The following is a 67,485-nucleotide window of genomic DNA, read 5'->3' on the forward strand; positions in this document are numbered from 1 at the left end:
TCGCGAGTAAAGGTTCCCACAAAAAGGCCACTGAGAAGCATATGCTAGAAGCTGAAGAGTCAAGTGCCAGATTGTATTTCGCAAGTACTTTGCGAGACAAAACATCTCGTGAGGTACTCGCAAAACTTTCTGCTTGAAGGATTTTAAGTGTGATTTTTTTACCCTTTACCCATACTATATATACCCTCATTTCCCACAAAAGTAAAGGAGGCTAATATTCAGAGAGAAAACCCTAGATAGATTTTTACAACACAACACACCCTCTTTTAGAGAGAAAGCTACTCATTCTTAGTGATAAATCATTATAACCTTTTCTCCTTCCCTCTTCCATTGTCATATCTTGAGAGGAGATTTTTACACAAATACAACCCAAACCTATTCAGAGTGTAAAGAGTGTTTTAGAGTTTGGAAAGCTTTGAGGATTTGCCAAAAGAAACTGGTGAGGCTTGGCAGATGCAATTGGGCGGTATTGCAGGATTTGAAAATTAAGCTAGTGAGGACAAGACTCCGAGAAGTCCGTTGGTAGTAGGAGCTCGGAGGGCTCAAGTACATTGGGTAGACTAGGCTTGAAGGATCTTTTGTTATTTGTGTACTCTAACTTATTCACTAGTGGATTGATTTCCACTTGGAGGGTCGTGAAGAGGTTTTTCGCCGAGTTCTTCGATTTCCTCTTTAATAACACATCTTGGTGTTATCTTATGTTTGCATTTCTCTTCCCTTACTCTTTAAACTTTATATTTATCGTTGCTTGCTTGCGTATGGCTTAGAGAGTAGATCCGATGATTGCGCTTTTTTTACTCTTGTTCCGCACTTAAATAAGTTAAAGTAAAAACAATTAAGCTATAATTTTAAAATTGGGGGTCTAAACAAGCTTGTGTGTTTTCACACAAATTCGAGCTTTTAATAACCACCGAATGTGATAAAATTACGGTTATATGTGATGTTGATATTACTCAATAATGTGACGATAGAACCATCAAATTTGAGTAAAAAAATAATGGAACCATTGAATGTGACAAAAGTATAGTCATATGTGATGATATTGCCCAATATGATAATGAAACTATTAAATGTATGTAAAAAAATAATTAAACCACCAAATGTGACAAAAGTATAGTCATATGTTTGCATTGATTATATATGATAGGTCTGTATAATAAATAATAATGATGATAATGGCTCAATGTATGATGAGAAGTGAGAACGCATCAAACGATTTAGAGTCTGTTTAGATACTGTTTATTTTGCAAAAATTGAAAACTTATTGCTGAAAGTATTGTAGATAAAAGTAAAAATTAATTGAAATAGTACAGTGGAATTTATAAATAGTACCAAAAAGTATAGTAGAGCCCATAAATAATAGCAAAAATAAGCTGAATAGTAAAATAATTTATAATTTTCATTACTTCTCAAACGCGCACTTAATTTATTTTCGTAAAAAAAAAACTAACTTTTTTTAAAAGAAAAATAAAATAGTAAATAAATGAGTGGACGAAGATCAAGAACAACATGAAACTTTTATTCATCACTCCTGCATCTCAAGAGTAACAATATCAAGAACAAACACAAAACTAGACCATTTACGTACGTGGACAAGAAGAAAGAGTTTATGCATCATTATTATAGGGTTGAATAATACATTTCACAGGACCAACAATATATATATTTGAGCACTAGGAAAATAAAATATGACACCGAAATTGAATAATACATCCATGGAAGAAGCTTGAATCTTGTTGGAGTATCAGTATTTGCTGCAGAGATTTTCATGCACTTGGCACCATCACAGAGCCTAATGCATTCAGCCCTCATTTTGATCGCCCAGGAATTTCCATCAACCAAAAAAGAACAACACCTGCAAAGCCTATGAATGGAATCATGCAAACAGCTAAGTAAATATAACGTCGAAGTTCACGTTCTTTATGACCTTCAGGTTTTCGAGAATCTTTCTCGTCCTCGTACCTATGATCAATCGCGAATATTTTATCATACACTATGTTTTGCCTGAAAAACAAAAATTCTCGAAAACCTATAGCGTCAATGTACTTGATTCCATATATAATCAACGCAAACAAGCTAAGTAAAACTGCTAATATATAGATAGTAAAGAGGAACCAACGGTCTGACGGCTTGAGATTCTTTGCACCATTGGAAATAAGTGTTAATATGACTCCTTGAAACACAATGTAGTAATTTGCAAGACCGAAAGCAGACGAGTGAAGATTGTTGAGATGCGTTTCTTGCTTTTCTATTGCTGCGCTCAGTTCCTTTCTTTGTTTCACAAGTCTTTTCAACTCTTGGCTATTAGTATCCATGAGGGCTGAAAAATTCAAAAGAGATGGATTTGTGAATGAGAAATGCAAATAAGATACATGGTTGTTTTATTTTAATTTTTCTTTTGCTTAGTTAACAAGCATTTTCTTGTTTATATAAGAATTAATCAACTATAGGCTAGTCTCAGCTTTCTTACCTCAGATTCACGGACCCTAACACAGCAAGAGGGATCGAAACTCAGCAACACAAAAAGGTCCACCACAATATTTAAATTTATTTATATAGAAACTTTTGGGAAAAATTCTAAACCAACTAACCAAACAATATTTATAAAAGTCTTCTAAAAAAAAAGTAATATTGATAAAACTTTGACAATAGGAATTACTCATAACAAACAACGTTAGTAAATTTAAGTATATGAAAAATCTTTTGTTTGCTAGGATAAAAAGACTCAACTATATTAAGTAAAATGAGAAAATAATTTGGACAAATTGAATCTCAATTAACATTGGTTCTCATCTGATTCTACAAAAAAAAAAATTTGGATTTAAGAAATAAAAAATTCAATTTTAATTGAATTATTTTTGGTTCAGCTACAATTATAATTCAAACCTAAATTCATTTATGATTTGCCACACACTGGGGGAAAATGAAAAACAGCTGAAGGCCAAGTGGAAGAGGATGAGTCCATAAAAAAAAATTAAAAAAATTAAAAATAAAAAGAAAGTAGAGGACGAGTGGTAAATAATTTTGACTGGATGACCACTTGTGTTCACGTTATGATGGCGTTGATCTTTTCCTGTGAATGCAGAATACTAAAATCTCTCCAATTTTCCACCAACCCAAACCACTCAAAAAAACCTTTATCTCTCCCATTTACTTTCCATCTTGTTTTCACCCCAGCAAAACCGGCACTAGTACATCTTACATACGAGGCTTTGCAATTAATATATGGTTATTTAACAATTACATAATTTTCTTTTTACAGTGACTTACTTTGAATAGCTAGCACGTTTGAGACGTGACAATGTGTGCTACTTAACAATTGTGCCACCTAGTGTTTTTTTTTTTTTTTTTTTTTTTTTTTTTTTTTGTGATACAGCCACCTAGTGTTAATACGACCTGTAAGACGAAACTTTACTATTGAAAAGAAAACTTATAGATAAATTATTTAAAATTAATATTGAAACTTATTTTAGATTTATAGAAGTTGTTGGTAATAGATTTTAATTGGATTATTATTTTACATATATTTTTTTACTTACTAGTTGAATGGGTTGTGTTTTTTCTTAGAAAGTCAAAAAGTGACAATTCATTAAAAGGACCAGTAGAGAATGGGTGATGGTCTTAAATGTAACTACCCTCTCACATGAAGTGTTGTATTGATGTTATTTGTGATTTATGCGTGTCATTTGCCGATAAGTATTTAAATCACATACTTTTAACACTTGCTTTTACGTGTGAGCTGAAACTATCTTTTCATAGGTGAGACCTAACATGTGAAAATTTAAATGGGAGGTAAAGTGGAGGAGATAAGGATCAAACTCAAAATCTCATACTTTAATAACATTTTAAATTACCGATTGTCTCAAAAGTTTAAGTTATTGGGAAATGGTGAATTTAATCACTAAACCATAAATCTAACATTCTCCCTCACTTGTAGACCTAAACTTCCCTTTAATAAGTGGGGGCCCAACAAATATGAATTTAATATTTTAAATGGGGGGTAGAATAAAGCCAGAAATCATACTCAAGACATCTTCCTTTGATACCATGTTAAATTACTGATTATCCCAAAAACTTAAGTTCTTGGGAAATGGGGAATTTAATCATTTAATCATAAATCTAACACAAAAATTACATAAAAATACAAAAATTAATAAATTACAACAATTAAACAGTAAATTGTGTCCTGCGTCAAAATTCAAAAATCCCTAACCTTCTTACCCAAAACAAAGAAAAAACTATCATTTGACCTTATCTTAAAATAAACAAATAAATCTCTCATTCCATTTTATTTAAACTTTTAGATGGTATGTTATTAGTACTTTTATTGATCTTATTATAGAATATAATTTGTGTAAAAGATATTTGTTTAACTATGGTGTTTTGAAACCAAAATTATCACAAAAAAATTACTGTTTTTACATACTTTGGGCCAATACAACACACACATATATATCAGACTTATCAGTAATAATACTACTATCACACACTTTGAGACAACTGTCTTACATAGTTGACTATGATAGGAAAATGCTAATAGATGCCCTTAAAGTAATGGTTAACAATCAATTTAAAAAAAGTTTTTATGGAAAAAAAAACAATTAACATCTTGACAGTTTTTTCATTTCTCATAAAAGTAGTGTCAAAATTTTCCTAAAATAGATTATTAACTATTGTCCTAAAGACACCCATTAACATGACATAATAATCTATATATATATATATATATATATATAAAACCGAAACTTTTGAAACTCTCACAATTTTTCACGTCAACACAATAAATAAAATTAAAAATTTTAAAACTCTTTTGACTAAAATAAAACTCATGTTATAACTCCTCTCTTCCCACTTCAAAACTCTAGTAACCTTACCCCTCTCTTAAAAGCTACTCCTCTCACGCTACTATTGCCAATTACAGTCCAAAACAAAAACCAAGCCATTCCCTAAACCCTGACGCTCCCAATAGACTCCCTCCATGCGTCACAAAGTCATTGTGTTGTTGTCGAACTGCCATGCCTTGGATTTCCTTGACTAGATTCCCTCGAACCACTCTAGCCTTCATTGACTAGCCAGTGGAAACTGGCAAACAGATCAGATCAGTTCTCTCACTATTTGTGAATTGCATGTTTGAAGCGTGTTTGAAAGCTAGCAGGTACACTTCAACTATGTAGTATCTACGTTATTGCTATGTTCAATGATAGTGTCTTGCAGCTTTTTAAAAATATTTATATTTTAGAATCATTATGTTAGTAGGTACACTTCAACTATGCAGTAACTACGTTATTGCTATGTTCATTGATAGTGACTTGCAACTTTTTAAAAATATTTATATTTTAGAACCATTATGTTTATTGATAATAATTTGAGTTTTGAGTATTACACTTCAATTATTTGGTTTTGTGGACATAAGCAGTAACACAATGCTCTATTGTAGAAATAAACTGTCACAATTGATGCATGTTTTAAGATAAAAGGTCTTCAAAATTTGAAAGTTATTGTCCAATCCTCCCAAATTTTGAAATCTTGACATTGATCAAATTTTTGAATCTAAACAAATAAATCTGACTAGAAAAAAAGGTCACAGATTCTGCAAAATAGGGGGAGGGACGGTTGGTTGGAGGATCAAGGTTATAGTTTTTCTATTTGGTTGAAAAATTTATTTGCTTATTTGTTTATTTTAAGCAAAAAAGAAAGTATGATATTGGTTTCTAGGGTTTTCGTTTGTGATCTAATTCAATTAATTTAGGAAAAAATTTGCATAATATGTGTAAATTCTAATGACAACATAAGCCCATGTTTTTGGGATTAATAGTTTATAAATCCTTTGATGACAACAATGAGATTTGTATGGCCAATCATGTTTTTTAGAAAGCTACTTTAAATAATAAGTTAATGCGTTTCTTACATCTGGGTATTAGTTAGAATTGTTTTCAAATGATTGTACCAATAAAAGTAAATGTGTATATATTTTGTTTAACTATCCCGTGCATCGCACGGATTAGCGACTAGTTAATTATAATTTGTCTCGTAAGACAATTGTGACAAAGTATGTATACCTTAAAGTTGTATTACTAAACATTACTAGATATGCAATTAGCCCAAATAAAAGTATCTTTCTCGAACTAAACTGTACAGTTACAGCCTCTTATGTTTCACGTGAGCTTGATCCGAAAAAAAAATTGGTGCCCAAGAACTTTTCCAAAATTTAATAGCCTAAATAAAAGTATCTTTATCGAAATAACTGTACAGTTACAACCTCTTCTCTTTCATGTGAGCTTTAGTGCATATGTCCGCATCATGTTAGCTCGTGCACTCTAAAGCTAACCTGCGTCCAACTTTAACTAGTTGGACCTTTCCAACATGATATATGGTCCCATTTTGTTGACCCATCGAGTCCTCGACATACATCACATGTTGATTAATCCTTTTACCACCACATTTACACTTTACAGGACAATTTGCTTTGCTGCTACACTAAATACATCTTTACATACAAGGCTTTGCATTTATTATTTAGTTATTTGACTGTTACGTAATTTCCTTTTTTTTTTCTTTTTTTTTTTAAGGCACTTTGAAAAAACTCCATGGGCCAGTGATTTACTACGTTATGGGTTCACTCATTGCGAATAGTGATTAATTTCTGGTTGAAGGCTTCGAAGAAACACTGTGAAAATATATATATATATATATATATATATATATTAAGTATGTTCAAGACGTTCTGCTACTTTCTATATCGTGCCACATAGTGTTAATACGAGATTTAAGACAAACCATTATTATTGAAATGAAAACATATTCATAAATTATTTAAAATTAATATTGAAACTCGTTTTTGATTTATAAAAATTGTTTGTAATAGAATTTTAATTAGAGCAGCACTACGCCCATAATATTTTTACAACAAATTATAAATGATAAATTGTTATTAATTCTAATTTAAATCTACTGCTTATATTCCTTTCTTGGTCTCCCATAGCAGTCAATTACAACATGTCACTTAAAATTTGTTGTGAAAGTATTGTGAAAAATATTATGGATATATCATTTCTCTTTTAATTAGACTATTGTTTTAATTTCGTAAAAAATTTGTTTATTTAAATTCATTGTGTGTTGTATATATATTACTGTTACAATTCATTGTGTTGATGGGTTGACAATAATTGACATGATTGGTGCAAACCATATAAATAAGGTACGTTTTGCAAGTTTAGTATTTAGTATAAATAGGTTCACTTTCATGCTAAAATGTTTCACCCGTAAGCAACGCAAAGTTACCCAGTTCATAATATGTTTCATTTTTTATACAAACTTATTTAAATCATATAAAATAAATCTCATTTTTCACTAATATAAATTTGAAATTTAAATATTGAATTAAGTAATTAAAATAATTTTAATGGTTTTGTTGAAAAGGTCTTCATTGAAATTCTAAAATTCCTAAACTTTTACCCAAACCTAAGAAAAAACTCTCATTTTATCTTACTTTTCAAAAAAAAAAAAAAACTCTCATTCCATTTTATTTTTCTTCTATTGTGTATTTCTAAAATTGGGTGGAATTTCGTTGAGTTGAAATAAAAACTTCAAGATGGTATGTTATTAGTACTTTAATTGTTCATATTATGAAATATAATTTGTGTAAAATTTATTTGCATAACTATGGTCATTTGAAACCAAAATTTTCACAAAACATTTACTGTTTTACATACTTTGGGCCAACTGTCTTACATGATAAACTGTGATAGACAGTTAGTCACAATCTGTCACGTAAAACAGTTGTAACCAAGTGTGTGTGAAAGTTTATATTACTAACATTATTGCCAAAAGATCCGCAAAAAATTTGGTTAGAGACTTTTCCAAAGTTTAATAGCTTAAATAAAGGTATCTGCATCGAACTACACTATACAATTACAACCTCCTCTTTCATGACGGTCCAAACTCTAATGCTTGTATCCGCATCAACTCTAGAGTTAACCTATGTCTAACTATGTAGCCCTATGTAAGAGAGTCTTGTAGCTTAATTAACACCTCCCTATGCACAAAGTGCTTGAGGTTCTAGAGAGGAAAGAGTTTGAGCAAAAACATTATTTGCTATAACTCTTAATATACTAACTCTAAGTGGAAATGCGTCATATTAATATATTTTTATATTTTGTAAGCACATAATAAACGTAAATATATAAATTTTACACAAATTATATTTCATAATAAGATCAATTAAAGTACCGATAGCAAACCATCTAAAAGTTTTTATTTCATCAAAATGAAATTCCACCCAATTTTAGAAATATTATACAAAATAGAAGAAAAATAAAATGGAATGAGAGTTTTATTTATTTATTTTTAAGATAAGATGAAATGAGAGTTTTTTTTCTTTGTTTTAAAAGGTTAGGGAATTTAGAATTTAAATGAAGAATTTTTCAATAAAATCATTAAAATTATTTTTATTACTTAATTCAATATTTAAAATTCAAATTAATGTTATTTAAACATGAGATTTAATTTATATGATTTAAATGAATTTGTATCAAAATATGGATCAACCTGCCATGACATCAGGGCCGGCTCAACAGTAGATGCAAGAGATGCAATCGCCTAAGGCCCCCAAAAAAAAGAAGGCCCCACTTGTAAAAAAAATTATATATATAATATATTTATTTATATATTTTAGTTAAAAAAATTTTAAGCATTTTTATTAGTCAATAAAATGCATTAAAAAGACCCCATTGTATCCTAAAATGCAAAAGATTAAAAAGGAAAAAAAAAAAAAAAAAAGTCAAAGTTTAGCTAGCACAATTAAATTTTAGGAGACAAATGTATTAACCCATTCTTGAAATATGCTAAAATTAAAATTAATAGCAGACAAATTCATTAATAATATAACATAATTATCTTGAAATATGCTAAAATAGAGATTATAAATGTCAAAAACAAAAGAAAAACCTCTCATCTCTCTATCTCTCTACCTCTCCATCTATATTCTTACGGTCTTACCTTTCTTTTCTTCATCTTCATCTTGATTTTTGATCTTTTTCCATCAACTCAGTCAGCCCCTCTAGCTTGAAATTTTTTTTTGTTGATTCCAGCATACCAGTCTACCAACTGGCAGTCACAGAAGGTATTCTTCTGCTTCAGTTCTTTCTTCCCCTCTTTCTCTTTGTCTTTCCGAAAATAAAGACTCAAGAGTCTTCTATTTCTTTAACTTATATTATATATATATTTAGTTTGTTTCACTTTCACACTTTCACTGCACTGTACAACTGTTTGATGGGATGGGACACGTTTTTTGCTATGATGCTTTTCTAATTATGCCCCTCTGTCACTGTGGACACTTTTTTTTTTTTTTAATCAGACACTTTGTCTATCATTATAAATTATTATGCCAATTAATAATTTGATGTGTATCATATCAACTTATTTGTATTATAGTGACACTAATTTATTAAATTATGTATTAAATTAATTTTTATTTGTACAGGTTTAAACTTTCAAGCGGTCACAGCTTTAGAAAAATTGCAATAACCAGGTTCTATTGTTCTATACTTTAAATTTTATTTTTAGTTAAATTATAAAAAGACCCCATTTAAAATTTTCGCCTAAGGCCCCAAAACTTGTTGAGCCGGCCCTGCATGACATGTATTATGAACTAGTTTATTTCAAGTTGATTGCGGGTGAAATATGTCAACATGAAAGTGACAAAGCTATTAATCGTGTCAAAGAAAATCAAACCATTTTGGCACAAACCTATATTTATTTATTATTTAATAAATGTCATGTCAGATCCACATCAACTTAGAATTTTAATAATTAATTTATCAATTTTAACCCAAAAAAACAAAATTAAAAATGAAAAACACATGAATTCAGATCTAAATCATACAAACCTAGAAATCAAACAAACCCAGTAAATCATACAAACCCATCAAGAACATACAAGAGCACAAACCCAAAAAAATCATACAAATCCAGAAATCAAACACAGAAAAATCATAAAAGAATATTGTACAAAACAAAATCAATCCGTATATATGCACAAACCAAATTATCCAAAGAAAAAATATATTTAAATATGAAAATTAAATCAATACAATCATTAACAAAATACTCACAAAATTAAACAAACCCAACTAAATCCCTCAACCATACCAACATAAACCCAACTCAACCATACCAACAAAAAGCAAAACATCTCAGCCTCTCTCTAAACCCAACAATCAACAATCAACAATCAACAAACCCATAACCGAACAAGAACAATGTTGATGCCCACTTTTTGACAAAGGGCCCAATAGCAGAAAAAGCCCAACAATATGAAGAAAATGGGAAGAGAAAATAGTAAAGCAAGCCTAGCAAGCCGAAATGACAGGATTAATGGCCAGTAGGCCCATAAGAATAATAAGAGGTAAATAAGAAATAAATGGACCGAGGAAGCCCAAGGAATGAAGTAGTAAATCCATGGGAACAATAAGAGGTAAAAAAGAAGTAAATGGGTCGAGGAAGCCCAAGAAATGAATCAGTAAATTCATTGGGTTGGCTAAGACCAATAAGCCCGAAAAGTGCTCCCTAAAGAATAGACATTTTACGATAACAGATCCCATGTATTGTGAAATAATCGGTACATTAAATACTTACGAACAAATGACACGAATAAATCACAAATAATATCAACACAATACCCCCATGTGAGAGCGTGGTAACATAATACAATCACCCATCTTCCACAGGTCTTTCCAGTATATTACACTTTTTGAATTTCTAAGAAAAAAATACAATCCATTCACCTAGCAAGCAATACATATATACATACATACATACATATATATATATATATACACATATAAATAAATTTTAAAATAATAATCCAATTAAAAGAGAAATACTATGTCTACAGCATTTTCACAACACTTTCATAACAAAACTTAAGTGGCATGTTGTTATCAGCTGCTGTGGGTGAGCAAGAAAAGAATATAAGAAGTAGAATCAAATTAGAACTAATAACAACTTATCACTTATAATTTGTTGTGAAAATATTATGGGCGTAACACTTCTCCAATTAAAATTCTATTACCAACAATGTCTATAAATCTTCAACAATTTTCAATATTAATTTGCACTTCCCATAACTTTGTTCAATCTTCAAAGGTCGTGTCCACTCCCTTAGGTATTTCATCCATGGAAGCTAAAGTAACTAGGGCATCCGTAAACTGATTCAGAGCTCTATTGAGTCATTGATATGGTTGTGTTGTTATAGTTTGTCATTTTTTTTATATATATATAAATAGTTTAACATCTTTATAATTATAATTATATCAAAGAGACAACAAAGTATTATTAGGTAAATAATAAATCTTAACAACAATCTTACTAACAAAATAGTATTTTGATTATTTAAAAAAAAAAAAAACAAATAAGTATTTTAGTTATGATTTTTTTTAGCCCCCCTCCCTTGATAGTCTGGCTCCGTCCCTGCTTTGAAGGCACCATGTCTAAACTTTCCACTGTTCCACAGCTTTAGAAACAGCAATTATAGAGTCGATATTGGTATTCAAAGCCATATGTGAATCTTCAAGCTTCCATTTGTGCAGAGCATACACCTGAATCACACTGAATTCATCTCAAAAATTTGGGTCATTAGCATAACACATCTCGAATAACTATCAAATCTATCTGAACAATCACAACTTCAAATGTTCTCCTCTGTATCAAAGCAGCTTGGATTTTAACTACTCAGTGTAATGCTGTAACAAATCTGATGAGAAATAATGTATCTTTTCCATTCAAGCATAGTAAAAACTATCACAAACAACCAAAATTTCAAGAATCCAGGTGAATCTTACCACAGGGATGATGAGTGTTCGTGTGGGCAGTCATATGCTGTCACTCATGCCCCTTGAATAATTTTTTTTTGTTTAGTGTCCTACATAACTTTATAATTGTTGTCACGTGCCTTCTATATCACCGAGCTGAGTAGCGCTGGCTTGTAAACTCGAGCGAGGGTATATAAGGAGATGGGCCAATGATTTGGCTCATTGCGCAGGATCAGCAAGTGCAAAATCCTGGCTCGCCAGTTGAGAGCTAAACCATGTGACTTGGGCGAAGGCCTGGGTCTTGTGGTTCCTAGAGTGGAGGGTATAGCGTGAGGCTGGTTTCATAGAGCAGCGAAGACCTCCCGCCCTCGACTATGGAAGGATAACGAGCTGGTGTGCTTCTGATCCACTTGCCTGGTGAGTTGAGCTCACTTGAACCATCTCTTTTTTTATTTTTTTGCTTCAAAAATTTACCATTTCAACAGAAAATAGATTTGGATTTTGGCAATTCATATTTGCATGAACCGAATGCAACATTTAATCATCTAACTTTTCTTTCAGTTAAAACAAATTTTCTTCTTTTAATCTCTATTAACTTATGAATTGCCATCGCTGCTGCAAAGCAATTTCTTCAAGTTTAATTGGTCATTTCCAATAAAAGCTACCTTCAACTTCAAGTCCTAGTGGTTATTATTATTATTATAAATAAAAATATTTTCTTATATAAAATTTATACAGATAACCATACATAAATTTTGAACCACTTAGAAGAGTGGGGAACACCCTCCACCCCCTCCTTTCCCAAAAACATCTCAAATATTAGAAAATTACCCCTAAATTTTCCTTAAATTTTCAAAAAATATATGGTTGGCCCCCTAAATTTTTTAAATATTAGATTTTTACTCCTAAAGTTACCCAAATTTTGAAAGATATATGATTCCCCCCTAAATTTCTTAAATATTAGATTGTTACACCTAAATTTACCTAAAATTTTATAAGATATATGATTGGCCCCTCAAACTTTTTATATTTTTTGTATGACACTTTTAAATTTGTTTAATTCTATTGTTTGCTGGTAGGTTTCTACCATTAATTTAACCAATGACTATAAACAATTTTGTTATTGTTAATGGATGGGATTTTATAACCTTGCTTAGTTTCTTTGTCCTAGAGATAAATCGGATTGTACTGTTTCAAATATTATTTCTTTAGGCGTTATTGGAGCATCTTGATCTTCTGTCACTTTGATGAGAGTTTCCAATCTGAACAATAGAAAATAGAAAATAAATGTGTTGAAACATCCTCCATCCATACTACATAGTTATCGACATTAATAGAATGCCGGGCTATACTATGGGCAAGTTTATTACCATCTCTCTTAGTGTGAGAGTATAGTAATTTAGTAAAAGAACTGGACTGACTAAGAGCATCAAGAATAAGGGGCTTCACTAATGCTAAGTTACTCCCTCCTTCCTTCAAGGCTTGCATGACAGTTTGACAATCAACCTCCAACATAGCTTCGCTTATTCCAACCTCTAGTCCAAACACCAAGGCACGGTGTGCTGCTAATGCTTCTATCTCCATAGCACCATACGCTTGTGGCAATACCTGGGCTAATGAAGCTATTATCTGTCCTCTGCAATCCTGAATAGCAACACCCACACCACTTTTGTTTTCAAACTTGAAGACAGCTCCATCAAAATTCAATTTGAAGATGCCGCTTGGTGGTGGTTTCCACACTGCCTTGGGTTGTGGACGAGCAGGCATTGGCTGTGGAAGAATATAGCGAAACTCGTTTAGTTTTTCCAAAGCCACTTGAGCAATCTGATCCGTTTTGCAACTTGGAACATAATGTCGAATCTGGTTACGTTGGTTCCATACTGTCCAAACAGTCATAGCAAAGAGTTTGGGCTGGGCATGGTTGTCAAGGATCCACGAGAGCAGCTCACAAAAGTCCACAAAGCATGACATGTTTCATTGACCCCTCCCACTCAACCCCGACCAAACCTGATCCAATTCTTTGCACGACCATAGTGCATGTAAACAGGTTTCTTACTCCACAGAACATCTCACACAGCATGTGGACAGGGATGGATCATCGTCTCAAGTTAACCTTGGTTGGAATGGAGTCTTTGCAAGCTCTCCAAACGAAGTTCTTGATTTTATTTGGGACCTTCCGCATCCAAACCTTTCTCCAAAAGCTTGTATCGGTTTGTTCTTCACCACGAGGTGGACCATCATGTAGTTCCTTGAGAAACCTATACCCGGGTTTGCAGGTATAGTTCCCATGCTGTGTAAATGGCCAGAACATCTCATCTGCACAAGCCAACCGAGTCAAAGGAATTCTTTTAATCAAATCAACATCATTGGGGGCAAATAAACCATCAATGATACCTGAGTTCCAAGACTGTGTAGCAGCATCTATCAGCAAATCCACTGTTGCATTTTCCATGGACTCTAGGGGTGAAGAAATTCAGGTTGGATGTTTGATTGGTAGCCAATGGTGCTGTCAAATCTTTACAGAACAACTATCACCTATTCTCCACCTCACACCTTTTTCAATCACGTCCCTACCATAGAGAATACTCTTCCACGCATATGATCCCCCACTTGATTCCATAGCTTCCTTGAAAGAACAATTTGGAAAGAACCTGGCCTTGAAAACCTTGTAAAAAAGAGTATGTTTTTCATGTAATAGCCTCTATGCTTGCTTTGCTAAGAGTGAATCATTGTAGAGTGCTAAATCACGAAAGCCTAAACCCCTAACCATCTTGGATTTTGTCATGTCATCCCACTTGAGCCAATGAATTTTCCGTGTGTCTCCATGTTAACCCCACCAAAACTTTCTAATCAAAACTTCAATCTCATTGCACAACCCAATAAGTAGTTTGAAGTACCCCATTGCATAAGTAGGAATTGCTTGAATTACTGTCTTGATTAAAACCTCCCTTCTCGCTTGTGATAGGAGTTTTCCTTCCCACCCTTGCAATTTCTCCACACCCTCTCTTTTATATAATTGAAGCTAGCCTTTTTACGTCTTCCAATCAATGAAGGAAGACCCAAATATTTCTCATAGTTGTGCTCCTCTCCAACCCCCAAAATATCTTTAATAATCTGCCTTGATTCCTCATCAACTGACTCCACTAAAAAAGAGTGCAGTTTTATCCCTATTCACCTTCTGACCAAACACAGTTTCATATTCAGAAAGTAGGTCCATTACCTTGTCACATTCACTAGGGATTGCTCTGCAAAACAAAAGGCTATTGTCTGCAAAAAATAGGTAAGTGAGTTTAGGCCCTCATTTACAAAGTGTGAAGCCAGTAATGTCCCCATTATTTGCAGCTTGTTAGATAAGACTATGCTGCCTTTCCGTGCATAGACGAAATAGAAAGGGGGAGAGGAGGTCCCCTTGTCTGATGCCTCTTGATGGAGTAATAAGCCCTTTAGGTTCACCATTGACCATCACAGAGTAAGTCACAGTTTTTACACAAGTCATAATAAGACCCACCCATCTTTCATTAAAACCCATCCTCAATATCAATTTTTCCAAAAAATTCCATTCAACCCGATCATAAGCTTTGCTCATGTCCAATTTTAAGGCCATGTAACCTGTAGAACCAGATTTATAATTTTTCATACAATGTACTGTTTCAAAGGCAATCAAAATATTATCCATAATAAGACGGTCTTTGACAAAGGCAGATTAGTGTTCAGTGATTATTGAAGGAGCAATTTTTTCAATCTATTTGCCAAGACTTTGGAAAATAATTTGTAAAGGACATTACAAAAGGCTAATGGGATGATAATCTGTCACATATTTTGGGTTTTTTTTTCTTGGGAATAAGTGTGATGCGGGTATGATTTAAAGGATGAGGTAAAGTACCTAAGTTCGGCCAAGCTAGTACGGATTGGGTAATATCGCCTTCCACCATTGGCCAATAGTGCTGAAAGAACAATGGAGGCATCCCATCGAGGACCAAGAAGCTTTCAAAGGTCCCATTTGTTTCAAGGCATCAAAACTTCAGAAGCACAAAATTGTCTTCATTTAATTGGCTGTTCATATTTTCGGTAATCACATGAGGAATCTAGTCAAGTACCGAAGAGGATAGGTCTGGATTGGTGGTGGTGAAAAGCTCTTGGTAGTAGTCTGTGATAATGGTTGCAATGTCCTCCACATTTTTAGGTCCATACATTGGCTGATCATATATACCTAGCAAGACATTCCTTCTGAACCGATGAAATGCCCGTGTATGGAAATATTTGGTGTTGTCGTCCCCCTTACTTAACCATTGGATCCGAGCCCTTTGCTTCCACATTCTAGTTTCTTGATCCAACAATGTGTTTATCTCCATCTTCAAGTTCCTCACACGTGTATTGTCCCCACTTCTAATAGCCATCTCTTCTTCCTCCATAAATTGTTTTTTCTTTCTACTAAGCTCCCTTCTGACATTGCCAAACACATTGTGATTCCACCACATCAAGTCCTTCTCACATTGCTTCACCTTGTTGAGCACAACTTTATCCGAATCAGTATTTGCACATGAATTCCATGCTGCCTCCGCAACTTTCCCACACCTGCTATCAGAAAGCCACATCTCTTTAAAGCGAAAAAAAAAATTTTTCTAAGATGGTAGATCAATACCTAATGGGTTTATTAGTAATGGACAGTGATCAGATGACAGGCATGGAAAATGATGGATCTGAGTTCCTAGATATCTCAAGAACCATGAATTTGTAGCGAGTCCTCGATCAAGCCGCTCCCAAATAAATTGGCCATTATTAAAATGCTTTCTCCATGTAAATCTTGGACTGACAAACCCCAAGTCCATGAAGCCACACTCATCAATGATATTTCTGAGCAACTGCATCTAATTATGATTCTGTGGTGCTCCACCAACTTTCTCATCTTGCCTTATAATCTCATTAAAGTCACTAGCACAAAGCAATGGAATAGTTGGGTAAGTAGTCAATGCATTGAGCTTCAACCATGCCTCATGTCTCCTCCATGATACTGGTTCCCCATAAAAATCGGTGAACGCCAAGCTTGTTCTGTAAACCTATCAACAAAAGTATCAATGTAGTATTTAGAGGAGTCAACTACAGTAAGGTTGATTGAATCCTTCCACAAAAGCACCAAACCGCCCCCTCGAGTCTCACTTGGTACTGAACACCTATTATTGAAATCAAAATTCCATAGCACATTATCAAGCCTAGCATCATCTGTCCATGTTTTGGCCAAGAACATAACAGAGAGATCTTTTGCCCGAATATAATATCCAAGATCTCGAATTGTATATGGGTTTCCAAGCCCATGACAATTCCACACTAAAAGACTCATTGTGACTGGCAGGGCTGATGCCCAGCCTCTGCCACTTCAAATTTTGCAACTTCATCACTAACAGCAACCCCACATTTTTTATTGGGTAAACCACTAGGGACATCTGAACTATTAATTGATCTCTTTTTTTATTTTCCTCCCATGAATAGGGAAGTTTCTGCCTCAGTGCATAATCTGTTGCCAACCCTTCTCCAAGTTTCTAACTTCTGTGTTTATTTCTCTTCCAAACCTTTGTTGGTAGTGTGTTCGGTCTGCCCTGTCTTCCCTTACTCCTGATGCGGCGTTGGTTTCTACAAAATTGCCACCTTAGCATCATTAACTATTTTTGGTTCCATAACCATAATAGTTGGTGAAGAGATTTTTTCCTTATCTGGTCCATTGATTGCATTAATCATCCGTTTCTAAGATAGCTAATTAATAGGTGCCATATCGGGTATATTAGCATATGCCAACAATGCCTCATCATTATCCTTTATTTTTGCCAAAAATGCCTCCTCCTTTAATCCATCCACCAAAATAGAAGGTGTAGTAATTGGGTTGGACTCTTTAATGATTGGCGTGGACTTCAGCAACTCCAAATTCCCCATTATTGCGGGCTATGGAACCGTACCCAACTGTGTGACCGAAATCAGCATTGATGAGGGATTAACTCCAGGTTTTGTAACTAATGTAACGTCCACATGCACCGCGTCGGCGCTGCTTCCCTCCATCAAACTTGCTATGTTACTCCCTCTGTTCTTTGTCTCCGTCATATCGCTCCCTGTTGGGCGAGCAGGACTTCGCTCATAATACCCAGGCATATAGATTACTCCTTTCCCTGCTGCCTGATATGGTGAAGCCTGGAAAGAAGGTCCAAATTGTTGCTCCGACGCTTGTAAGGTACCTTTGCTTTAGAGCCATCGTTCACAACTCTTATCATCATGATTCAGTCTGCCACACCAATAGCAGAGGTTCGGCAAACGCTCATATTTGAATGAAACCCATCTTTTGTCCCCACTTTCAAGTGTGACTACCCTCCCACGGCATAATGGAAGGTTGATATCCAAAGTCACGCGAACTCGAATGAAGTTACCACCATCCTCATTCACTTCACCCGTGGACTTGTGTACTTCTCCCATTATCTCACAAATACATTCTGCCACGTTCTTAGTAATGTATCGGATGGGTATATTATGGACCTGCACCCAAAACGTGGCTCTGCTAAAATCAAGGTCTTGGATAGGTGTGTCGTTAACATACCTCTGCAAAACAACCAAGTGTTTATCAAAACTCTAGGGCTGATTTTGAATTATTTTGTCGACATCCGCAGAGGAGTTAAAGACAAAAAGAACAACATGGTTACTTAGGTTCCGAATGCTGAAACCATTAGTCGACCTCCAAATCTGTTTGAAAGTTCTTGCCACAAAATCCATGTTCAAGAAGCAAGGAGTCATGAATTTTGCCGCTAGAATGAATTCTTGAGATTGCTGATCTCCTTGGAGGGTGAAGTCTGAATATTCCCTCTCAGAGAGAGACATATTTCACCAAGTATCTATGATTTCCTCCATGTTAGGCGACGTAGAACGAGCAATAGATTCCTCACAAAAAGAAAGAAAGTGTTTCCCTAACCCCACAAGCTCCATGAAGACACTTGTTATCCCTAGAGAGACAAAAGAGAAAAAACCACAGACAAAAACACTCCTTCGTATAGAAGGGACAAGCAACTTCTACTACTTAAGACAAGAAGGAATATCCAACTTTCTTAACAACAAAGAGACCTCTGGAGTACACTTAGTTGTAATACATAAAGTTCACTGAATAATTTCAGCAAAGTCTAGGAATATCAGGTGAAGCTCCCTGGATTCACTTGAAAAGAAGATATAAGAAACTATGAGTTTAGACAAAACCTGGCTCCACATGTTGGTATAGTTGGTTGGAAAATTATTTGCACTTGCAATTTAAACTTATATAATAGATACACAAAAAATGTGTATAATGTTGTACACATTTGCAAAAAATGTATGATATTGTATACTTTTTTATACAAATTTACATGAGCGACAATTTTTAGAGTTTTTTTTTTTTGAAGGCCAAACAAGCTTTCATTAGAAAGAAACCGTTATAAAATACAATTCAAAGCATCCTCCATTGTCACATTCACAAACGGATAGGTAAAGACGATTCATTAACAAACCCCTACCACCTATTATTAAGACCACATTTGGCTAAGCAATGAGTTGTCAGGAATTTGCCTCGTGAGGATTCCATTGAATCTTGTTCTTTGGCCATATAACAAAAGTCTTCTAAAAAACATAATACTTCCCAAGGAATTGAAATAGGTCTTAGAGTTAGATTGACAATAGGAGAGCTCTTAGAGCACTCACATCACTTCATGTAAAAATTTCTGTCTCTTAGAGCATTCGCATAAGTTCATATAGAAATTTCTTTCTATTTCAGCATAAGAATATTTTTGTTTTTATATTCTTACTTCACATTCAACAACTACCACACAGTCTCTGCTTTCATCTTCCACATACGTAAATAAAAGAACAAATAAATAAATGTAAAATGAATAGTGTCATAATAAATAGTATTATAATTCTTCACATTTCTGCTATCATATGTACTACTTTCTTAATTTTGCATCATGCGGCTTTTCTTTTCTTTTTTTTAAATAAAAATAAAAATAATAATAAAAAGTGTACAAAAAATTCGAGTGGAGAGAATAGAAGGTAATGTCAGGGAATCAGAATCTCACTTTTAACCGATAACATTACAAAAATACCCAAATACATTCTAAGTGTAACAGAATCACTCTATCTCTCGGTAATGGCGGGCTAGTGATACCTGAAACCCAAACGTCGTCGTTTCTTTCGTAAGAGCAGCCAGCCATGACTTTGAGCACAGAACACTCTCCCTCTTCTACTCCACTCGACTGGAAATTCTCTCAGGTCTTCGGTGAACGAGCTCCCGGAGAAGACCTCCAAGACGGTTACTTTCTCTCTCCCTCCCTCTGTTTGGTTACTGAGAAAACTGTAGGCAATGAATTTTTTTAGTTTTAACCTTTTTGAAGTATCTGTTTGTTTAATTAGAAAATTTAGGAAGAGGTAATTGTGTTATTTTTGTCCATTTTCTCGGAAACTAAAACTAACTGTAATCTTAACTAACTTTTAGAAATCTTTGGTGGTAAAGTTAGGGGCTTTGTTTTGTTTTAATATAAATTGGTTATTATGGGTATTTCTATGGTTGTTGATTAAAAAAAAAGTTGTGGCTTTTTTTTTCTGTTTTTTTTGTTTTAGTTGATATCATATCATCAATGGGATTCGAGAAGAGTGGTGATTACCTTGCCGTTGGAGATCGAGGCGGCCGCGTTGTGATTTTTGGAAGAAAGGATGGGAAATATGTAAGAATTAACTATACAATTGGGGTTTGGGGAATTTTTTTCCCGTTGCTGAGATGGCATGTTGTTATTGGTGCTAATAAAAATAAGTGGGCACATGTGAAAGTGATATTACTCCGATCACACCATGTCAACAATTATATAAAAAAAAAAAAAATGGTTGTTTTGCTTTGAGAATTAGCAAGATTTTGGTTTTTTCTCCCTATGAATTCATTTTGGGCTATCTTCTTGTTTAGGCTGGCAGATGTATTGGTTGTTTGGCATCTGTTGTTGGATAAAATTGGGTTTGTGATCTTTTTATCATTGATTGTTGGCTTATTAGACTTCAAATGGGCACCTTTCTCGGAATGAGTTGGAGCAGTTGGATTTTAGTTTCACGAGCCATCCTGAATTCCAATATAAGACTGAGTTTCAGAGCCATGAGCCCGAGGTATGCTCTATGGTAGATTGCATGGCTATTTTCTGTGTAAAAGTGGGTTCTTGCTGTCCATGTGAGTTGCAGACCCTGATAGTATTTATCTTTTGTTTAGTTTGATTATTTGAAGAGTTTGGAAATCGAAGAGAAGGTCAACAAATTAAGATGGTGTGATACACAGAATGGATCGCAATTTATCCTCTCAACAAATGATAAGACGATTAAGCTGTGGAAGGTATGGGTTTTTCTAGAATAAGTATCTCTATCTCTAAAGTTTCTACTTGAACCTTCTTTTACTGCTGAAAACATTAATTAGTTTTATAAAATATTCTAACATTTTTTGCTTTTTGTTCTTTTCTTTTACTCTTCTATGTTAATCTATTAGATTGCATCCTAAAACATTCAACCTCTCAAGATGCATTTTCATTACCATGCCAAAGTGACTTTGGTAATGCTAACTTGTTCTTTCTGTGGTTTTGAGTCCAGGTGAAGGAACATAGAGTGAAGAAAGTAAAAGAAATGAACCCAAATCCTCCCGTGTGTTCAGAGAATGCACTATTGGCTGAAAGGAGTTTTATAAGTGGACAAGACAATCCATCTGTTGGTAATGGCTATCTTCTGGAATGGACAGAGAAGATGGGTTCTAACACGTTTCCATCTCAAGAAGTGCACTCGAAGGTAGATATTTGTGGATTTTAGTAAATCTATTACAGATTGACTGCATCAGTTTTCTTTGGTATATAAGTTTATTATAGTAATCTGCTATGTAATTAGATTGCTGATATTGAAGACACTGCTCGTACAAGATGTCGAAGGGTGTATGCTCATGCTCATGATTTTAACATCAACTCCATCTCAACTAATAGGTAAAGTTTGTGTCTGCTGTCTTTGTGTTGTTGTACCTGTAATACATTTCTTGCTTAGAGATTGCCTTGTAGCTCCTACAGAGGATATGAGAAAAGGCTTTATAATTTTAGTTAGACACATAATCTAGCCATTACTTTTTTCCTGATCTACTTACCTTTTCTAGGTTTCAGGAACTCTTAGTAACATGGAATTAGAAACTTAATAATATACATGTTATTCTGCGACTGATGATAATCTGGTTTGTAATCCCTGTACAGTGATGGTGAGACATTTATCTCTGCAGACGACCTCAGAATAAACTTGTGGAACATTGAGATTAGTAATCAGTGTTTCAATATCATTGACATGAAGCCATCAAACATGGAGGATCTTACTGGTAATTCTGTTGATCCCCGAAATGTAATCTCTAGTTTACTTCCTGCCACCTTCTTTATTTATTTTTTACAATACTCTAGCGTTGCATCCTCTATATGTCTCTTACTCTCCTCATTGTGCATCGTCTTTAAATGAATAGTGAAATGTTTAGAAAGAAAGGATTGTAGGTTATGAATGATGCAGCAAAAGAAGTTGCACTACATAATCATGTTTATTGACAAACCTTTATTTGTTCTTTTAACATACTGAAATTTTCTTTCCACTACTGAACACTAAGTTGTAACTGTCAGAGGTTAGGAATCAGTAGGGAAGGTTTAGGATGAACAGATTTAGATGGGGATGCATTTGGTTGTGTGTAGACTTCAACATTGAGAAAATTCATGTTTCATACAGTTTTAATCAATACTTTGTTTGGATCAGTCGTGACCTTTGGATTTGGTTCAAAATTCGAGTTTGATAGTTTGGATGCAGTAGCGTTTTCTTTGGGAATGATTAACATTTTAAACTAGTTTTCTATTGGATGCCATGTGGACACAAGGGATGGCATTGTTTGTTGGGATTTACTACCGTCTTTGTGTGAATTAAATTTAAAATACCCCAAGCAACTGAGAAAATAAACAAATCCACACAAGCACCTAAGGACAAAACAACCACACAAGAATACCAAATTTACATGGAAATCCTTCAGTAGAGGGAAAAAACCATGGGCAAATCCCACAAAACTACTATAGTAAATAGAGATTACAATACTCAAGTTTATGCCCAAAAATCAAGTTCAATAAATTGGGAAAGTACAAGAATAAATTTCCAAGAATAATTACAATCTCACCACAAAAGATTTCGATCCATTGAAACCAATGTAGCAGCAAGATCTCCACTCTGAATACTTCATCCCTCTGTGGTTGTAGCACTCGAAATCCCCTCCTAGAGAAAACCCCCAATTTTTCTCCCTTGTGTCTTGAGCAAAGAAAAAATTGCATTTTTTTCTTTCTCTCACAGCTTGCAGACCCTCACTCCTTGTTTGGACTGCTCTCTCTCTCTCTCTCTCTCTCTCTCTCTCTCTCTCTCTCTCTCTCTCTGTATTTCTCAGTGTTTTCCAACTTTTCCCATATGCACATTTCTGCCTTTAATGTGAAAAGGCTAACTTGTCTTGACTTGTTCAACAAGCTCACTAATGAGCTTTTTATCAAATTTGGGCTGGAACACATAACATGCAGTGCACCCAACATTGTTCAACAAACATGTTTATAATTTTGACTAAACACAGAACAACTCATTTGTAGGTTTATTGAGTTATAGTGTGAGAATTCACCCTCAGAAATATGACTTGATTAAGCAGCAAATAATTTAATTTTAGTGTGTCATAGATTTCTTGGTGACTGCAAAAACAGAAGTCCCTTTGCTTGTACAAATATGGAGTAGGCCATGAAGATAATCCATCTACATTTATAGTGTTGTTTTCTTATGTCAACTGTAAATCACTGGCTACAACCTCAATGTGCTCATATTTCAGTTGCCTATCCAAAAAGGGGAATCAAAGGTTCCATGGGGATTTGATTTATTTCACTATGTTTCTCACGTATGCAGCCCAATAGTATCTCAATCTGTTATCTGCTACTAATCAATCTGTTAAATTTTTATTCAGAGGTCATAACATCGGCTGAATTCCATCCATTTCACTGTAATTTGCTTGCATACAGCAGCTCAAGAGGTTTTATTCATCTAGTTGACATGCGGCGTTCAGCATTATGTGATCACAGTGCAATCCTGTGAGTTTCTGCTCATTTCTGTTTCATTTCCATGTTTCATGTATCATGAGTTCTGATCTTATACTTCTCTAGTCATTATTTACCATTCCAGAATGCATCGGAAGATGCTCTGATACTTGTCATATGGGGTTTAATTTTGCAGATTACAAGATGGAGGATCCCATGGGTTTAAATCATTTTTTACAGAGATCATCGCATCCATCTCTGATATAAAGTTTTCAAATGATGGGCGGTATATCTTAAGTCGTGATTATATGAATCTAAAGGTCTTACTCTTATCACTAAATTGAGCATGACCCCTTCAATTCCAAATCTCCCTTTTTCAGAATCTCTTGTCTGTGTTACATTTATTCTATTAATAGATTTAGGAGATTATATGATCATAAGTCTCCATCATAATCAATTTTTTTTTGAGGCATGATTGCAAAAAATTTCTTTTATGAATAGTTATTAGACCTCATCTTCTTCTGTTTAGGTATGATTTGATAAGTCTATGGACAACCTCTTTAGTTTGGGGACACAAAACCTTTTCTTTTAAGTAAGAAAGATCATTTATTGACTTCTTCTTTTATTTTGATTCGTTATTTTAACATGAGCATGCACATAATAGATTTTTATACTGACTAAAGAACACTATTTGTGTTCCTCATGACTGTATTTTGTTCCTCATTCCTTTACACCTAGTTTTCTAATTTCTTGCCTGCTATCTTTATGTTCATTTTTGTTTATGTTAATATTTTTCATATATTGTGATTAAAAGACACGGTCCTTAGGTTCATGACACTTCGTTGATGATCTGTATTTCAACTAATTTGATGGCAAATGTATCTTCTGGTTTTTGTCCTCTAGATAACCACCTTGAAGAGAACCTGGTAGTTCACTACCTTGTACTAATTGAAGCTTTATTTCTTGTTGCAGCTGTGGGACAGTCATATGGATTCATCGCCAGTTGCAACATTCAAGATTCATGACCACTTGCACCCGAAGGTAAGTAATCCAATACAATTCGCAGTGATCTCAATTAGAAAAGATGCATCAAATTTTCACATGGATGTTAGGATGTCCATGTTTGTTGACAAAGAATGTTGTGTATTGAAACCATCTTTGTCATTTTCTGTTGGACTTTGCACCTTCAATCATAGTTGTATTAATGAACTGATTTTCCACAATTCCACTTCACATGCAATAAGCAAAAGCAAAGGGAACAAGTGCTACTGATTTTAGCTTTCATGAGGATTAACTGAGAACCTACTTTCATTTTCTTTTCTTCCTAGAAACCACCAATTGCCTTGTTATACTTGCTGTGTCTTGGCATATTGTAACTCAAATGTCGACCTTAGCTCAGTGGAAAGAGCAGAGGATTCATTCTCAAGGTCGCTGGTTCGACTCCAGCAGGTCGAGTTATATTTTTTTTATCATAAAATAGGCTTTTTACTTGTTGGTCATGAAAAGTTGAGCTTTCTCTTTTTCTCCCTTCTTCTGCAGAAACTGCCATTATGTTGTATGTTCTTTTTTTTGGCTAATAATGTTGTTTGCCTTTTTAATATGTAAGTGAGGATACATAAAAGGATTTTGAATAGATCTTACATGCATAAATACACGTGGAGTGAATCTTTCAGGATGAATTTACCAATGAGAAGCAGCTTGTTGTAAAGGAATTGCATTTATTCTTGAAAACTTGGCTGTTCCTTTCATAGAATCCCTAAACTTAACTGTAGGAGGCTCAAGTATTATTGGTGATGTTCCACTCAAAAGATTGGAAGTGCTTCAGGTCTTTCCTGAAAGATCTTTGTTACTCCCATGATAGAACCTTGGGCCAATAATTTGATCCTGATCTTACCTGTCAGAAGCACAGTTTTCATCATCATGATTGAATTTTCCATCATGAAGATTGTTGAATGTTGCAAGATAAATTTCCTGCAAGACTGCACCTCAGCTTGAGCACCCCCTACTCACCTATTTGTATTTTATATAGGAGGCATAAAGAGGCCTTGGAAGTGTCTTGAACAACATTTTTTATTTGTTGAAATTAGAAATTATTTTTAGGAGAGGGCTCGGGCTTTGTTTTAGAAGGTGCTTCCTTTAACCCTAAGTATTGAAAGGTGAGTGTGGTGCCAGCTCCACAGGCTCCTTCTTTTGTCTTTCCTTTCTATGTAGTTCATTTTATCTTCTTCTTTTCTCCTCTTTTCTTTTCTTTTCTTTTCTCTCTCTTCTTCTTTTTTTTTTTATAAATAATGTGGCTAAGTTGTCTAATGATTGCCCCATGCGATTCCCTGCCACCTGCACTGTAAACATGACATTTGATTAATTATTTTTAATAGCTCAGTAATCTCTTCCTACCATATAGCCTTTCATCCTCTATATAAATTTGGTGACAAGGATACATACACACGTTGATGTGGGATGCATACAAGATAACCAACAGCTGGCCTCCAGAAAGTAAATGCAAAGCATTATAGGGAAGTCATGATAGGAGCTTCCCTGTTGAAAATTTTTACCAAATTTTCTCTAAATCAAAAGTCTTTTTCAACTTGCACCACAATTAAATCTGTCATGAGTCATGACTTTTGAATTATGTTCAGCACCTACAAGACCAAATGACTGGATTGAAAACATCCCAACTTGAGTATAAAGCTTCAGAAAACTCCTCAAACGTGAAATTACCAACATTAATTCATAACAATCCTTGAACTTAGTTCCTGAAGGAATAAATGTTGATGTCATCAGTGTTTCCTTGTCTATAGCTAAAGTGTCCTCCAATGATGCTGTTAACTTACTCTTCGTGTTAGTTTATGCTGTGTAGGTTTCTTTTACTATGAGTTTGACAAAGTGCAGTCCCAATAGCTGATAGTAGCTGTACATTGTGCAGTTATGCGAGTTGTATAATAACGACTCCATATTTGATAAATTTGACTGCTGCCTCAGTGGAGATGGAATTCATTTTGCAACTGGATCTTACAGGTTTTTCCTTTGTACCCAAACTGTAGTTGCAAATCGTGGCATGGGAAGCATCATCATAAATCAAGTTTGGCATGTGTTCTCCCTAAATAAAGTAGCTTAAGTAACCAATTTTTTCTGTATTTGATTTAGCAATCTTTTACGTATTTTCTCCCACGGTGTTGGAGGTGCAGAAGGGATCACAATAGAAGCTAGCAAAAATTCCAACAGGTTTGCTTTTTTCTTTTTGTCAAATTCTTTGTTCCTTAAACCATAAGCCATTTAATTGATGAATAGCTATTGTTAAAGCCCATGGGATATAAATATGATAGTCAATACCCGCACATGTGTGATGATCATGGACTCTCTGCTTTATTTGATGTCACCCAAAAGGTTGTGGAAAGGAAATACAAGGAAATGGTTTTCTTTGTTAAGTAATTTTTGTTGTTTTCCTCTGCTTCCTACTTTCCAATATCAGGTGGCGGCTTACTGTTTTATCCTTATTTTTCATTTCATTTTTTTTCCCCTGAAAATTTCCATTTATGCTCTATGTGATTATGCGAGTGTGTGTGTTGCCTCTTATAAGCTGATTATTTCAACAATAGTGGAGGATCTGGATCCATAAAAATGACCAATATGTCACTTGGTGGATGACAATGTGATTTAACTGCTATTTTAGGAATTAGGACAGATTGACCCAATTTTCAACTTCTTTTTTTTAACTTAAAAACAGGAAGCCACTTCGTGATGCTGCTCCAAGGACTAGAAGGTCATCTTTAAGCAATCTGACACGTGGACTTTATCGCCTTGGTTGGGATTTGCAATTGTTTTTCTTTTCCTTTCCTTTCCTTTTTTTTCCTTGCATTATTCAACATGTGCATTTAATCTGCTTCCATCCGGGGTTCAAACCTATCTTCTCTTTCCCTGATTTTGCAGGGCATGAACACTCAAGCTCAGGTACCAATAAATTCTCTTGTAACTTAAGCTCTAAGCTACTACATTTGGCATGGCATCCAACCACAAACTTAATTGCTTGTGCTGCTGGGAATAGCTTGTTCATGTATTATGCATAGTTTCTGTACGGTTGTACCCATGGAAAATGAAATAAATCAACTAATACTAGGAAGAATTTGTGCATATTACTTGTCTGTTCTTTCTACAAATTTTACTTGGATGTATGCTGATAGAAAGGAAAATGATATGCAAAATGTAAAATAACTTTCTTTCTTCGGCCTACGAATATGCCAGCATGATGACAAGGCTGACTTGAGACTTACCTTTCAGTGGTTATATAATTTACTGATTTTTGTAGAAATTATGTTAAAAATCTATTACAATATTTTGGTTGTATTTCCAAAATATATAAGTAACTGCTACAAAAATTCAGAATGGAGCTAGAATATTAGTATTTTGGTATCATACTAAAAGATCTTTGATACAACCTCCATGGCTGTGAGCTGCACCTCTTCTCCCACGGGAGGCCTATCATGACAAGAGATAGAATAATGGGGATGCAAGTGAATATTAAAGAGATTATTTGGTCATGCTTAGAGCATCCACATCAGTCCATGTATAGTCTTCTAAAATAGAAAAAAGTACAAATTTTACACATTTTGAGCAAAAAAACACCCACATCAGTGGGTGTAAACATGTGTAAAATTGTGTAAACATTTCCACAAGCTACAGTAACCGTGTATATTTACACGATTACTGTAGCTCGTTTATAATTATTTTATTAATTTTTCTCTCTCATCTCTGTTGGTCTTCGTTTTTCTCATTTTTTTCTCTCGTCTTTGCTTCTTTTTTCCTTCTCTCTCACTCCTCATTCACTCTCTGCTTCAATGGGTCTGATCAACCTCTTCGTTGGCCTCTTCTTTTCAACCTGCTTCAATGGGTCTGATCAACCTTTTCTTTTCTCATTCACTCTCTGTTGGTCCTCTTTGTTGGCGTCGACTTCAGCTTGAATGGGTCTGGGTTTTGGCTTGATTTGGGTTTCAGCTCCGATCAACCATGAGAATGAGAAACGAAAAAATCACAAAGCTTGAGTCTGGGAGATCTGGGTTTCGGCTTGATGGTGGTTAGGTGATGATGACGGTGGTTGAGTCTGAGAGATAGAGAGAGAGAGAGAGGCCATGAGTGAGAAAATAATAAAAAATGTAAAAAAATGAATATTTTATTGAATAAATGTGTAAAATAGATAAACTGATGTGAGTGATTTGTAAAAGTGGATGTGTAAAAAAGAAAAAGTAAGTTTTTTTCTTGTAAAATAGACAGAAAATTTGAACGAACTGATGTGGTTGCTCTTAGAGGGATAACCGGAAGTATGCTAACAGGCCAAGGCTTGATATCTCTGATAAAAGGATTGTAATAGTGTCTCTTTAATTAACTGTGTCCTATAAATGACCTAACATGCTTAAAATTTAAATGGAACAATGAGATAAGAGATAGAGATATGCTAAAGCTAGTGATAAATACTCCATTTGTTTCACTGTAAAATTTCAGGTATTTGGTGTGATCTAAACCAAAACTTTAACGTATAAACCACCAAATCCAACCACAAACAACTAGATCAACCCAAAACCGATGCCTCCCAACCACCATTGGCACCTCTCAACCGTGATCAGAGCCTCCCAAACACCATTTGATATTTTGATCCAAATAATAGCCACCACCAACCACTACAAAATTCCAGTCACCATCGAATTGAAATGTCAATCACTACAAACTTGTAAAGATAAGTGAAGGAGAGAGTGGTTATATATTTTGTCAAATTATTTTTTGGTAAAACAATTTACTAGTTTTTACAAAGAGTTTTATGGTCAATAGAAGATATTTCCAAGTTTGACCAAATTTTACAATAAAGCAAACACTTGAAAATTTGTAAACTAAAAAAACATTTTACAGTGAAACAAATGGGGCAAAAGATAACACATTCTAAAAATATGCGCTTTGTTTTACAATACCAAAACATGGGACCATTATTCAAAAAGAGTCCTGATAATAAATAACAACTTCAAATGGATGAAGTCCTCACTTGTATTCAACTTCAATTTATCCCATGCAATGCACTCCATAGTGTTATCAACTTATCATAGGTGGTACTGTGGTAGCCCACCCCCTCAGCTCATTTACAGCCCTAGCCCCTAGGTGGTAGCCCGTAACATCCCCTGCCCCTTAGAGTGTTCCCTTGTCCTTTGCTAATATTGCTAGGCATACATGAATCTTGATGATTACGGCTTAGTTCTTGTTTGCACCATAAATAATTATTTACTTATGGAATATTAAATCAATAACTTGGTATTAAGTAGACTACATCAATCTGGAAAGAGTGATGGTGGGTGTGAGCATTGTGAGTTGTACTCCCTTTTCATGTTACCCTGTCGGCTCTCACTATCGTGTGGGCGAGATATGCATTACTCAATTTCCTAGATATGATTTGAACTAAAAGTTGGCACGAGCCTGGGAATACTCAGGTATCCCTAAAGTTGTTTAAGAAATGTTCCTTCAATTCAATCTTTTTAAATTCAAACCTTAAAGTCTTTTAAGAAATGATATGGTCTTTAATTATCCTCAAACATATTGTATTTCCTTATTTGACTCTTTGATTTTAATTCAAATATGATTTGAATTAATTATGAAAGGTTAATTAAGTTTCCTTATGGGAATTATTTAATTTGACTTAATCATTTAAGTTCAATTATATTTGAGAAATATTTTTAAACCTAATTGATTATGTCTTAGATACATTCCATCTTTATTTTCATCATTAAGTCTTGACTCTTGATTGATTAGGATTCGTGGAAACATTTTATTCTTTGAAGGATAAATTACAAATTACACCCTTAAAGTTTGGGGGTATTTGGATTTTACACCCTAAAATTTCAGAATTTGGATTTTACCCTCTGAAGTTTAGGGTGTTTGGATTTTTCACTAACGTTTCAAAATTTGGATTTTGCCTCCTAAAGTTTGGAAGTGTTTGGATTTTACACTCCCAATTTCTGAAACTTTTTGGTATAAAATCTAATCACTCCCAAACTTTAGGGAATAAAATCCAAACACCCCTAAAATTTAAGGGGTAAAATCAAAATTTTGAAACGTTAGGGTGTAAAATCCAAACACATCTAAACTTCAGGGAGTAAAATCTAAATTCTAAAACTTTAGGGTATAAAATCAAAACACTCCCAAATTTTAGAGGTGTAATTTGCAATTTAACCTTCTTTGAATTATCTCCCAAGACTTAATTGACTTTTAATTTTGGAATGATTTTCTTCTTTAAGACTTTTCTTGTTAAAAGCATATAATTGGACCACTGCACACCATTGGTGCGATGGTCACTTCACAAAGGAGTTTTACATACATATATACTTAAATTAGGATAGAGTAGAATTTCTATCTTGTATATCAAAAAAGCATATAATTTGAATTTCAAGTTCAAATTTGAATTCCAAGTCTTTATGATTTTAATCTTTTAGAAAATATCTTTTCATTAAAACTTAATGACCTTCCTTAGTTAGCTTTTCTGATTATATAACACCATTTGTCTAACCATAAATTTAATGAGAATCTAATTCCTAATGAAACGAAGTGTATGTAATTAATTACAAAATCTTGAATATTTTTTGTATTTTGGATTTTATTAATTAAAATTAATTTAAAACAGGCAATGACAAAATAAAATAAAATAAACCAATTATTTACAAAAAGAAAACTGTACAACATTTATTATAATTTTAAATAGAATAAATAAGTGAAAAACTGGGTGCTGCCCAGAAATGCGTATGCTACAAATTGGGTGCATATGCACCTAACTCTTCAACCAATTCACATAAAGACATTCATTATTGACAAAAAGTAACACGTGAAGAACACTGTTCTGCCCACAATGGCGTACGCCATGCCATTCAAGAAGGTGGTTACACCTGTTATTTTAGGGGCGCACACACTTCTAAGTAGATTTAAAGATTAATTTAATTTCCAAGAGATTTAGTAAAATGCAATCAAGCAACAAGTTATCATGCAAATCATCAAACATCGTATATCATGCTAAAGACAAAATGTGAAAGAATGTAAAAGCAACGTAAAAAAATATTAAAAATCAAGGAAGGGAAGATTCATATCTCATACCTTTAGCACTTTACAATGAAGTATTGTGTGTGTGTTTGGATCACCAATTTGAAACAACTTTTTGGCTTGGAATTAGATATTTTGATGTAGAACCCTAAAAACTAATGGAATGGGTGAGGTGGTGTGATTGAAAGTTGAAAAATGTGAGTAAGAGATAAGTTTCCTTGCAATGGAGCACCAAGAAACTCAAATATCTCACTATAATGAAAATAGAGTGATTTTTAGTGTTCTATTCCATATTGACATATGCCACAAAATGGGTGCATATGCACTTGAAATATGGTGTTGGCCACTTTGGTAAGCCATTGAAAAATGAGCTTAAAATGAGAATTGTTGGGTTATTACTTACTAGGCCCCATACGTGGTGTTTGATTATTTTGGTAATGATTTAGATTTTTTTGTCATTGGGACCGAGGATTTGGGTATAGGCTGAAACAAAATGGAGTTTTTACACTACAAATACTGCAACCTTCAAATGTTTATTTTTAATGTTGTTAAAGCAACACAAATTATATTCTTTGCAACGTCAATGTGTAAGATTTTAAAGTAAAATTTGTAGAAATTTTAATTATTTTCCAGTATGGAAAATAATTTATAAGAAAAGGGTTCATGCACATACTTAGGTGTGAGTACTCACACTTGAAGCATGCATATGTAAGGTTCGAGCATTCGTATAGTTTGTGTTTGCATCCTTGTCCTAGAATAAGAAAAATGATAATGTTTTGATCACCAGAATTGCTCAATTTGATGATTTTCCACGTATGCTACAATTTCATTTGACCCATAAATCCTTAGGATTAGGTTAATCAAGAGTGATTAATTATTTTCTATAGTTGATTTGATTTTCTTAGTTGACTATTCTATAATAAATTTGATTTGAATATTGTTTGTATATGATTTCATAACAAAATATTTTCTTATCGGTGTACATTTAATTTGATTGCCCAGTAAATGCTAAATTTAACTAATTAATTGGTTGACTTTCCTTATTTTACTTTGTTTGACTTAATGGCCAACACTTCCATTTAACAAATCTAATTTGATTATGTGCCGAGATACTATATTTGAAATATGTCATTTAATGTAATAATTGAAGGACATATTTTAACTACAACATTAGTTTAGGCTACAACCTTACTTCATATCTTTTTATTTGAAGTTAATTTTGACAAATTCACCACTAGATTACATCTTCTTCCTATATCTTTCGTATTTGTAAAATTTCTAGAAAATTAAAAATCAATAGTTATATCATCAATAAATTGTTTAAATTGCAAATTTTTGTAAGTTAAAATTATGCATAAAATATGAGCTTATAGATCATATAGTAAATAATATCTAATTGACACAAAATTGACATGTGTATTAAAAGCTTAAAGAATATACAATTCAACGGTTAGATTTTTAAAATATGTAATAATATTTATTTTATTTAGTAAACTTTGTCCATAATTAAATAGTTCAAAACAAGGATCCATCATAATATTTTTCTTATTTACAAATGGCCTAATAACACTAGTGGAAGTTGATCCATTCAATCAAGCAAGCTTGGGTGTTTAACACATTTTTTAGCTCATATTCTAATTTTGAACCTAGGTTTGGTTAAGTTGGACCTCTGCAATGAGATAAAAAATGGATCATGAACTTACAAACAAGTGGCGACTCTTCTTTCTACTCTAACTTTTGATTTAGTAGCGTATACCAAAATTCATGTTTAAGATGGACCCATTCTGGATTGTATGTATAACACCCAAGAGAGTCATACAATTCGTAGGCATGATGGCATTCACAAAGCATGTCTTAGGGCGTTAATCGGAGCATATATTGGATGAGACAAAGTGAAGTTTGTTAAACTTTAGACCATGAAATATGTTATTTGTGGGGTTGGTACAAAAATATAGTTGCTCAATTGCTAGAAATATTTGGATCATGGAATGTGATAAACTTTAGACCATAACTGAACAAGTATTTATATTTTAATATTATATTTTGTCTTCTTTAATTAGTTTGAGCTAATTAGAACTCACCGGAACTCATCATCTTTTTAAATAGAACAACCTAATACTAAATGAATTTTGATTATATTATATTTTATAAAATCTCATCACATCTTTAGGTATTTTTGCGATTGAAGTATGCAACAACTCTAAATTATAATGAATAAAAGTTATTAAAAAAAAAAAAAAAAGCATCTGTGAGGGTGCATGAGGGCTTGAGGCTAGTCTTTTCTTAAGCGAACTAATTAAACAAGTTTTGTTATTTTATACAAATGGCCCAATTAAATAACTATTGATTCTTTCTCAAAAAAAAAAAAAAAAAAAAAAAAACTATTTTTTTCCATACTTTTCTTGAGTAAGTATCTTGTGAGACAGGTGCATGCGCCCAATGTCTCATTAACATGTGGGTGTCACATGCATAAGACTCGTGTGTCAGTGAGACTTTAAACGCATGCACCTGTCTCATACAAAATTTTTCGACTTTTCTAATGTTTGCACGAAAGAACAACTAATTCTTGGACAATTTTAAGTGAATTACGAAGTGATGGATAAGTATCAAACGTGACTAATTTGTATTAAAAATTAATGTATTTTTTTATAAAAGAAATTCAACGGTGGAGATCAAATCTAATAGAGTAAAAGTGGAACTTAGGGAAATAACTTGCCACATTGTACAGATCTAGAAGCACGTGGCAATTCAAAAATTCTAGGTCACAACTTAAATAAAAATTTTGCCACAGTTATCTACTTGTAAAGTGTCAGACAATCTGTTACGATATGTTATAGTTGTGGGCTTGTAGCATAAATTGTGACATTTTTATGGCTTTAGAAATTAGGAATATCTTAAAAACCACAATTTTTGTCACAACTTTTTACATGGCAAATCACAAGGCCGTGAAAATGTCAAACAACCTCAGTCTGCCATAATTGTGGCAAAAGTTGTGTTATTTTTATGGTACTAGAATTATCCTGAAAATTGAAAAGCGTGAGTTCTACTTTCTAGTTAGATCTGGGGTTTAATCCCTTTTTTATGAGGGGACTTATAAACGGATTTTTTTTTTAAAGAAATTATAAGCGGGCAAAACTTACGTACAGTATTTAGACTTCCTTTTTAAGATTTTGCCATATGATTTTTTTTTTTTTTTTTTTTTTATGGGATGAAAGTGTATATTTTAATTAAATAGCCACATGGCTGAATCTTAAGAAGATAACCTAAGAAATAACACATAAGATACTATACCTAAGTTTTGTCCATTATAAGCAGACTTGAAACTATAAAAAAATGGCAAATTTTCAATTTATTCACCTGTGGTTTGGCCAAAATTTAAGTTGCTTAAATGTGATTTGAAATTTGACATTTTACTCACTTGAGGTTAGCTATGTTAGAGTTCTGTAACTTACCTATGTTAAAAACATGACTAAATATGTAATTTTGTTCTACTTTTATATCTCTCTTCTCTAAAAACACAAAAAACATAAAAATACAAGATAACAAGATAAAAAATAATTGAGTAAAACACTTGTATCGTGGGATTTCAAATCATAGATAGGTAATTTAAATTTCAGTCAAACTTCAGATAGGTGAAATGTTAAATTTTAAATCATGGATAAACAACTTAAATTTCGATAAAAAAGCACAAGTAAGTAGTAATTTGAAAACAAAAAAGTAAAAAAAGTAAAAGAGCAATAATAATAATAGAATAAGATTTAGATACAGTACTTAGGTCTTATTTTTAAAATTTTTTTTTTAATTAATTTTTTCTTATAAGATAAAAAAATATTTTTTAGTTAAGTTAAACTTTAAGAAATAGACCCAAGAAAACAGCATTTAAGACTCAATAACTAAGTGCCCGTGCGTTTCAGCTCTACGTTTTCCTACCTTTTTTTTTTTTTTTTTCTTCCTCTGCACGTGAACAGTAAAAGCACTGTGCAGGGGACAAAAATTACTATTCACGCACTGTTTACGCACTGTTCACACACTATTCATGGGTCCCACGACACTTTTTACACATTTAAAAATTATTTTACTACAGTGTTTTCAGTTTTCAATTTTCAATTTCAACAACAATAAGCTCAATCCAAACGGACCCTAAGTTTTGTACAAAATAATAATTACACCGAAAAGTGAAACCCATTTCAAAGTCCAGCCAACGATGAAACTCCTCGAACTCACGCAATGTCAGGTTTTAAAGACATTGGAATGCACAGCTGTACAAAACCAATGTACAGCTGTCAGTTGTTTTTCATTAATCACTTTTGACCTTTAATTTTCATAGCTTTACCCACACTCTAACACTTTAGGACCTACTCACTATTTATTAGACCCACACATCTTACATGTTTTCCCTTTTGCCACCTTGAGTTCTTGGTCTAGGGTTTGTGACAAAGTGCACATAGATCTTTGCCCTAACACCCAAATCCCAGAAATTTAGTCAGTGAAATAAGGAAGAAGATCTTGGAGATCTTCTGGGTGGTTTTAACTTTGAGAAGATTTTATGGTTTCTACATCTTTTGGGTAGCTTTCAGTTCTGGATTTGGCTGTGTTAAGAAGGTAAAGGGTCTGCATTTTTATTATATTTGTACTTTTCTTTGTGCTCTTGATCTTAATATATATTTTTCTAATCTGGGTCTTGTTCAAGTTTTTGAATTTCTTTGTTTTGGTTTTTCTGGACTTACCTGTGTTCAGTTAGTTTGTCTTGTTTTTTGTTTGAAGTGTAAATTTTTAGTTTTGGTGCCTTTAACTGTGTTGGTAGTAACGTTAGGTTAGGTCATAAGTGTAGTTTTCTTTTGGGGGTGTTTGAAAACCTACTTTTTCTGTTGTTGCTTAGTTTGTGTGTAGTTATTGTTCAATTAAGCAAATTTGGTTAAAAGCTGCATTGGGTGATACTCATTGGAAGTCCAAGTTAAAAGCCAATTTTGCTCCCTATCTGCTGACTTTAAGTGACGCCATTATGCAGTACCTTTGAGAATCCTTTAATATAAGTGTGTATAAGTGTGTGGTTGAAGGTAGAGATGGAGAGTGACATAAAGTGTGGTTTTGTTTGTTTCTTGAGAGAACTGTTTTTAGAAGTAAATTATTTCAAAAGGGAAAGGATTTTATTTTTTTGTCCATGTTTGTGCTTGGTTTCATATATTTTATTCATAGTTGGTTTCAAGACTCGAAAAAAAGTGAGTTGCGGTAAGTTGATAGAAAAGAATACATGTGGCTGACTTGATTCCTTTTTTGGCGATTGATAACCTACGTCAAAATTTTGGGACTAAAGTGATGGTGTAGAGGGAAAGGTTAGTGTAAAGGGGAGGAGAGAGGGGAGGTGGTGGTGGTGGTGAAAGTAGTGATTTTTGGTGCAAAGACGAGCTTGGTGTGAGTATTTCAAAATTTTGGGATTGCTTTCGAGCGAAGAGAAGTTGGTATTATTATGTTTGAAAATTCCAAACCCTTGGGTCAACTTTTCTCATGAAATAAGAGGTTGAAGTTTTTGGGTGGTGGTGGCAACACTAGAGTGGGGCGGAGAGGTGGGAGGTGGAAGTAGCATTGTAAAGGAGGGGGCAAGAGGGAGGTGGTTGTGGTGGTGTAGGCGAAGGGGAGGAGGAAGGTGAAGGTATGGGGAAAGGGAAGGGGAAGGAGGATAAAGGAGGAGTCAAAGGTTGAGTTCATATAAGCCATTTCGCATCATTTTGGTGTAATTTTTTGTTGACCAAGAAAATGTCTTTTTGTTCACTAGCAAATTTCAGATGCACCAAACATTGGAAAATATAGAAAAAAAATTCTCAAAAATGTTTTATTTTGAAACAAAATGAGCCTAAGTTATAAGTAGTTTCCATGTTGAGTAAATAAGTGAGGTGGGGGAGTGGGAGAGCGAAAGTTTCTATTAGTTCCGTATTTTGTTTTAGGTCAGTGGGATTACACAAAAGAAAGCGAAAGTTTCTATAAGTCTTCTTTCTACCCATGAAAATCTATCTCACCAAAGTGGTGATTAGTGTACGTGATCTAGATCTAGGTGCTTGCATAGGACTTGGTGGGATGAGTGCTTTCAATATCTTGGATCAATGTTTGTTATCTAGGTGCTTGCCGAGGAACTTTGAGGAACTTTGGTGAGATGTGGGCTTTCGACATCTTGGATCAATAGGATTAAAATAAAATATGTTGAATGTAAGTTTAGTAATAAGTAGAAACAGAAATGAAGGGATTGTAGGATTTTTTTTGTTTGTTTAATAGGAAAAGGGTTGTAAGACTTGATGGTTAAGAGATACCAAAAAGTGAGTTTTTAATATCTTGGTCGAATAATTTATAGTTGGAATGCATGGGTGCGCCAATTGGGTCGGCGCACTCGAGTCCGATACGCATGGACGTGCTTGCATGCCTGGCCGTGACCGAGTGCTTTCAATATCTTGGATCAATGTTTGTTATCTAGGTGCTTGCCGAGGAACTTTGGTGAGACCTGGGCTTTCGACATGTTGGATCAATAGGATTAAAATAAAATACGTTGAATGTAAGTTTAGTAATAAGTAGAAACAGAAATGCATGGGTGCGCCAATTGGGTCGGCGCACTCGAGTCCGATACGCATGGACGTGCTTGCATGCCTGTCCGTGACTGAGTGCTTTCAATATCTTGGATCAATGTTTGTTATCTAGGTGCTTGCCGAGGAACTTTGGTGAGACGTGGGCTTTCGACATGTTGGATCAATAGGATTAAAATAAAATACGTTGAATGTAAGTTTAGTAATAAGTAGAAACAGAAATGAAGGGATTGTAGGATTTTTTTGTTTGTTTAATAGGAAAAGGGTTGTAAGACTTGATGGTTAAGAGATACCAAAAAGTGAGCTTTTAATATCTTGGTCGAATAATTTATTGTTGGAATGCACGGGTGCACCAATTGGGTCGGCGCACTTGAGTCCGATACGCACAGACGTGCTTGCATGCCTGTCCGTGACCGAATTTTTTTTTTATGGTCCGATTTGGTCCGAAATGGGCAATAGGCCCTGAATCAGTTCGATGTGGGCTGAAATAAGTGTTTAAAAAAGAAGAAAAAAACATAATTTTTCGTCAAAACGATGTGTTTTGACATCCTAGTTTAAAGAAAAAACCCTAAAATCATCTCAAACTCTCTCTGACTCTCTCGTTCTCTCCATTTCCTCTCTCTCTCTCTCTCTAACCCATGGCTCTCCCTTAGACTCCCTCCATCTCTCCTTTGCCTTACTGACCCAAGCTCACTCTCCCAACTCTTCATAAAATCTTAAACCTCAGTCTCAATCTCTCCATCTCTCGGTCAAAGAAACATTGCTTCCCAGTAGCTTCACCGGCGAAGTATCACACATTGGCAGAAGGGCAAACGTATTTAGTATTCACTTTATTATCTACTATTGCTCTTAAATTGGTATATGCTTACCATTATATGAAAAAATATGCTTTGCAATATATAGAAAATAAAAATAAAAATATATTTAATAATTTATTAAGAAACGTATCCCGTTGCACCTGCACCCTAATTTTTCAAAAATTGCCGTCGCCGCATTGCACCCGCACACGAACCTGAATCGAAATCTGCACCCATGCTTCCTAGATTCATAGTGATGGATAGTTTGAACTTTGAAGGAGATGTGAATTATGTGATAGAACGAGGATGAAGTAGAGAAACGCATACTATGTGATCGTAAAATATCTGTCAAGTTAAAAGGGTGAATTTGATAAAACTACCTAGGAAGCATGGACACAGCAAAAAGTTTAGCGCGTTTGTGGAGACTTCTCAATCATGGTTGCGTTTGTGTCCAGGGGGTGAACTATCAGAAGCAACAGGGGAAGTGACAAAGGTTGATTGGTCCTTAGGAAGCAACATGGCTAAAAGCTCAATGTGTTTGTGTTGGACACCTTGAACATGGTTGCTTACCTGCGTTCATGGGTTGCTTGACAAAAAAATTACTCGGATATTTAAGAAGCAACATGCTCATAAAATGAGTGTAGTTAAAATGAGAATGTTAAGCTGGATAAGTGAAAATATAAGGAACTTTGAGATTCGAAATGAAGAAATTTTCTTAAGGGAGGAATGGTCCCTATTGATGAACAAATGAGGGTGAGTCGCTTAAGATGGTTGTTTGTGTATAGAGGAGAGCAATTAATGCATCAATGAGAAAGTGTGGATTGATTCAAGTCAATGGCACTAAAAAGCATAGGAAGACCTAACATAGCAAGTAGAATTAATGATGCTGCCATGGAGGCAAATTTGCTTACTTAAGACTCTTTTTTATGTGGCCCAAGTGTGAAGTTCAATTGAAGTGAAAGTTATGTGATTCCAAAGGTCTTGTTATATGTGTCATAGGGTAAACAATATTAGGGATTTTTATTCAATAAATTATGATGAATTTTGTATTTAGGGACAAAACTATAATTTCAACAATTGCCGCCAATTAAAGGTATTTTGGTAGTTTAATTAAGTTTAGAATTTCCTAGGAGATTGTAAGTATTTTAAGTTTTATTTTCTTTGAGTCCTAATTGACTTTGAGTCCTAATTGACCTAGAGAAAGCATATGATAGGGTCCTTAGAGAGGTTATTTGGTGGGTTTTGGAAAAGAAATGAGTCCCTTTAGAGTAAAATTAAGTTGATTAAAGATACGTATGACGGAGCTTTAACTAGTGTGAGGACAAGTGGAGACCTAACATGTGAGTTTCTTATCACTACATATTTGCATTAAGGATTAGCATTAAGTCCCTTGGTGAATTTTTTTTTTTATTTTTTTTGGTAGATGACATAGTTTTAGTGGATGAAACTAGAAGTGGAGTTAATTGGTGAGACACTCTAGAATTTTAAAACTTTCAATTAAGTAGGACTAAAACAGTGCATCGAATGTAAATCTAGTAAAAGTAAATATAGAGATTAAGGGGTGGTTAGACTTGATGGTCAAGAGATACAAAAAAAAAAAAAGCAAGAGCATTTGATATCTTGAATCAATAATTCATAAAGATGGGGAGATATGATGTTTGGTGTACAGTGGGTGATGCCAAGGACGGTTGTTTCTCTTCTTTGTGCATGGGAGAATTATTTGGGGATACACTCTTCTTCAATTTGGAGTATGGTGCCAGCTTGTTTGGTGTGGCTAATTTGGAGGGAATGAAATTCCCGCACTTTTGAGGATGTTGAGAAATCTATTGATCTTTTGAAGTCTTTGCTAGTTGGGGCATTGTTTGGGTGGTCTCGTATTTGGGGTTTTACGCAATGTATTTCCGTATTTGATTTTCTGCAATTTGTTTCTGTTTCTATTTCTCTATGATTTTTTTTTTTTTTTTTTTTTGGTATTTGTTTCAAGTGCAGTCTGTTCATCATTGTGAACATGATGTACTTTTTTATTAATGAAAATATCTATTACCTATCAAAAAAAAAAAAATTAAAAGATGATGTGATTCATAGGAAAGCAAGGTGGATGAAGTGAAGTGTGTGTGCTTATGGCCAACGGTGGCTTGGGAATAAAGGAACTCACTACCTTTAATAAAGCCTTATTAGGGAAATGGCTATGGTGTTTTGGGGTTAAGGAGTCATGACTTTGGAGGAGGGTGGTAGCTACGAAGTTTGGGGAAGAGTGGGGGATGGACTTCTAAGTTGGTGAGGTAGGGTTGGGGGAGAGGAGGAGTTGGGAATATGTTTTACTTGGGGTTGGATTTAGTGGTGGATTTCCTTCATATTTTAGAATCCAATACCCCCTTCAACTTAAAATGGGGATTGCATGAAATGGAAGTTGAAGAATGAGAATTTTGATATCTGTTCGCTTTGTAATGATTTGCGAGATCCCTTTTCTGTTGTCTTTCCTTGGAAAGGTATTTGGAAGTAGAGGACCCTTGGCGAGTTTCTTTTTTTTTTTTGTTTGGGCTGCAGCTTTGGGATAAGATACTCACAGGTGACAATTTGAGAACTATGGATTTTGCTTTTGTTGATTGGTGTGTTATGTGCCGTTTTTGTGGGGAGATTGTGGATCATTTATTGCTTCATTGTGAAAAAACTCATCGGTTGTTGTGTTTTGTTTCTGATCCTTTGGGATTTAGTGGGTCTTATAAAAAATGGTACTTGACCTTCTTTTTGGTTGGTGGAATTGGTTGGGGAAGCACACTTCAAGTGTTTAGAATTTAGTTTCATTGTGTTTGATGTGGTGTATATGGAGGGAGCAAAATAGGTGGACATTTGAAGATGTGGATAGTTGGAATGACTAGTTGATTGCTTCTTTCATTGGTTCTCTATTTGATTGGTTGCTTGGGCACTCACATCTAGCGAATCCCTCTCTTTGTTTATTTGTTCTCTTCACTCTTGTAATTAAGTGTTCTTTTTTTGCTCATTGTCTTTCTTTCTTTGTACTTTTTGACTATTTTGTGCTCCTTTGCATAAAAGTTTAAAAAAAAAACATTGTGTAATCATAGGATACATATTAAGTTGAAGGGAAAATTTTATAAGACTACTATAAGACTAGTTATGCTCTATGGTACTGAATGTTGGGCTATTAAGAAGAAACATGTTCATAAAATGGGTGTAGTTAAAGTAAGAATGTTAAGAAGGATTAGTGGAAATACACGGAAAATAGGATTTAAAATGAGGAAATCTACTTAAAGATAGGGATTGTCCTTATGATGAAAAGATGAGAAAAAATCACTTGAGATGATTTAGTCACGCTAGGAAGAGAGCAATTAATGCATTAGTTAGAGTGAGTGGATTTAAGTTGAGGGAACGGAAGAAGGCTGATGAAGACTAAAATAACATTAGTTTGAGAATTTAAAAGGACATGTCAATTAAGGAAGTGACGGAGACTATGACTTTGGTTAAAATAGAATGGAGGAGATAATATGTGGCCAATCTTGACTAATCTATCGAGGATTCATAGCCCACCCCAAAAATATTTTGACCAGGATTTTTTTTTTTTTTTTTGGGTTTTATTTTCTTGAGTCCAAATTAGTTTTTAAGTAGGTTTTAGTTTACATGTCAAACTAAAAGTTCAATTCTAATAGTACTGGAAAAACTTATTACATGTGTGTGTATATATATTTGTGCTCAATGTACTCAAAGGGAGATGAAGTTGAGTAATAACATATTGAGCGTTTTGAGCATTGAGGCGAGTTAGTCTTTGTGTAATGTTTTTCTCCCTTTCCTTCTCTCTTTTCTTCTTGTTCTTGTGGTACTGTACATGGGTATTGTTGGTATAACCCTTGAATACCATAAATTCTTTTTTTCCCTTCCCCAACTTATGCTCTTTCTTTTACCTGTCAAAACCCCTAAGCCCCACATACTTTCTTCTACCAAGTAGCTATTAAATAACTCATCAAACCATGTTTTAGGCCCAATATTGGAGTATGAAATTCATTTGGAATTTTCATTATTGAGAATTGTGGTAATATTTTATGATGTTAAATCCTCTATTACTTTTGATAGAGGATTTGATTGTATGAGATGGCTTTTAAATGTTAAATCCTCTATTACTTAATGTTAATGTTAAATCCTCTATTATTTAACTTTATTACTTAATGTAAAATTTTCTATTACTTTTGATTGTTGTTTCTCGTTGTTTGATGTGGTGTATTTGGAAGGAAAGAAATAGTAGGTGCTTTGAAGACAATGAGCATTCTATGCCTTACCTCAAGCTATTATTTTTTAGAACCTTATTGGACTGGTTCTCAGTGTGGAGAAAACAACCCTTTCCTTCAATTTTGGATTTACTTGATTTATGTAATTTTTGTATTTGATCTGTACATCCCTGTATACTCCCTGTGTACTTGGGTGTCTCTTTTTTGATATCAATAAATCTTTATTACTTACCAAAAAAAAAAAATTATTATAGAATTTGGTGCTTTGGTGGAGAAAACCATTCTCTATTCTGTTTCTTAGATTTGTGTATTTTTGCCTAATTATCTGGCTTTCCTTAGTACATGCCTGTGTACCAGGGGTGTGGCATGTACGAATTCTTTTTTCTTTTTATATGGTTTTTCTTTACCTATCAAAAAAGAAACCATTCTCTAGATTGTACCGTGTCATTTATCTCTTGGCTTATTGATCTTGATGTCTTGGTTGCCTGTTGAGGCTTTGCTTTCTTTAGTTACTCATTGTCACCAGCAATGTGCATTAAAACTTCTTTTACAGTGGTCAAGATGAGCACTATAGACATTGTGGACTTGTCTAGTGATGATGAAAGCGAAGATCTGAATGTGAAAGCTGTTAAGTTGGAGCCTGGTATTGTTGGGGGTAGAGTGCAACAGAAAGAAATTAAGCCTCAACTTGTGAAGCACCAAACATCCAAGACCCAATATAGAAGACAAGAATCTGAAGAAAACAGAAGTTCAAATGCTTTAAGTACTGGTCAAAGTAACTCTAGTATATTGGATCAAGGGCAGTCACCTATAGATGATACAAGTCTTTCTTCCTCATCACCTATATGTCCAGCACCACTTTGTAGGCAGTTCTGGAAAGCTGGGAGCTATGATGATGGACTTGGTTCTAAAGTCTCAATTCAAAGTATTATTCTTTCAACTGTTAACATTTCAATATTTGCTGACATGTATGTTTTGTTTTACTGAATTGATGTTATAATTGTATGGCCTTCTCAACTATGGCTCCTAATCAATTGTCCAATGGATTACTCTGAAGCTCTGGTCTTATAAACTTCCTTGCTTGGGCTTCTCAGGGAATGATTATAGTAAACCCTCATGTGCTGTGCATGCAAACATCTGCATTAGAGTTTATCAAAGCTTGATTTATTTTTCTCTGATATTTTTATTATAACAGATGGCAAAAGCTATCTTCATGTACACCCGATGTTCCTTCATTCAAATGCCACTTCACATAAGTGGGCCTTTGGCGGTATGTGTGGCCAACAAATTTTGCTTATTTGATTGTGCTTTTATCTATGATTGGTCATTTTATGGCACTATGTGTTTACCATCCTTTTTCTGGTTGCTTTCTGTTTGCAGCTGTCGCAGAGTTGCTTGACAATGCAGTTGACGAGGTAAACTTTAAATCTTCAATTGCTTTGTATTTTTGTTTTGGTTTCCCTTTGGTACTGGAGTGTGAGCCTTCTGGTGTTGCATATGATTTGAAGGATAATATTGTACTATAATTTTCTATTGGATAGAGATGAATTTTATATATTTCAGTAGGACAATTAATATATTCTCAGACTTTCAGATTCAACAATTACTTTCTTAGTTATAAGATTTTTCTCTTCTTTTCTTTCTTTGAAAAATGAAAATGAAAGAGGCCAAGTTGGTTATTTCTTTGTGGTTGTGTTAGGTATATATATTTGTATGTCATCAGACTTATTTAGCTTGAATTGGCAATGGGAATCGGAAAGAAGAATCTTAATCTTTGATATAGCAATCATTGAAACTGAAAGATGAAGAGGGTATTTAGAAGATGAAAATAATATTCCTATTACACTACAATAATGCTATGCATAATGCCTAAAATGGGCTCCCTTCAGAGGTGTTGGAATTTGGAAGCCTATAAGGTTATAAGATTCTGCTTGGGGTTTCATTGACCAGTAAAAAATAACCTTTTATGCTCATTTGTATCATATTTATTGTAAAAGTAGATATTGCTGCATTAGAGGACAAGATTATCCAGTCAGGTTCATTTTTATCACATACAATGGTCTTTGTTATGGCTGTTGCATGGGTTGTATATGCTCTAGATGTTCATTGCTGGTGGCGTGATTATGTTTTTCACTGGGTTTTTTTTTTCCAACTATCAAATCATGTTATGCATTTCACTTTTTTCCCCTTCTTTTCTTAAATTGGATAGATCCAAAATGGGGCCACTTTTGTCATTGTAGATAAAATCACAAATCCAAAGGATGGAAATCCAGCATTGTTAATTCAAGGTATGTATCTGAAATTTCATTAAGAATATGGTTGTTATTGTAGTCTGTGTCCTCGTCGATAAATTTATCCTGTGATATCATTTACTAACCCTTTTGTTTGCAAAACATGTTTACCTTTAGATGATGGTGGTGGAATGAATCCCGAAGCAATGAGGCGTTGTATGAGTTTTGGGTTTTCAGATAAGAAATCTAAATCGGCTATTGGACAATGTATGGATAGTAGCATTAATTCTGTAGTTTCTTTTGAATGTCTTCCTTGATATTTATTGGTTTACTTGTAGCCTTCCAGATGGAAACGGCTTCAAGACTAGTACAATGAGACTTGGTGCGGATGTTATTGTCTTTAGCCGCCACCTGAATAACAGGTTTGAATTCAATAGTGAACTCTTTTCAGCCATATCATTTGAGTTATGTGTTTATTGTTTATTGTTCTCTCCAGTGACTTGTACTAAGCTTACTTGTACACATACGCACATGGATAATTGGATATGCATACTTTCTATAATGAAAATGAGTGTTCTTACAATTAGGGAGTTTTTACCTCTTTTTAACTCCTTATGATATGTAGCAGTATGAGAATATTATGTGAATAAATAAAACAATTTTTCTAAAACCAGTCTTTGCGAAAGTTTCAGAGCTGGTTACTCACCAAATTTTCTTTATGCACGTCTTTAGGATGCTATAAAGGTGTGAAATGGTGTTGTGTAACAAAGGCATCATGCGTGCCCTATTTTCTAGTCTCAATTAATCGAAGCTCTTATTTAATTGGTCAAAATATTATTAGGAACTCGTGGCTTTGAATATCTGGATTTTCTTTTTTCTCCTCATCCTTTAAAGTAACTTTTGGGTTGGTGGATACATAAAAGTGAAGTTCAGATTGCCAGCTGCATGCTGAAAAAACCAGAGTTTATTCATGTCACCAAGTTTAATATGAATCAGATTAATCCTTACAATTATTTTTTTCTTTTCTTTGCAAGTGTAAATAAGGGGATTCAACCCCTTGAAGTAAACCCCACAGGAAGGAGGCAGATGCCATTGGGCCATAAGGCCATTGACGATAAATCCTGACCTTTTTTCCTCTTTTTTTTTTTTCCTAGAAAAAAAATTGTTAGTGATGGTGAAAAAAGAGTCAGGAGATTCTTGAGCACATCAAAACAGTATACTTCTTTATTCTCAATTACTTAGGAAATTGACTTTCAAGAAGTTGGAAATTTATTTGGCCTTGGGGTCCATCTGCTTTTCACGTATTCAAGGGTTCTATGACTTCTAGATCCCTTGCATCTTTTCTACATGTGTACTTCTGCATTTTGTTTTTTTATTCCCTGTAATTTGATGCTGTACTCATTTGACAGTTATTTTTTAATAATGGCGAGTAAAATATCATTGACATGTGAACAAAGATATTAAGAATAAACTTTATACATCAAAGAATAATAATTTTTAATCTATTTATTCATATTGATTTTGTTACTTTTGTTATTGTCAGTACAAACTTATTGTTTCCTAATATTAGTGTATTCCATAATCAGGATATTGACTCAAAGCATTGGTCTCCTCTCATATACATTTTTATCACGAACAGGCCATGACAGAATAGTAGTACCCATGGTGAGTTTCACTGCTCTACTTCTTGGTCCTTGTATTGTGAGTAGTGACATTCCATCTTTTTTCACTAATTTGCATTAAAAAATCAAGAATTGTGAACTCGTAAATATCATTTGGTTAGTGTATGAGCAATAAATGTGTTAATTTGATCTATATTCATGCATTGTGGTGTGAATATCTCATAAGTTATACAGTTAACATGATATGCTATACTTTTAGATCTTCACAAATGAATGAGATTATCATTGAAATCCTTGTTGTTTTGTTCTTTGTTTGACTGGTCTCGAGCTTGGGGCTTACCTCATTGTACTTCTATTTTGAAGTTCCAAGACCCCCTTCATCTTCCTATGAGATTGCTTTGTAATTTGATAGATACTTTGTGTTAATCATAGTGCACGGAGTAATCTTCTTTTTTGTATAGATTATACCACTTATATAAAAAAAATTGTTCAACACGTGATTAGCCTGGGTAGAGTCTTGTTTTGTGCGAATAAATATTAAATCACAAAGTCATGGTAGGTGTCAATTACTGTGTGGTTTCTGGATTCGTGGACTTTTATGGTGCTGTTTATTCTTTCACCCTCTCTTTGTTGAGATTTCTCTTACTTTGAAGTCCACCATGTTGATTGCAGGTGGATTATCAGTTTAATACATCAACTGGTACACTGGAAATCTTGCATGGTAAAGAACATTTTATGTCTAATCTTTCAATGCTGTTGCAGTGGTCTCCATATTCGTCAGAAGCAGACCTTCTGAAGGAGGTAAGCTTGTTCAAAATTTTATTTGTTCCATTGCAACTTGTTCTTTTCGACACTATGTTTATATTGTATCTAATTCAAATATTTGTTGTGTTAATATGCAAATATTTTACTGTGTTTATTTGGTTAATTAGACAATAGTTTACAAGTCACATTATGAAACTTTTTGGGAGAGATTGAACATAGGCTAAGGCACAAAACAACAATATTAGAGGATCAACATGAAACATACTCAAATACCTATTTTCTTACTTAGTCGTATAATGCAAAAATATAGAAAAGACCATAAAGATCTCCATATGCTGTATGGCTTTTATTGAGTTAGAGAAATCTTTTTTTGCAGAATCTAGAGAGGTTATGTTGTGAGTTTTAGGAAAGAAAGGAGTCCATTTAAAGTATATTAAATTGATTAAGGATATGAATGACAGAGTTTTAGCTAATGCGAGAACCAGATGGATTAGCTCACTAAATCGATTCAAGATGAAGTCCCTTGGTGTATGCTTTTTGTAGATGATATAGTATTAGTGGATGTAACTAGACCTAGAATTAATGTTGAAGTTGGAAATTTTGAGAGATGCTTTAGAATTGAAAGGTAGGAATGTAAGTTTAGTAAAAGGAGAAACAAGGATGAAGGGGCTAGATGAAGTAGAGAAGCGCGCATAGGGACTATTGTGTGATTGTGGAACATCTATTAACTTAGGGATAATTGTATACAGTTACTATGGGACCAACTTTGCTCTAAATACTAAATGTTGGGTTTTTAAAAAGGATGTTCATAAAATGAGGTAGTTGAAATGAGAATGTTAAGATGGATAAGTGGAAATATAAGGAAAGACCATGAAATATTGGGATTTGGAATGAGGAAATCCCCATAAAGATAGAGACCACTATTGATAGGAGAGAGAGAGAGAGTTATGGTTTGGTTGTGTGCAAAGAGAGCGATTAATTCCTAGAGGTAGTAAAAAAGTACATGTCAATTATGGAGGAAACCGAGAGTATGACTTCGGATAGGGTAGAATGATGAAAAGTTGGGGATGGAACACGGGTGAAATTTTGGCCAGACCGATGGTGTGGGGAGAGCTCTCTTGCTGTTTGTTATTCCAAGTTATTTAGGATTTGTCATAATTGGGAGGTTAGTGTTGCGGATTTAATGCAATTAATGGGGTTCTTCATTGGGATCTGCACTTTGTACGGGCCATTCAAGACTAGGAATTGGAATCTTTGATGACCTTTATGGATATCATTTATGGTGTGGTAATTAGGGGGACTAGGAGGATAAGATGTGCTGGAAACTAGATCAGAAAAAAGGGCTTCAAGGTTAGTATTTTTTACCAACTTCTAGGTGCCCCTCCAAGCACCAGTCATTAGTCTTTCCCTTGGAAAATCATTTGGAGATCAAAGGCCCATTGATAGTAGCATTTTTCATATGGACTGCTACTTTGGGTAAGATTTTGACAATTGACAACTTAGGGTTGAGGAAGTTAAGGATTACAGATTGGTGTTTTATGTGCAAATGTAATGGTGAATATGTTGATCACCTTTTCCTACATTGCTTCAAACTTATTGTTCATGATTTTGGGTTTGTTTGGAGTTCGTGGGGTGATGCCAAAATCTACTGTTAAGCTTTTAGCTTGCTAGCAAAGTCAGTTTGGTCGTCACTGGAATAGTCATATTTGGATGATTATCCCCCATTGTTTGCTGTAGTGTGATGTGATGCATTTGGATGGAAAGGAATAGTAGGAGTTTTGAAGACACCGAATGACCGAAACTTCTATGCCTAATCTCAAGTTATTCTTTTTTAGAACCTTATTGGATTGGTTGTTAGCCATGAGGAATCTTTCTTTATTTTCTATTGTTAATTTTTTAGATTTATGTAACTTTTGTAACTGATTGTTTACCCCAATATATTTCTTGTATACTTGGGAGACTAGTTTTTTCTTGATTTATACAATTTTTTTACTTATAAAAAAATAATACACATGGCCGACCCTGACTAGTTTATTGAGGATCTATAGTCAGACCTCAAATTTTTTCGACTACGTCTTGGTGGTGGTGGTGGTGGTGGTTTTTTCCCAACTTAGACCTTGGAAACACATGCACACACACAGTTGATCTCTGGGTGATTGACCGTTTGGTGAAGAGAATGAACTTGATGATTGTTGCCATTCTGGTGAGGGGTGGGGGATATCCCCCTGTATCATGTTTGAGAAAAAGGGTGGTCTCATGTTATCCTGTTGTGAAATTACCAAAATTTCCCACTCATGATAGAGAAATAGAAAGCAGTCGCATAGATGTTTTAACCCCAAGGGGTTGGCTAAGTGGTTCCTAAGGCCTCATGATATCCATGAGATCCTAGGTTTAAAACCTCTTGTCAGCATCTTGGGGCCACCTCCAAGGGATTCCTCCTTGTAATAAAATGGATACTTATCTAAAAAAATAAAGATGTTTCTTGCAATTGTCATAGCTTTTAGAGTCCCTTTCAAACTTCAATTCATGTGTACTTACAATTTGATGGCAGTTTGATGACATTGGGGCTCATGGAACGAAAGTTATTATCTACAATTTGTGGTTCAATGACGATGGGAATATGGAGCTCGACTTTCTATCGGATCCTGAGGTTGATATTTCTTTTCGGTGTTTTGTTTTTTTTCTCCCCTCTCTCACCCTTTTAAAATTATTTCTGATGATGTGCTTTCTGTGACTTGGTGGTTTCAGGATATTCGTAGTAGTGGGGAGACCAAGAAAATTGGCACACTCAAAGCTTGGAAGGCAATAAATGAACAGCACATTGCTCACCAATACCAATATTCACTCCGTGTAAGCCAATTATAAATAATAAATACTTGAATCAAATGTATAAGAAAGCAATTTTTTCTTAGTATAGTTTCCTCATGCTGCACAGGTATACTTGTCCATCTTGTACTTGCGGTTACCAGAAAGTTTCAACATAATATTGCGTGGGCGAGTTGTTGAGCCTCATATTATTGCCAATGATCTCAAATTCCCAGAATTCATCTTGTACAGACCTCAATGTGGTGGATGTGTGGAGGTTGTATTAAATTTTTGTCAACTCCTTTCTTATCTGTTTACTCTCTTGGTCTTTGTTAAAAATATCTGTGCATTTTAGATCTCAAAGTTGTATCTCTTTTCTATTGCCAGACAATATTGAATTATTGATGGTATCATCACAACTGCTTTTATTAGTCTAACATAACTGGATTGGTAATGTTTTCCCATGGCCTGGCTGTAGAACTCAAAGGGTTCTTAGCTGTTAAAATCCATTGCATAAAATGTCTATTTGTACTCGAAGGAAATCCTGTTTTTATATTGTGTCAGATAGTTTGTTTATCACCTTTAAAAAAAAAAAAAAAAAAAAAAAAGGTAAGCACAATACACACAACAATATGGAATTGAATGTGACCTCTCTCCATCCTTTATTAATCATTTTTTTTTTTTTTTATATATAAATCTTTCTGTGTACTTTCTTTTAAACTTTGTCTCATGATGGTCAAGTGTCTGGCTTGATACATATATGTTTGTTTTTCTGTTATAAATATTGGGTTTTACTGTCTTTGGGCAAGTCCAAAGGGATTTTCTTTAGAAAGGTTGCCTACATTATCCAAAAAAAAAAGAAGAAGAAGGTTTTTGTGGGACAGACCTACTTGTGATGCACTGTTATATAGGTTATGAATTTCATTTGGTGGTGCTTATAGAGTTTTGATTATTTACTTTGCCTTTCTTTTGGTTAACTGTGCAGGGTGAAGTTTTAACTACGATTGGGTTTCTTAAAGAAGCTCCACAAATCAGTTTTCATGGCTTCAATGTGTACCATAAAAACCGTCTAATACTGGTGAGTTCTTGGTTATTAAAAAGAAAAAAAAAAAAAAAAAAACCTGGTTAGTTTCTTTTACATTAAAAATTTTCACATTGCATTGGTGTGATAGTGTAATTGTTATAATCTGAGAATTTCTTATATAGTAGGTACATGTGACCTTAGAAATGACTCTTGATAAAAAAAATACAATTCAAGCACCCATTTGGGGTTGAACCCTTGATTTGACCCTCTACCGCCTGTTTATGAGGGAAGGAGGGACCTACTGATTACTTCAATTGTTAGCATGTAGCCTGTTTAATTCGTTGGTTGGAAGATTGTTCAATTTTCTATCAGTTCATCTCTCTCCCCCCCCCCCCCCCCCCCAACAACAAAATTTCTAATCTTATACTGTTCTCTAACAGCAATGATGTATTTAAGCCTTTGCCATTTTCTTAACCTCTGCAGCCATTTTGGCAAGTTGTGAGCTATCTAGACAGTCGGGGCAGAGGGGTTGTTGGTAAGAAGCTGATAGAGCCTTCTTTATATTAAATTTTTTTTCTTCCATTTATAGGTTAATTTTGTTAAAAATTGCAGTTGCTGGGTTTCTAATGGTTAATATATTATTTAGGTGTTCTGGAAGCAAATTTCATTGAACCAACTCATAACAAACAAGATTTTGAAAGGACTTCCCTTTTTCAGAAGCTTGAAGGTCGATTGAAGGAAATGACATGGGAATACTGGTAAGCTGTTTTTAATATGAAATAGTGTTGTATTTTGTTAGGAACCCGGTGGTTCCTAATGAAGATGGATAGGAATTGTAGGGGAATTGACTTAATTTGAGGTAATCACCTTCTATAGAGAAATAATGAGAGAGAGATTAAGAGAGAGAGAGATGCACTAATGCCCTAAGCAATTGATTTATTCTTCTATTATGGAAATGTGATTACAAGTAGGTATTTATAGAACCATAAAACTATTTTATTGGCCCACATGACCTTATCCTAAAGGTCCTATTATTCCCCATGTGCATTAATAATCCTAACATGTGCTAAATGTGATTAACATGCTTGGAATTGTAACTAACTAACTAACTAAATCTACAACAATTATTATCCATATACTTATGGCATTCTACCATTTTCCTTCCCTTGAAAACACCTTGCCCACAAGGTGTTGTTGTGAAATAGCATCTTCATCAAAGGAGATCTTCCAATGGACCAATACCTTAGTGACATTTTGATCACCATATTCATGCATTTCTCTTTGACAAGCGGTCCTGTAAACATGAAGGTTTCTTCTTCGTAGATCTTCAAACTTTGCTCGAATTTTTTTAATCTTCAAGGTCTCGTTGGTTCTTTGAACCTTGGAATGTTCTTGTATCCTCAAGACCTCATTTGATTCTAGAACCACTAAAATTGTTGGCGCTTGCATTTTGGATTCTTGGATCACTGACATGTGGATTGCGAATTCTTGAATCAGACTCTTGAATGGAAGCCTCCATTGGTGCATCTAGAATTGGTTCTTGGAAGATCATCATCACCTTCTTTGTTGGTTCTTTGGACTGTACTTCAAGGGCAGCATGTTCATGTATATCATCAACCACTTTGACACCAAAATCAACATCCTGGCTTGCAACAACAGCAGTAGATTCTTGGAACTTAATTTGTTCTTCGAGTTCCATTGAATCAAGAGATTGTAACTCATTTTCTGTCATATTCTCGAGACCCTCTTGCAATCTTGAGAGCTCTTCATTCATGGCCTTGTTAGATTTAGCCAAGGCCTTGACCTTCTCTAAAATGGCATTGTAAGATTCGTACAAAACCTTGATATTCTTTGAAACTTTGTTCACCATTTGCCGTAATTCCTTCCAAAGTTCTCTTCAGTCACATTCGTCCGTATCAAGATCAACGGCTCTGATACCAATTGTAAAGAACAGAAAAGAAATTGGAATGAGTGTAGCTGGATTTGAGGTCAGCTAGCCTCCTAAGAACAAAAGAATGAAGAGAGGGATAGAGACAACAGAGAGAAGAATTAGTTCATTAACTGTTTGATTGATTCCCTTGTACAAGTTGTTGCTCCCCTTATACTATTCCCTAAGCTCTGCCCTCTGCACTAACCAACTAACACACACAGCTGTCACTAGCAGACTCCCTAGTCCAACTGACAAGATGACTAACTTCTATCAGTGTAACTAACTCCAACAGAATCCTATTGCAGCAGCTATTTCTCCTATTGCAGCAACTAATAGAGTACATATGGTAATGATAGTGAGTACATATAGCAGTGATAGTAATCCTAACATATTTGTTGTGGTTAGGAATATATCCTTTGCTTTTCTCACAGTCTTTCCTTTTTGCCCTTCTCTTATTCCTGCTGTTGTAGCTATGACATTTCTAATTTGTTGGTTGAAACTTATCTAGGAGATTTTCATGCATCAATGGAAGTTGATTACTGAATTTTTAGTTTTACGTATTATTTGGAATCATCTTTACAGCATTTTAGAATATCTTTTATTTTTTAAAATTCAATATATAAGATTGTTTTCATTATTATATCTTTCTTCCTATATTGTTTGTCTACCCTAGGAAATCTGATTTTTTATGAGGACATCATGTAATGTGTTGTCTTTAAAATAAAAATTTACCAATTCAACGTCGCCCTCATAATTTTTCACTCTATAATGTAAATGGAAAAGGAGTATCGACTTTTCAAAGTATACAATATTGGACATCCCAAAATGGAATTGTGAACATATAATACAGAATGGAGATAGTATTAAAATAAGTTACTTTTCTCAACTCTTTTCATCAGTATTTTGTGCTCAATAAGTTTTGGTGAATGCAAGGAAATGATAAATTATGGAATTGTAAACTTGAATGAGCTTACATATGCTCCAGTTGTAGGTTATTCATAGGTTAATGTGTCATAGCATAATTTTGTAATACCTACCTGATGCACATTAATAAACTTTGGCAGGGATTACCATTGTGGGCTAATTGGGTATCAGGTAAAAAAAAAGCCTAGAGTATCAGAGACTCCACAGATTTCATCTCATAGTACTCCACACAGCGGTAAACAACATCCTGTCACATTAAATAAAAGTCCCCCTGCTATTGGTAGTATGAAAGCAGCAATTGAAAGAGCTGAACGATCAATACCCATCTCCCAAAGAAGATCTGAACAAGGTACTTTTGAGTTAAAATCACAACTCATTATTTCTAACCGTGGTAAATGTCATCCAACTTATGATGCCCTGTCTTGGCATAGGATTATGTGTGAAGAGGAAGGGACATGATGATTTAATAGAGGTAGAGAAGGCAAAAAGGCAGGCAGTGGAAGTGGTGCCACTAGATATTTCTGGCAGTCAGCTGAAAGATCCAGAGGCTGTAAATTTGTTGCAAGAAAACAAGAAGCTCCGTCTAAAGTGAGTATGTTAGAATTATAGACCTCTATGGTTATCTGCACTTGCACTTAACCACAGAATATATCACATTGAGATTCCTTTTTTATTTTTTTATTTTAAATTTTAGGTAATTTACACATGCAGCCAGTTGGTTTTGAACTCACAATCTCACCCTCCACCCACCTCTTAGGGAAGGAGGTGATAACATTTAAGATCAAGATCATTTTCTAGATTAAATGGAGAATTCAATTGGCTAGAATAATGGGAAATTCAAATTTGCCGGGATTGACATTTTGTTCGTATATTGGGAGATCTACTTCTTCAGTTCAGTATCATGTTTCTTGGCTGTTGTTGCCAAATTTGGCTGATAGAGCCGTTTTTCTTTAAAAGTTAAAACATCTAGACTAAATTAACATTTCATAATAAAGAGACTAAGTTTTAGTCATTAACATACCACAACCCTCCTTTTTCCTGGCTTGGGACCAGCTGTTAACAAAATATATAAATTATGAGGAGCCATGATCAAATTAGCCATCAACTCATGCCTACTGAAAGCATCATTTATATGTTTGTTTTATCTTTTCAGATGTTTGGAGTATGTGAAGTGGGAGGAGCAACTTAATTTAAAGGTACTTCTAATGCACCAATAGTTGTTACTAGTATTCTAGATCGTGCTTATGATTTTTTTTGCTTGGGTGCTAAAAAATATCAATATCTGTATTCTATAATTATGCTTAAAATATTTGGCGATTCATTGAATAGAAATCTACTTGTACCATGTTGTATGGACACCATATTAAAGGACTAATTATCTTATGAGCGAGCAGGCTACTCACAAGATAACCCCAAGTTGACTCTGTTTCCTGAAGCAGCTGAAGGCAAATTTCTATCCCTTTGGATGGGATTATTAGAAAAATAAATTTGGAAAATAATAAGAATCTTTTGGTGAAGAAAGGAAAGGAATTTTTTATTATCCAATACCCCTAGACTCATCTCAAAGTATGCAAAACAAAGGCATCTCAATTTTCTGTCCAAATGTGCTCCTGCCCCTTATCAAAAAAAAAAAAAAAATTACAAGTTCCAAACTTTTTGTGATTGCTATGATGCTTAGCCCTGCATAGTTTGTTGAACATTGAAGTTTTAGATTGCTATCTCATCTCCTACATTAAAGCAGTGATGTTTATACTTTTTATGACTTTATTTTGACCAGTTAATGAGAACCATTCTTTTTGTATATACAGGTGACTCGTCTCAAAACTGAAATAGAGGAGGTTCAACGTGAACACGAGCGAATGATGGCTGAATTAGAGTTGATGAACAAGGTCAAGGATGAAAAGAATGTATAAATGTAGATCCTGTAGTTTTCTTCAATTCTTTAATTTGTAAAACAGTGTTGTATTCATAGTTCAGTGTAGCCAAACAGCTTTCTTCCTTATAGAGGGGGTGAGGTCGATGAGACCATGACAGCATGCCTGGGCACAGGTGCCTTACTTTTATTCCTTTTTTTTTTTTCCTCTCCCTTCCTTTTTTATAAAGAAAAAAGGCTGAGGTAAGATTGCTTACCATTCACCCATCACAACCCGTAAAAGTGGGACCTTTGTGCACTAAGTAGACCTGTAAATAGTTAGTTAAAGCAAGGTCAAATTCCGTTGAATGTTGAACTTAAGTAGTTTCATTACGGCCGCTTGCAGATTTTCACCCGCTTCTGGGACAAGTAATTCGTTTGTACAAACAATGAGACTTTCTGAATTTGTAAAGAGCATTTTCATCTGTTTTTAAACATAGTTTCCCCGTACCCCTCCCCACCCATTTAATATACAGGAGCAACCAAAATATGTGAAGTTTTTCAAGTTCAAATATTGTTTAGTGATTCTGGGTTGGTAGCTAGAGATAGCCTCTTGCCTCTTTATCAATATGGAATATAGTATTGCTGATTGATTTGGTCTTCTTGAAGATTTAGTGTCATGCTCTATTCCTGGTTGCTCAAGGTATGGCTGTCTTGAAGATTTAGTGCCACTCTCTTATTACCGTGAAATTATCACCTCCTCTTGCTGGTGGTATGGCTGTCTAGCAGATAAGATACATGCCTTACAGCATGATTTCTCATTGTTATTCTTTACTAACCCCTCGGTTCCAAACAAGGTCCAAATGGACGACCAATTTCAGAATATTGTAAAACAGCTCTTTTGTTATGATTACACAATTTGCCACGATATGCCATGCTTGAATGTTTGACTTGAGTGGAGAGTCACGTTCTCTACCACTTAAAATTGGCTAATTCATAATTGTAGTAAAAGTTGTCCCTATAACTTCTCATTGTAATACCCAAGGCCTAGTAGTTCAGTTTTGGAGCCCCCTCCTATTTTAAATAGGAATTAAATGGCAACAGGGCAGGTTTGAGGTGGATATCTTAATTCCCGCCCACCCGAACTCATCCCTTTAACTATACTAAACAGGGGGGTTCTTTGTCCCCATACCCGCCCTTACGGGCCCTGTCCTGCCATGCCCCTAAAGGAAAAATATTAGAGGAAAATAAAAAGGAAAAACGTTCAACCCATAAATACAAATTCAACCACTGTTTTTCATTCATCCCTGTTTATCAATCATCTCCATTCCCCACCACTGTTTTTCAATCATAAATGTTCATTTTGAGGAAAATAAAAGGAAAAACAAAACAAAACACAAGCTAATAAAAGGAGAATGTGTAGTGTGACTAGTGTCAATGGTGAGGTGGAGGAGGGAGTGGTGAGGTGAGGGAGGAGAGAGAGGTGAGGTGGAGGAGGGAGTGGTGAGGTGAGGGAGGCAAAGAGGAGGGAGCGGCGGTTGAGAGTGAGAGTGAGAGAGAGAGGGAGGGGCGGCTGAGAATGAGTGATTAGGGTTAGGGAAAAATGAAAATAGAGAAACTGAGAAAGTTAGATATCTATACTTAGGGTTTTTTAATTATTTTATATTATATACGTATACAAGTTGGGTTCGAGTCGAGTAAGATTAATACCCACACCCACCCAAACCCGCTATGGGTGGGAGTTTTAAAACCCACACCCGCTTCATTTGCTTCGCGGATTGGGCAAAACTCGCCCCATTAGGGTCGGATACTTGCGGGTTGTGCAATTTTTGCCATTCCTAATTTTAAATACTTTATCTTGACTAAAATGCAAGCTATAGGATTGTGTCCCATGAATGTCAAAGAGACCACACATGATAGTTTTTTTGTTTTTTGAGAAATTGAAAACATTGTAGAGTTTCTTTTAGTATTTCCAAATTTATTGGTCATTTAAGACTATTTGTAGTTTGAAAGAACTAATGGATTTATATCTTGCATAGTAGATAACTAGATATCTTGGATTTATATCTTCACATATGTTATATATGATATTTTTTTATTAGACTTAGTAACTGTTTTAAAGATAGTAATTTGATGGGAGGATCTCTTTGATAGAAATGTTAAAGTTTAAAGATTAGAGTGATAAAAATTAAAATTTAAGGACAAAAATGACAATTCACTTAACATTAGAAAATGTAATTTATTTTAGCATAATAATAATAATAAAAATATTGGGCATTATTTGAATTTTTTTTATTCAAGTATGAAAATAAGTATCTACAAAATAAAATAGCAACTCTATCATAATGTGTGTGTGTGTTTGTTTTTTGTCATTTCTCACATCTAAATTTTTTAAAATTAATTTGGCTCCCAAATTGGTGTAATGGTTTCAATTCAATTTTTTTTTAGAGAGTTTCAATTCACTTTGATTCTTAAACAAAAAAAAAAAAAAAAAAAGGTTTCAATTCACTTTTTTTTTTTTTTTTGATACAAGATAGAATTATACTCTAACATAATCTAAGTGTATATGTGTGTGAAACTCCCTCCTGAAGACTTGAACTCTGGTCGTTGCCCCCCACACTCCGTAAACACTAATACTTATGGAGCGACCATTGGACCAAGGGTGTGCGGTGGTAATTTCAATTCACTTTATTAACTTTAGTTTGTGAAATATTAATGCTTTTTAGTTAAGGTTCTATTTGGTATTGCTATGGGAAGTAGAATTTTAGCTGAAAGATTTGCAACAATTAAGACATTTCATTCAAAAGAATTCAATGTCGAGAGCAAACGATGTTGATGAAGTATTTTGAAATTGTTGTCGCCATTAGATCACTAAATTGATAAGGAGCTTTAGACAAGAGACATGATAAAAGAGGATATAGGGTCTGTTTGGATACCGTTTATTGCTGAAAAATGAAAATTGAAAATACTGTAGTAAAATAATTTTTAAATGTGTGAATAGTGCCGTGAGACCTAGTTTTAAATTTTTAATGAAAATTTTGGTAAAAAAAGTACTTGTGAATCTTATGAACAGTGCACGGGATCTATTGAGTTGGATGCAAATGCAGTTGAAAAAGGAAATCAGCTCTTTCTGAACATTCACATAATAGAGTGAGTTGTATTTTTCTTCTAAAAAGAGTGTTATATTTTTATACTAAAACCTAATTCGTTTCTTTTCTTTTCTTAAAAAAAAAAAAAAAAAAAAAAAAAACCTAATTCATTCCATTTTAGTGGCCTATATGATTATGGAATTGTTATTATTATTATTATTATTAACTCTTTCTCTCCCTCTCAAAATGGTGTATGTTAGAAAAAGAAAGACAATCATTTATTTCAAATTATTTCTATTTTTTTGATACAAGATAGAAATTCAACTCTAACCTAATATAAGTGTATATGTGTGTGAAACTCCCTTCTGAAGATTTAAACCCTGAACCTTGCCCCTCACACCCCACAATCACTTATACTTGTGGAGTGACCACCGCATTAAGGGTGCGCGGTAGTCAAATTATTTCTATTAAAAGTTAAAACGTTGGTACAATACAATACACCTTTTTTTTTTTTTTAATAGAATCAATACACTGTATATTTTAAAGCTAGAAATCTCAGCTTTATATTAAAATTGTTTTCAGTTATTAGGGGACCTTAAAACCCGTTAATAAAAATACTTAAATGTGTGAAAGTTTAAGCTAAAGAGTTTTAAGGTCTTAAACATTTTTTTAATAAGATTTTTTTTAATAAACTTTTTAATAGTCTGTTACAAGTTTTTTATCTCTCTTTTATCACTAAAACTTTACTACTAAAATTTAATGGTAAGGTAAGAGCCTTAATGCCTTATAAATCAATGAAATTACTTGATTTCTCTTATCAATCTTTTCTCACCTACTTCTTGTAAAAATTATTTATAAAAAAATAAAAAATAATAAGGTTAAAACTATACTTCTTACAACAATTTCTATTTCTATACAACTTATCTCCTGGGGCTTTCTTGCAATTATATAATTCATTTTCTTCCTGAAATAAAAAGAAGAAAAAGAAAAAGAAAAAAAGAAAAAAAAACTAAACTAAAGCTCTTTTTCTCTGTGTAATATGATAATAGGGTGAACATATAACCGCCCGACCCAACCCGGAATGTTTTGGGCAGGTTTAAGTCTATTCGGTTTATCAGGTCTTTTAGTCGGGTTGTGATCGGTTTTCAGGTTGAATTGTGGATCACTAGTAGACCTGAATTTTTTTTTTTCAAGAACCTGATTGAGTTTGGGTCTCTCTTTCTCGTCACCCTCAAACTTGACTTGATACCGCCCTTGGATTAATTCATCGCATGTGTTCCTCTCTTTCTTTATAACTAGAATTTAAATGATTTTGTTGTATGGATTGGGATTTGAGAAGATTAGTCTTTTTAATTGATCCTAAGCTGTTCTTTTGTTAGAGTTGGAAGAGTCAGTTCATAGTCATGGCTTTGAAAAATTCTATGGGACGAGGACAGCAGATCTTTTAGATAATAATCTTTATGATTTTGAGATTAGTCTGATGTAAAATATCTTTCAAAATTGAAGTTTCCAAACTTTGATTCCAAAATTAAATTCTATTTTGAATTTAAACTTTGCTTTGGAAGAAAATAAATCAAGAGGGTGGAATAAATTCAGATTACATTTCCTAAATGATTAATGAATTTAATGCCAAAAATTTTTCTCTTAAAAGTTAAATTTGAAGTTGAATAAAATTTGGCTAGTGTCATAAATATTGAGATTTGGCCAAGTTTCCAAATTGGAAAGAGATTTGGTCAAGTTTTCAAATTGGAAGCAGATTTGGTGTTAATGACAATGTTATAGAAAATAACTCAAAAATAACAAAAGACCCAAAAATAGCAAAAGACGCAGCGCCAAAAAAAAAAAAAAAAAAAAAAAAAAAAAAAAAGGAAAAAAAAGAAAGAAACCCGACCCTAAAATTTCGGCAACATCTTGGGCGGGTCAATCAACCATGCGGTCGTGGTGTGTGTTTTATCAGGTCAGGTCGCGGGTGACTCCAAACCTGACCCGACCCGCGATTTGCTCACCAACCCCATATAATCATTTCATCAGAATTTCTCTTGCCAAGTGTATTTCATGCAGGTGAACACACATCACGAGTAATAGACGTTGCATGCATATTAAAAACTACAAAAAAATAAAAATAAATTATTATAAGATAAGCTCAACCAACTTAGACAGCTTTTCACATGTGTTTAATATTCGGGCAACTCAACCAACACTGCCCCAAACTCCATCCTCGTAAACTCCACCTTGCCCGTTGCCCGAAACCCTAGCACTACAGTTTTTCTCTTCAAAGTCTTTGAGTTTGAGCCTCTATAAATCCATAGCAATAAGCCTCACTTCAAAACCTCAAGAGCCTCAGCCACCACCTTTTTCTTCTTCTTCTTCTTCTTCTCTATTTTTATTTTTATTTTTTTGGTTGATGAATCTTCTTCTCTATTTGGTGTATACATATATGGGTTTCACAAAGAAATTTGAAAGTGTTTTGTGTTCTTTTTAGAGCTTTAAAACACCTTTGTAAGTTTTGATCATATATATATGGTCATTCACTTGGGTTTTTGTTTTTGTTTTTGTTTTTAATGTTTTGATAACTTAGGTGCAAATTACTTCCATCCGCATGTGACAAGTATATGGGCATTGCGGCCATAGTTTTGCACAAATTGACTAAAAAAAATGAAGTACCAATAATATTTGTGTGCTTTCTTTTGCTGTTTTTCTATTAGAGGTTCATGTCAATTTTTTTTTGCTTCATGAATCTCTTTAGATTTTGCCAGCGCACATATTCACCATAGCAAATCGACAAAAACCTTACCCTCTTCTTAATAAAATATGATGGTAATGTAGTTTTTACTTAGCAATAAAGTTGAGGTTGTTGAGTAGATACCAAAAGTACTATAATGCAAAAGAAGTTGGTTGGCTTAGTAGAATGATAGCAGAGAACGCACCGAACTTTTAATGGGTTGCTTTCTATCGCAATGTCAATCAATCATGAGTTGAAAGAAAACAAGCAATCATAATCAACCGAAAATGAACTAGAAAGAAAAAGTTTGTTCAATTAATTATTTGGTCGTCTACATTTTTGTAAAGGCCTTACAGTGTTTGTCGGTAATGGAATCTTATTAGCCTATGTGAGAGATACAGAAATTGGGCTTTCAACAAGTTTACCAAACCATGAGGACCATGACTCAGATTTCATGAGAGGCTTAGATTTTGAAGAGAGTTGGGCTCAAGTTTTAGAAGGCCGATGCAAAGAAGGATTTTTTTATTGTGGCTTAGAAGCAAAATGGGCCCGTGTTTCTTATATAAACCTCTAGACCCAACAATGAAAATCCTATAAATGGACAATTTATCTCGAACCCCTTTTAATCATCTTGTTAACCATTCTAATCAGTTCAAGGAAACCATTGTAAATTTCAGTGACTATGTGGACTTTTTAAGGTTAGGGTAAGAAAAAACTTGATTGGAAAATAAGAATTACTTAAAAAAAAAAAATTGTTGGTTGGAAGGATCATGTTACTATTCTCCCGTTATAAAAATAACTTATTTTATTTATTTATTATTATTTTTATCTTATAAAAATAGATATGTGAATTCAAGGATTCTCTTCTTGACCCTGATAAATAAATAAATTCAAAGTTTTCCTAAGCTTTCGAAAATAGTATTAAAAAAAAAAGACCCAATCGTTCTTTACGAGGGATTGCATAAATGGGGAGGAGAGGTAGGAGAAAGGAGGGGGAAGAAAGAGAGATGAGTATTCTTCATTTAGACTGCTAGCCCAAAAAAAAAAAAAAAACTCATTTAGGTTTATTATTTTTCAATTATCAATATTCATACATGATTTGGTAATTTAATCTTTCTAATATATATATATATATATAAAAAATTTAACATAAAGTTTTGATAGAAAATTAATAAAAATACTAGGTGATTGATCTAATCACCACAAGGTCATATGTGACATGTTTGTGAGTAAGGAATTTATTTGGTGTTTGGTCGGCCACTCTCACTTGAGAAAGAGAAGCTTCTCAAGTATCTTAGGAGCATCTCCCTCTAAATCTCAAAAAATTTTTTGCTCATAAACATTAGCTCTTATAGCATTTACATTGGCATAGCCATAAATTTAGTAATTCGGTACCATAAAAAGTTACTTTATCTATTTTACCACCACACTTTACAAAACATCCAACATTGGTGGTTTTATTTTAGCTTTTAACATAATAAAATAATATAAATAACACAATAAAATAATATATTTACTACAATAAACAATAACCGCCACCACCAACGCAATAAAATAATATAACTTTTAATAATAATAATAAAAAAAAAAATATATATATATATATATATATTTATTTATAAGATGGCTATGCACTGTAGCTCAACAACCAAATTTTTGCTTTCCCTCCACCATTGTAGCATATGCTTTTTAGTATTGGTGGAGTTAAAAATAGCAATATGGAATTTTAGCACCACCAATACTAATGCTCTAAGCCTGATGGACAATTGTAGATTAGCAACTGATTTTTTGTTATTAAAAAATTCAAGTACCTAAAATTATATAACTTCTTTCTCTTTCTTCTTTGGTTTCTTTTTACTCTCATACTATTTCCCCGTTTCTTATCACAGAACAAATGAAAGGAGGCTCTACCTCTCAATTTCTTCTCAAATTCTTCTTGATTCCTTTTCAAATCAAATTCCAACACCAATGAGAACATCAGCTCAACCAACAAATTCAAACAACTGATCAAAAAAAATCCCTCTCTTCTCTCGTTCTCTTTTTTCTATGAACGATCACAAATCTCTATCTTTCACAAAAACGATCACGAATTTCTCTCACAAAAGCTAAAATCAAATTGGTATGCCAACTTCAATCATTTGAAATCATTTTTCTAATTAGAAAATTTTGAGTTTAGAAAAATGGGTTGTGCGGTATGATGGGTTTGTGTTCTGTTAATTGCTCTTGAGAAAGAATAAAGAAATAATATTTAAATAAGTTAGAGAAATGATAGGAGAGATGCTATGTCAACAATATTTTCACAATAAATTACAGGTGGTTAGTTGTTATTCTTTCAAATTTAAATCTAACACTAAAATTATTTTTTTGCCCCAACAATAACAACCAGTAACAACTTGTCACTTAAGATTTATTGTAAAAATGTTGTGGACATATCATTTCTCGAAGGATAGAGAGTTTGTTAGAAAATATATTTGAAAAAGTAGGTAGGTAAAAGATAAATGTAACTGTTTACTCTGCAAACAGTACAAAAATTTAGAAAAGCTACTGGAGATACTCCAAAAAGGTTTGGCCTCTCACATCCACATGTATTACATTATAATTATCGCCAATTTTGAATTAATGCTACAAGATAATGAGAACATCCACATGTGGTCTTAGGGACAATATCCTAGCTAGGCTTAAGTCAATTCAGTCGACTTAACGGAATGCTGAATTGTTAGAAGTCCCTGCTTTGCAAAGGAAATGTTCACCAACTCACACCAACAAGAGCCGATGAATGAGTTCCCTTTTGAATCACAAAGAGGAATGATTTTCCTAACAATCATTGTCACATTGCAATTTTTCTTATAAACCTCCTCTCAATTCATAATTATAGTTTAACCTTCTGAGCTTATGACCAACCCCACTAGTTGGTCATCGACCTAGAAAGAAATTTGTTTATTCATTATGGATTTTACATCACCAAAGATTTGATAATTTACCACTCTTGTTTGGTCAGAGTCCTTGTTGTCATTCATCTTCTTCAATCCACCCACCCTACAATTTTTCCTTCAACCAAACGGTAATAATAGAAAAACATTAATCACTTTTATTTCTTCTCGTGGAGTAAATGTATGGTGCACATAGCGTGAGTTCTCTTCAAGTCTCAGTCTAGCAGCTCAATTCCATACAACAAAACTCATGACCCAGGCCTTGAGTGCTTGACACAAAGAAAGAGGGAAAAGAGGGGGGGGGGGGTGTTGTGGGGTGGGGTGCAGCTATGAAGAACACGTAGCCATCACCCATTGATAGATTGTAAGCTTGGAACATTTATAGGTAGGTTGATGAGGTCTATAGTATTAGTGTGATGTCCCTTTGTCAAAGCGTAAAACCAGTTGCAAATGGAGAGGGGCTCAAAACCACTTCAACCAACCAACTTCAGAAGGCTCCTTTGATGTAAAAAAAGTTTGGTTAGAGAAGAAAAATGGAGGTAAGTAAGGCATAGCACTCCTATTTCCAAAGGACTATTTGAGTGATTCAAAGGAAAGTTCAGGGACATCAGTGTATCCATAAGGCAAGTGTTTGACCTAAAGATCCACTCTACTCCATTATAAAAAGAAAGGTATGATTGAGGAAGCAAAACAACAAATTGAGAAGCAAGTCAGTAAGGAAACAAGAAAAAGTAGAAATTACAAATAATTGAGTGCTTTCCCATTACTGAAAATTATCTCCACACTTAGCAAGAAATCAAAATACACAACCTCATGGCTGTCTTATCCTCCTATCACCATTCCTATCTCTCTCTTTAAATTCAAAACTAGCACTAATATATTTTAATGGGTGAACAAGTTAGAATTTCCAAAAATTAGTCATTGTCTATAATTGGTACTAATTTGTTGTCAAGCAACTACACAAGGTTGGGGTTTTGTCTCTCTTTGTGTGGATTTTGTTTTCAAGTATTGGATTGGACTGCCTCACTAGCAATTAGAAAAGTAATCTTGATTAGAGTAGTAGAGTATTTGCAGCAATGTAGCTATATTGCTATATTTTAGCTCCTCAAATACTAAAATGATGCTCCAGCAGTGGAGCTAAATCTATTTTTTTTTTAGCTCCATTGCTACAGTGCACATCTATAGATAGATGTGCACTATTTATGAGAGCTAAAAAAAAAAATTATTTTATTCTACAGGGTTGGGGTTTTGTCTCTCTTTGTGTGGGTTTTGTTTTCAAGTATTGGATTGGACTACCTTACTAGCAATTAGAAAAGTAATCTTGATTAGAGTAGTAGAACATTTGCAGCAGTGTAGCTATATTGCTATATTTTAGCTCCTCAAACACTAAAATGATGCTCCAGCAGTGGAGCTAAATCTATTTTTTTTTGCTCCATTGCTACAGTGCACATCTATAGATAGATGTGCACTGTTCATGAGAGCTAAAAAAAAAAAATTTTATTCTACCGGCCCGATTATTTTATTAACATCGTGCCTCTCTCTCTCTCTCTCTCTCTGAAAGCTCTCATCTCATCTCTCAAAACTCTCTCAAGCAAACTCTCTCAACGTTGTGCTCTAGTTGCTAGGTTGTGATTGTGCTTCGGCCTCGTGGATCGAAGTGGCTTTCCGTGGATCATGGTTGTGCTTTGGCCTTGTGGATCGAAGTGGCTTCCCTCACCTCCACTTCGTCGCTGGGTCGTGGTTGTGCTCCAGTGTGCGTTGGTATCGAGGTTGAGATTGGTGTGTGGTTTCAACGTTTGGGTAGCTGGATTTGGGTTTGGTGGGTTTCGGCGTTTGGGTTGTTGGATTTTAGGGGTCACGGTGGAGATGGTGGTGGTGGGTCGTATCGACGTGGGTCCAATTTGTGATTTGTGGCTGTGGGTTTGTTTTGTGGTGTGCTGTGGGTTTGTTTTGTGGTGGTTGTGGTTGTTGGTGGTGGTGGTTTTTTTTTTTTTTTTCTTTTGCTGTGGACTAGTGGTGGTGGTGGT

General features: G+C 34.1%; 3 protein-coding genes across 4 annotated transcripts; 2 read left to right on the plus strand and 1 right to left on the minus strand.

Moving 5' to 3' along the window:
- The first annotated feature begins 11,975 nt into the window (after positions 1-11,975).
- On the plus strand, positions 11,976-28,205 carry LOC115963361 (serine/threonine protein phosphatase 2A 55 kDa regulatory subunit B beta isoform-like). Of its 2 annotated transcripts, none has more exons than XM_031082330.1 (14): positions 11,976-12,227; positions 20,427-20,530; positions 20,850-20,957; positions 21,058-21,177; positions 21,429-21,620; positions 21,717-21,808; positions 22,067-22,185; positions 23,830-23,953; positions 24,096-24,219; positions 24,872-24,940; positions 26,823-26,914; positions 27,044-27,121; positions 27,624-27,700; positions 27,827-28,166. In XM_031082330.1, exons 2-14 carry the CDS (start codon positions 20,444-20,446, stop codon positions 27,961-27,963), a joined length of 1,419 nt encoding a protein of 472 aa, XP_030938190.1. In that variant the 5' UTR covers positions 11,976-12,227; positions 20,427-20,443; the 3' UTR covers positions 27,964-28,166. The 2 variants fall into 2 exon arrangements, with proteins under 2 accessions (XP_030938190.1, XP_030938189.1); XM_031082329.1 differs by lacking the exon at positions 11,976-12,227 and adding an exon at positions 19,870-20,118 and having other exon boundaries at positions 27,827-28,205.
- On the minus strand, positions 13,050-13,781 carry LOC115964331. Its single transcript, XM_031083665.1, has one exon. The coding sequence runs from the start codon at positions 13,779-13,781 to the stop codon at positions 13,050-13,052; it is 732 nt and encodes a 243-aa protein (XP_030939525.1).
- Positions 28,206-36,294: 8,089 nt separating the features above from the next.
- On the plus strand, positions 36,295-57,241 carry LOC115963265 (protein MICRORCHIDIA 6). The gene is made up of 19 exons (XM_031082210.1): positions 36,295-36,562; positions 44,118-44,489; positions 44,760-44,834; positions 44,945-44,979; positions 45,774-45,852; positions 45,973-46,062; positions 46,142-46,217; positions 47,382-47,460; positions 48,090-48,218; positions 50,734-50,832; positions 50,931-51,032; positions 51,118-51,264; positions 51,973-52,065; positions 52,495-52,546; positions 52,658-52,769; positions 55,006-55,214; positions 55,297-55,453; positions 56,019-56,061; positions 56,674-57,241. The coding sequence occupies exons 2-19, from the start codon at positions 44,126-44,128 to the stop codon at positions 56,776-56,778; spliced, it is 2,046 nt and encodes a 681-aa protein (XP_030938070.1). The 5' UTR covers positions 36,295-36,562; positions 44,118-44,125; the 3' UTR covers positions 56,779-57,241.
- Positions 57,242-67,485: the final 10,244 nt, after the last annotated feature.

Source organism: Quercus lobata, chromosome 10, assembly GCF_001633185.2.
Source record: "Quercus lobata isolate SW786 chromosome 10, ValleyOak3.0 Primary Assembly, whole genome shotgun sequence".
Classification (NCBI taxonomy): Eukaryota; Viridiplantae; Streptophyta; class Magnoliopsida; order Fagales; family Fagaceae; genus Quercus; species Quercus lobata.

Excerpts from the sequence above, each read along its gene's own strand:
- LOC115964331 (XM_031083665.1), bottom strand. The coding sequence starts at position 13,781 with ATGTCATGCTTTGTGGACTTTTGTGAGCTGCTCTCGTGGATCCTTGAC.
- LOC115963361 (XM_031082329.1), top strand. The coding sequence starts at position 20,019 with ATGACTTTGAGCACAGAACACTCTCCCTCTTCTACTCCACTCGACTGG. Across the intron at positions 23,954-24,095 it reads TGTGATCACAGTGCAATCCT|ATTACAAGATGGAGGATCCC; the intron begins GTGAGTTTCTGC and ends TTAATTTTGCAG. Across the intron at positions 24,220-24,871 it reads GTGATTATATGAATCTAAAG|CTGTGGGACAGTCATATGGA; the intron begins GTCTTACTCTTA and ends TTCTTGTTGCAG.
- LOC115963265 (XM_031082210.1), top strand. The coding sequence starts at position 44,126 with ATGAGCACTATAGACATTGTGGACTTGTCTAGTGATGATGAAAGCGAA. Across the intron at positions 46,063-46,141 it reads TAAATCGGCTATTGGACAAT|ATGGAAACGGCTTCAAGACT; the intron begins GTATGGATAGTA and ends GTAGCCTTCCAG. Across the intron at positions 55,215-55,296 it reads CCAAAGAAGATCTGAACAAG|GATTATGTGTGAAGAGGAAG; the intron begins GTACTTTTGAGT and ends GTCTTGGCATAG.